The sequence below is a fragment of the Macaca fascicularis genome, chromosome 13 (genome assembly GCF_037993035.2).
Source record: "Macaca fascicularis isolate 582-1 chromosome 13, T2T-MFA8v1.1".
NCBI classification, from domain to species: Eukaryota; Metazoa; Chordata; class Mammalia; order Primates; family Cercopithecidae; genus Macaca; species Macaca fascicularis.
Genome location: NC_088387.1, coordinates 51,719,744 through 51,790,445, shown reverse-complemented (window position 1 = coordinate 51,790,445; position 70,702 = coordinate 51,719,744). Strand labels below are relative to the sequence as shown.

The 70,702-nt window shown below is 47.1% G+C and overlaps 1 protein-coding gene and 1 long non-coding RNA gene across 15 annotated transcripts; both read right to left on the bottom strand.

Moving 5' to 3' along the window:
• Positions 1-7,602: 7,602 nt before the first annotated feature.
• Positions 7,603-20,105, bottom strand: LOC141408331 (uncharacterized). The gene is made up of 3 exons (XR_012422246.1): positions 19,958-20,105; positions 18,777-18,918; positions 7,603-8,161 (listed from the first exon to the last, which is right to left on the bottom strand). It is a non-coding gene; the product is annotated as an uncharacterized lncRNA (long non-coding RNA).
• Positions 20,106-25,221: 5,116 nt separating this feature from the next.
• Positions 25,222-70,217, bottom strand: C13H2orf42 (chromosome 13 C2orf42 homolog). 14 transcript variants are annotated; one of them, XM_074011601.1, is made up of 11 exons: positions 70,132-70,217; positions 69,756-69,928; positions 62,022-62,290; positions 60,514-61,348; positions 58,827-58,937; positions 53,455-53,559; positions 45,912-46,016; positions 41,339-41,446; positions 40,891-40,991; positions 37,364-37,526; positions 25,222-26,132 (listed from the first exon to the last, which is right to left on the bottom strand). In XM_074011601.1, exons 4-11 carry the CDS (start codon positions 61,334-61,336, stop codon positions 25,924-25,926), a joined length of 1,725 nt encoding a protein of 574 aa, XP_073867702.1. In that variant the 5' UTR covers positions 61,337-61,348; positions 62,022-62,290; positions 69,756-69,928; positions 70,132-70,217; the 3' UTR covers positions 25,222-25,923. The 14 variants fall into 14 exon arrangements, 9 of the variants coding, with proteins under 9 accessions (XP_073867702.1, XP_065383068.1, XP_045225086.1 ...); XM_065526996.2 differs by having other exon boundaries at positions 69,904-69,928; XM_045369151.3 differs by having other exon boundaries at positions 62,150-62,290; positions 69,904-70,217.
• Between the last annotated feature and the right edge of the window lie 485 nt (positions 70,218-70,702).

The window sequence follows — 70,702 nt, the reverse complement described above, 5'->3', positions numbered from 1 at the left end:
GTTCTCTGGAGGATTGTGTCTCCCCTTTTTAAAAAATTTATTTTCTTTTCTTTCTTTTCCTTTTTTTTTTCTTTTTTTTTTTTTTTGGTAGAGAAGGGGTCTCACTTCATTGCCCAGGCTGATGTCCAACTTCTAGGCTCAAGCGATCTGCCTGCCTTGGCTTCCCAAAGTGTTGGGATTACAAGCGTGAGCCACTGTGCCCTGCCTGTGGTCTCATTTTGGAGGGCAAGAGGGATAGAGATAGCCATAACCTGGAGAATATTGAGATGTGGACAACAAGGGTGACAAAATTTGGTCCTATGAGAAATCATCTGTGAGGAAGAGTGGAGGGAACTGAGCATGTTCAAGGCAGTGAGGTCCTGGGATGATCTCAATTCACCTAAGAAAACCAAAACCAGGAAGCAAAGAGGTTTCAGTTAATCAACAGATTTGAAAGGAGCAAGCCTTGTGATATAACTGGAGAAGAGAAGACTCAGGCGATCACACAGACTGCCTTCACCCAAGTGAAGGATGATTATGTAGGAAAGTAGATAGAAGATGCTGTCAATAGAAGTATAAAAGGAATCGGGGCCGGGCGTGGTGGCTCAAGCCTGTAATCCCAGCACTTTGGGAGGCTGAGGCGGGCAGATCACGAGGTCAGGAGATCGAGACCATCCTGGCTAACACGGTGAAACCCTGTCCTACTAAAAAATACAAAAAAAAAAACTAGCCAGGCGAGGTGGTGGGTGCCTATAGTTCCAGCTACTCGGGAGGCTGAGGCAGGAGAATGGCGTGAACCCGGGAGGCGGAGCTTGCAGTGAGCTGAGATCCGGCCACTGCACTCCAGCCTGGGTGACAGAGCAAGGCTCCATCTCAAAAAAAAAAAAAAAAAAAAAGAAAAAGAAATATAAAAGGAATCATGTTAAAAAAAATTTCAGTAGCCACACTTTTTTTTTTTTTTTTGAGACAGCCTTGCTTTGTTGCCCAGGCTGGCGTGCAGTGGTGTGATCTTGGCTCACTGCAACCTCCTAGGTTCAAGCGATTCTCCTGCCTTAGCCTTCCAGGTAGCTGGGATTACAGGCACACCACCATGCGGGACTAATTTGTATTTTTAGTACAGACAGGGTTTCACCATGTTGGTCAGGATGGTCTCAAACTCCTGACCTCAGGTGATATGCCTGCCTCAGCCTCCCAAAGTGCTGGGATTACAGGCGTTAAGCCACTACACCTGGCCAATATTTATTTATTTATTTATTTATTTATTTATTTAGAGACGGAGTCTCGCTCTGTCTCCCAGGCTGGAGTACAGTGGCGTGATCTCAGCTCACTGCAAGCTCCGCCTCCCGGGTTCACGCCATTCTCCTGCCTCAGCCTCCTGAGTAGCTGGGACTACAGGCGCCTGCCACCATGCCCAGCTAATTTTCTTTTTTTTGGTACTTTTAGTAGAGACTGGGTTTCACCATGTTGGCCAGGATGGTCTCAATCTCCTGACCTCGTGATCTGCCTGCCTCGGCCTCCCAGAGTGCTGGGATTACAGGCGTGCGCCACCGCGCCCGGCCCCCAACTTTTAAATTAATAATGAGAGGCTGGGCATGGTGGCACACACCTGTGGTTCCAGCTACTCAGAAGGCTGAGGCGGGAGGATCGTTTGAACCCAGGAAGTTGAGGCTGCAGTGAGCTGTGTTCACACTACTGCACTCCAGCCCAGGCGACAAAGCAAGACCCTGTTGAAAAAAAAAAGTTTGCCGGGCGCGGTGGCTCAAGCCTGTAATCCCAGCACTTTGGGAGGCCGAGACGGGCGGATCACGAGGTCAGGAGATCGAGACCATCCTGGCTAACACGGTGAAACCCCGTCTCTCCTAAAAAAAATACAAAAAAAACTAGCCGGGTGAGGTGGCGGGCGCCTGTAGTCCCAGCTACTTGGGAGGCTGAGGCAGGAGAATGGCGTGAACCCGGGAGGAGGAGCTTGCAGTGAGCTGAGATCCGGCCACTGCACTCCACCCTGGGTGACAGAGCGAGACTCCGTCTCAAAAAAAAAAAAAAAGAAAAAAAAAAGTTTAATAATGAAATATCTCACATTCTTATTTTTACATTTGGTCTCTGAAATCAGGCTGGCTACATTTCAAGTGCTCTATAGCTACCTGTGGCCACTGTATTGGACAGTGCAGGGTTAGAAACTGGACTTAAGGGTCAGGGCTGGGTTCAAGCCCCACATTCCATCCCTTACTAGGCTGTGTGACTAGACACATTACTTAGCCTCTCCTATTTCTGTTTCTTCATCTGTAAAATGAAACTAAAAATAGTACCTACTTTATAGGGTAATTTTGTGAATTAATGGCACATGAAGCATATGGTGCATGTTCAGTAAATGTTGGCGATTATTAGCAGTAAATTCGGTGGTTATTGAATTAGTGATATTGCAGTATCACTGTTAGGGTGACCTCCATTCTCGTCAGATGATGTGGCTTGGGAGTATTCCAAAGGGGCAAGATTAAAAAACAATAGGCAAACCGGGAAAACCTATTTGCAACACATATGAAAACAAAATGTTGTTATTCTTGCTATGTAGGAAGTGCTTGCAAATAAATAAGAAAATGAATACCAATGGAAAATTCAAAAGAAACAAACATCTGAAGTGATTTTTTTTTAAAGCAAGACCCACTTTAAATAGGTTCAACTCTCCTTGGAATCAGACATAAAAATAAACAAAAGACATTTTTTGTTGTTGTTGAGTTAACAGATCAACAGCCAGAATTTGGTGACACCTAATATTGAAGAAGGTGTGGGGAGATCCCTTCTCTTTTTAAATCAAGATTTCCTGAAGTTTCCATTGTTAGATCTGACCACAGACTATCTGGAGAAAAGAGCTGAGTTCTTGGTTCAAGGAGGAACTAGCCAGAGCCTTTTCTACCCATTTTTTCCCTTGTCCAGATAAAGCTCAACAGCCAACAAACCTCTCCTAGCAAGTTGACTTTTTCCTTGTCCTGTGTGCAGACTCTGCACATTAGCTTTGCTAATAGTCCTTTACCACAGGTGTTGACATTTCACGTAGCTTGAAATAGCCCCCAGCATTGTTCTACATTTGGACAGGGCTGACATACTTAAGCCACAATACCCCAGAATATTCTTAGACGTCTAGCTACCTCCTTCAGGAATGTTTTATCTGCCAGCAGGATTGGCTACATAATTTTCGGGACCCAGGGGAAAATGAAAATATGGGCCCCTTTCTCATAAAAGGAGGAAAAAAGCTCTTTAATTTTTTTTCTGCAGTCTATCTCTCAACCTGTCATGATTTTTTTTTTTTTTTTTTTTTTTTTGAGACAGAGTCTCGCTCTGTCGCCCAGGCTGGAGTGCAGTGGCCGCATCTCAGCTCACTGCAAGCTCCGCCTCCCGGGTCTACGCCATTCTCCTGCCTCAGCCTCCCGAGTAGCTGGGACTACAGGCGCCCGCCACCTCACCCGGCTAGTTTTTTGTATTTTTTTTTTTAGTAGAGACGGGGTTTCACCGTATTAGCCAGGCTGGTCTCGATCTCCTGACCTTGTGATCCGCCCGTCTCGGCCTCCCAAAGTGCTGGGATTACAGGTTTGAGCCACCGCGCCCGGCCGTCATGATGTTTTTATTTGCTATTTATTGTTGCACGCTCTCGGACATAGAGATACTTCAGAGGTCAGTGCAGGCCCTCACAGATGCCCAGGACTCTGCCGCAAGGCAGCATGCATTTTCCAGTCAGCAAAAACTTTCTTTTTTTTTTTGAGACAGAGTCTGGCACTGTTGCCCAGGCTGGAGTGCAGTGCCACAATCTCGGCTCACTGCAAGCTCCGTGTCCCGGGTTCATGCCATTCTCCTACCTCAGCCTCCCGAGTAGCTGGGACTACAGGTGCCCACCACCACGCCTGGCTAATTTTTTTGTATTTTTTAGTACGACAGGGTTTCACCATGTTAGCCAGGATGGTCTCGATCTCCTGACCTCGTGATCCGCCTGCCTCGGCCTCCCAAAGTGCTGGGATTACAGGCGTGAGCCACCGTGCCCGGCCCTATTTTAACCAATTGTTTAAGTGTACAGTTTAGTGGCACTAAATATAGTCACATGGTTGTGCACTCACCACCATCATCCATCTCTAGAACTCTGCCATCATCCTAAGCTGAAACTCTGTACCCATGAAACAACTCCTCCCTCATTCCCCTCTACCCAGCTCCTGGCAACCACCAGTCTACTTTCTGTCCCTGTGCACTTGGGAGCATCACCTTTCTGGGACATCTGCAATGGTTCTCTGGAGGATTGTGTCTCCCCTTTTTTTAAAATTTATTTTCAGGCTGGGCGCGGTGGCTCATGCCTGTAATCTCAGCACTTTGGGAGGCTGAGGCGGGCGGATCACGAGGTCAGGAGATCGAGACCATCGTGGTCAACATGGTGAAACCCCGTCTCTACTAAAAATACAAAAAATTAGCCAGGCGTGGTGGCGGGCACCTGTAGTCCCAGCTACTCCGGAGGCTGAGGCAGGAGAATGGCGTGAACCCGAGAGGCGGAGCTTGCAGTGAGTGGAGATCGCACCACTGCACTCCAGCCTGAGTGAAAGAGCAAGACTCCTTCTCAAGGAAAAAAAAAAAATATATATATATATATATATAGATATAGATATAGATATATATGTATTTTCCTTTTCTTTTTCTTTCTTTCTTTCTTTTTTTTCTTTTCTTTTTTTCTTTTTTTGGTAGAGAAGGGGTCTCACTTCATTGCCCAGGCTGATGTCCAACTTCTAGGCTCAAGCGATCTGCCTGCCTTGGCTTCCCAAAGTGTTGGGATTACAAGCGTGAGCCACTGTGCCCTGCCTGTGGTCTCATTTTGGAGGGCAAGAGGGATAGAGATAGCCATAACCTGGAGAATATTGAGATGTGGACAACAAGGATGACAAAATTTGGTCCTATGAGAAATCATCTGTGAGGAAGAGTGGAGGGAACTGAGCATGTTCAAGGCAGTGAGGTCTTGGGATGATCTCAATTCAGGAGGTTTCACTTTATTAACAGATTTGAAAGGAGCAAGCAGGCTAGGTGTGGTGGCTCACACCTGTAATTCCAGTACTTTGGGAGGCTGAGGCGGGCAGATCACAGGGTCAAGAGATTGAGACCATCCTGGCCAACATGGTGAAACCCTGTCTACCAAAAATACAAAAATTAGCTGGGTGTGGTGGTGCATGCCTGTAGTACCAGCTACTCAGGAGATTGAGGCAGGAGAATTGCTTGAACCTGGGAGGCGGAGGATGCAGTGAGCCGAGATTGCGCTACTGCACTCCAGCCTGGCGACAGAGTGAGACCCGTCTGAAAAAAAGTATAAAATAAAAAATAAAAGGCGTAGGCCAGGCACAGTGGCTCACACCTGTAATCCCAGCACTTTAGGAGGCCGAGGTGGGCAGATCACAAGGTCAGGAGATGGAGACCATCCTGGAGAGCATGGTGAAACCCCATCTCTACTGAAAATACAAAAAAATTAGTCAGGCGTGGTGGCGGGCGCCTGTAGTCCCAGCTTCTAGGGAGGCTGAGGCAGGAGAATGGCGTTAACCCGGGAGGCGGAGCTTGCAGTGAGCCGAGATTGTGCCACTGCACTCCAGCCTGGGCAACAGTGCCAGACTCCGTTTCAAAAAAATAAATAAATACGGCCGGGCGCGGTGGCTCAAGCCTGTAATCCCAGCACTTTGGGAGGCCGAGACGGGTGGATCACGAGGTCAGGAGATCGAGACCATCCTGGCTAACAAGGTGAAACCCCATCTCTACTAAAAAATACAAAAAATAACTAGCCGGGCGAGGTGGCGGGCGCCTGTAGTCCCAGCTACTTGGGAGGCTGAGGCAGGAGAATGGCGTAAACCCGGGAGGCGGAGCTTGCAGTGAGCTGAGATCCGGCCACTGCATCCCAGCCTGGGCGACAGAGCGAGACTCCCTCTCAAAAAAAAAAAATAAATAAATAAAATAAATAAATAAACAAACAAACAAATAAATAAATAATTTTTAAAAAGGCACAAGCAGTGTGACATAACTGGAGAGGAGAAAACTCAGGTGATCACAGAGACTGTCTTCACCCAAGTGAAGGATGATTATGTAGGAAAGTGGATAGAAGATGCTGTCAATAGAAATATAAAGTGAATCATGTTAACAATTTTTCAGGAGCCACATTTTTTTTTTTTTTTTTGAGACGGAGTCTTGCTCTGTTGTCCAGGCTGGAGTGCAGTGGCATGATCGCAGCTCACTGCAACCTCCACCTCCTGGCAAAACGCCCTCTCTACTAAAAATACAAAAATTAGCCAGGTGTAGTGTTGCACACCTGTAATCCCAGCTAGTCGAGAGGCTGAGGCAGGAGAATCACTTGAACCCAGAGGGCAGAGGTTGCAGTGAGCCGCGATTGCATCACTGCACTCCAGCCTGGGTGACAGAGCAAGACTGTCTCAAAAAACAATCAAACACATTTTTTGGGGGGGCAGGGTCTTGCTCTTTCACCCAGGCTGGAGTGCAGTAGTGGTCTGAAGAGATCCTCCTGCCTCAGCCTCCTAAGTAGCTGGGATTATAGGCATGTGCCACCATGCCTGGCTAGTTTTTTTATTTTTACTTTTGAAGAGATAGGGTCTTGTTCTGTTGCTCAGTCTGGTCTTGAATTCCTGTCTCAAGCAGTCCTTCTTGAGACCTTGGCCTCCCAAAGCATGGGGATTACAGGCATGAGCCAGGGCTCCTGATCAGTATTCTCTTTTTCAAGAATAAATTTGAATATGCTTCATTGTAAGGTATATTGTTTTCACTGAGCACCTAGGATTTCTCAAGTTCTTTGTATGAGTCTTTCACAGCAATGTTAAGGGACAGGTGAAATAAACATAAAATAATTCCTGGCCAGGCGTGGTGGCTCATGCCTGTAATCCCAACACTTTGAGGGGCCAGGGTGGTGGATCGCCTGAGGTCAGCAGTTCCAGACCAGCCTAACCAACATGACAAAACCCCGTTTCTACTAAAAATACAAAATTAGCCAGGCATGGTGGCACATGCCTGTACTCCCAACTACTCGGGAGGCTGAGGCTGGAGAATCGCTTGAACCCAGGAGGCAGTGAGCTGAGATCGCGCTATTGCACTCCAGCCTGGGCAACAAGAGCAAAACTCTGTCTCAAACAAACAAAAAATTCCTCTTTACAGAGGGGGCAATTAAGACCCATTGTCAATCATCTAGTAGGCGTCGGGACTGGGGTTTGAAAGCACATGTCTCTAAAGTCCATGCTTTTATTTGTAATGCCAAAAGACTGGAAACACCTAAACACCCCTCGATGGGAACCAGTTAAATTACAGTACGTCCATACAATGTAATACTCTGCAGCCACAAAGATAGATAAAAATGAGGATATTGTCATATACCAATAAGGAAATGACACCAAGATAGAGTGTTAAAGTGGGGGAAAAACCCAACAAACGTGTAGAACGTGTACAGACTGGCACCATTTATGTTAAAATGGAGTAAGGAAGGGTATAGATTTGTTTTAGCTTGTATGTGCAGAAAAACAATGTTAGAAAGATAAATAAAAACCTTATAACAGGGTTATCTATTTAGGGTAGGGGAACTGGGCATTTGGGGGACAGGGACAGGAGACATGTACATCTTTTCATTTTTTTTTAAGGTTTTGAACCATATAAACTACCTGTTCAAAAAAGCAAATGCATATAAACATTTTTTAAGCAACGTGACATTAAACAAAGCTGCTGTCCCTTCCTTCCACTGTACCATGTGCCTTAGACATCTTTGGAGGGCAGTCTGTCCCCTTTTCCAATGAGTTGCACAGGGCAGCAGGGCTCGGGACACCCTGGCAGCTCTAAGGATGGCTTCAGCACAGACTGCGGAAGGGAGCCCTGCCAGCAGGCAGTGCCAGGCCAAGTGTACCCTCTTTCCTTATCCCTGACTTAGAGAAACAAAACCAAGAGGCAAATCCACTCGTCGGCATTTCTGAATCCAGTTGTTAACCAATCCTCTTCCTGCCCTTTACTCTCCTTTTCTTCCTTTTTCCAGAAAATCCTGGAAAGCTCTGCAGCTACTTTGCAAAGTGCTTTACGAGCTCTGGCTGCCTCGTTGTTTTCCTTCTCTCTCATTTGGCCTGTGTCATCCTCTCAGGCAAGTACTGCAGTCAGACTTCCTGCCAGCTTGCCTGCTGGGTTCATCTGTCTTAAAACAAAAACAAAAACAAAAAACAAACAAACAAAAAAACCCTGTCTTTTCATAGAACTACAAACCTCAAATTTGAAGTTATTTTGTCCGAGCCTCCACCCAGAGCAGAAGATCCCAGTTGTAAAATTTAGCAGAGTAAACCTATTTGGTTTTAAAGCCCAATTCTGTGGTTTCACTTTGTCCATCCAATCAACTTGGAGTGACAGCTCTCATAAAATATTTGCTGTTGTGAAGAATCCCACGGGGCAGGTCTATTTGTGTGTGGAGTCTAGTGGTGCAGTGAGCACCAGTAAATTTCCATTCAGTAATTCAGGGACTTGTTAATCAACACCCAATATGTATCCATCACTGTCTGAGGCCCTGTGCTCCGGACAGAAACAAACACCGAGACTCAGCCTCTGCCCTTAAATCTCTAACAGCCGTGTTAGGATACCTTCAGGTCATCAAGCCGGGTCATTAGTGCCTGGCCTAATTGGTTTTGTTTTTAAAAAGCCATTTTCAAGGTATCAATTATATCACTGTGTTGTGGACATTTTTCATGGTGTTATGGGTTGGAAATATGATTTATGGGAATGGGTTTTTTTCTTTTTTAAGGTTTTGGGGAAATAGCTTTTATACTGCAAAGATAATGGCCAAAGTTCAAACTCTAGGTAATGTAATTCATATAAGATTAATTAGCCTTTCAGGGTATTAATTTTGTCATAACAGTGTCATAGCTTTCAGCTTTCTTTTTTTTTTTTTTTTTTTTTTTTTTTTTTTTGAGACAGAGTCTCGCTCTGTCGCCCAGGCTGGAGTGCAGTGGCCAGATCTCAGCTCACTGCAAGCTCCGCCTCCCGGGTTCACGCCATTCTCCTGCCTCAGCCTCCCGAGTAGCTGGGACCACAGGCGCCGCCACCTCGCCCGGCTAATTTTTTGTGTTTTTAGTAGAAACGGGGTTTCGCCGTGTTAGCCAGGATGGTCTCGATCTCCTGACCTTGTGATCCGCCCGTCTCGGCCTCCCAAAGTGCTGGGATTACAGGCTTGAGCCACCGCGCCCGGCCGCTTTCAGCTTTCATTAGCTAAAATTCCTTGGCTAATGTGCAGGAAATTTGAGATGTCTGCCAGGTGTGTTCAGTGAAAGATTTTGTTCAAATCAAATGTGAGTCTAAAAGCAAGTCATTTGGAGAGACACTGAGCTTGGCAGAGATTCAGGTGTCTAGAACCATACCATATACTCCCCAGAGAATGCTGGGCCAGAACATGTCTTCCCTTGAGCGTTGTTCAATTCACTAGGCACACGGAGCAGAAGACTCCGTGGAGGCAGCATGCTCACTCCCCATTACACACGCACAGCGTTACCAGGAACCATACCTCGACATTCATTCCTTGCTGGCTTATTCTCAAAGGAAAACCCCAACCAGAAGATAATGAACACCACAGACTGTTGGAAGCAGCAAGAAGCTACTGCACGTTTGTGGCTCCCACACATCCACCCAAAACACACCAGCAGGAAGAAAGAGCAATATATTATTCAGGTTTCCTGTCAGGACATCCTGGCTTGAAACACAGGTCTGCCACTTAAAAATGTAAGATAACCCACAGATGGGAAACTGCTACATTTTGTCCTTGGGAATCTCAGAAAACTGTCAGCTTATAAAATAGAGCTCAAAAGCAAGTAGAAAATCACCCATTCCCATTAATGATGGGGAGTTTTTCTTCCAGGCAAAGAGAATCGCAGGAACATGGGGGCATGAACTGACTCAAGGAATCTGGGCTGGGGAAGGCCCCAGGCAGTTTCTGGGCAGACTGGGTCTTGTCTCAGACCAACAACCTTGGTCCAAATTTGTCATAAGGACGTGACAAACTCAGTGTACAAGCATTACCACATAAATAGTAGGCCCTATTTTGTTGGTGACTGAAGATTGCCTTTAAACGCCTCACCATCCGCTACTGAACAGTGTAAGGTGTAAGCAGATCAGTTCAGCAGAACAGTATAAGGCTATACTTTGAACAGTAGTTGTCTCCTTGCGGAAACCCTACAATGAAGGGGAATCCATTAAAAAGAGGGTATAGGCTAGATCTCTGTTCTCCAGGCTTGTCATGGCAAGCTCAGGATTAGACAGACCACCCATCCATTCATTAATGCATTTATTCACTCATTCAATAAACATCTATAGAGCACTTTTTTTTTAGAGTCTCTCAGTCGCCCAGGCTAGAATGCAGTAGCGCAATCTTGGCTCACTGCAACTTCCATCTCTTGGGTTAAAGCAATTCATCTGCCTCAGCCTCCTGAGCAGCTGGGACTACAGGCATAAGCCACCACGCCTGGCTAATTTTTAAAATATTTTTAGTAGACATGGGGTTTTACCATGTTGGTCAGCCTGGTCTCGAACTCCTGACGTCAAATGATCTGCCCACTTCATCTCTCAAAGTGCTGGGATTACAGAAATGAGCCACCACGGCCGGGCGCGGTGGCTCAAGCCTGTAATCCCAGCACTTTGGGAGGCCGAGACGGGCGGATCACGAGGTCGGGAGATCGAGACCATCCTGGCTAACATGGTGAAACCCCGTCTCTACTAAAAAATACAAAAAACTAGCCGGGCGCGGTGGCGGGCGCCTGTAGTCCCAGCTACTCGGGACGCTGAGGCAGGAGAATGGCGTGAACCCGGGAGGCGGAGCTTGCAGTGAGCTGAGATCCGGCCACTGCACTCCAGCCTGGGCGACAGAGCGAGACTCCGTCCCAAAAAAAAAAAAAAAAAAAAGAAATGAGCCACCACATCCGGCCTTTTAATTTTTAATTAAAAAAACCTATTAGAAGCATTCAGAATGTCACAATATCAACAAAACAGCTGCAACTTTTTTTTTGTTTTGCGATTACAGAGTGGTATTCAGTTAACAGAACAATTACTTTGTATAAGCTGCATCAGAGACAACTGAAGATGAAAAAACTACCATCCCCATATATAACTAATTTGTGCTGTGCACCAACAAGAACCTGCTTTAAATTTCCATGCCAATTTACAACCCCCATACCGTACCAGGCAAGGTTAGTGGCTACTGAAAATACCACCAGGACAGGGCTATCTAAAGATGCATTTGGTAGTATGTTAACTATACAAAAAAAGACACTGCACAGTTTAAAAACAAATCTTACACAGCCTTACATTTCAATTTTTTTCTTTAAAAGGAGTGAGTTGTGTACAGGGGGGTTAAATGCTTTATAGACAAGAAAAGAAAACTGCGCTAGAACCAACTTATTCATCATGATCATCTTCTTCATCTTCATCCTCTTCATCTTCCTCATCTTCCTCCTCTTCCTTTTCTTGCTTTTTTCGGCCTTGACAACTCCCTTTTTTGCTGTATCAGGCTTTCCTTCAGCTCGATATGCAGCAATTTCCTTTTCATATTTTTCCTTCAGCTTCGCAGCCTTCTTGTCATAAGGCTGCTTGTCATCTGCAGCAGTGTTATTCCACATGTCTCCCAGTGTCTTCGCAACATCACCAATGGACAGGCCAGGATGTTCTCCTTTGATTTTTGGGCCATACTCAGAGCAGAACAGGAAGAGGCCAAAGGAGGCCCCTTGGGCACATTGGGATCTTTGAACTTCTTTTTTGTCTACCCTTTGGGAGCGATACAGGTTTTCATTTCTCTTTCATAATGGGCCTTGTTCGCCTTTGCGGTATCTTCGAATTTTCCTCTCTTTAGCAGACATGGTCTTCCATCTCTCTGAGCGCTTCTTAGAAAACTCTGAGAAGCTGGCCGGGCGCGGTGGCTCAAGCCTGTAATCCCAGCACTTTGGGAGGCCGAGACGGGCGGATCACGAGGTCAGGAGATCGAGACCATCCTGGCTAACACGGTGAAACCCCGTCTCTACTAAAAAATACAAAAAACTAGCTGGGCGAGGTGGCGGGCGCCTGTAGTCCCAGCTACTCGGGAGGCTGAGGCAGGAGAATGGCGTAAACCCGGGAGGCGGAGCTTGCAGTGAGCCGAGATCGCGCCACTGCACTCCAGCCTGGGTGACAGAGCCAGACTCTGTCTCAAAAAAAAAAAAAAAAAGAAAAGAAAAGAAAACCCTGAGAAGCTGACTGAAGCATCTGGGTGCTGCTTCTTATGCTCCTCCCAACAAGTTTGCACAAAAAATGCATATGATGACATTTTGCCTCTCGGCTTCTTAGGATCTCTTTGCCCACGTTTAGTTATTTCTCCTCAGTGAGGCACAGAGTCGCCCAGTGCCCGTCTGGTTCTCACTTGCCCCAGCGCTGTCTCTATGGAGCTCAATGTACTGCAATGGCTGTTAGAGCCTATTTTTTTTTTTTTTTTTTTTTGAGACAAGGTCTTGCTCTGTCACTGGAGGCTGGAGTGCAGTGGTGCAATCACGGCTCACTGCAGTCTCAACCTCCTGGGCTCAAGCAATCCTCCCTCCTCAGCCTCCCAAGTAACTGGTACTACCGGCGTGTGCCACCATGCCCAACTAAGTTTTGTATGTTTTGTAGAGACAGGGACTTATGTTACTCAGGCTAGTCTCAAACTCCTAGGCTCAACCAATCCTCCAGCTTTAGCCTTCCAAAGTGCTGGAATAACAGGTACTGTTATTCCAAGTAACTGGTACTACTGGTGTGCGCCACCATGCCCAGCTAATTTTTGTATTTTTCTGTAGAGACAGGGTCTTACTATGTTACCCAGGCTATTCTCGAACTCCTAGGCTCAACCAGTCCTCCAGCTTTGGCCTTCCAAAGTGTTGGAATAACAGGCGTGAGCCACCGCACCCGGCCAGTGCAAATTCTTGGGAGCCTGCTCTCTCTCTTAGGTAGGTTACAATGGATACTATCTGTTAACACTAGTATTCCTACTGTCCCGTATTTGATCTTTACTCCTCAACCGCAAACTTTTATTTCCTTCTGCTATTCTAGCCCATGATTCTCATAAACCATCAAAATGTCTTCAGAATGCCAAATTTTTGTGTGTCCCGATTTCATCTCTGGCATAAACTTTATAGCTCTGAAACTCTTGGTTCAAAAAATAGTGCCGTGGAGAGCCAGGTGGTCAGCCTGAGACCTCAACTTGTAGTCCCTCCAGACTCATACCTGTATCTGTGAACAGGGAATCTCCTGAGGAAACACACGTGGTCTCCACAGATTCCACAGCCACACCATCTCATGACCTGGCTTCCTCCCCTCCCCCCGCCCAGCCTCCACCCGCTGGGCAGGAAAAGGAGCCGAGAAAAGTGAGTCTTCAGCTCCTTCCTCTTCTGTACTTACATCTATCACATCTCACCACGTCAACACTGTTATTTTCTTAGAACTATATAGTGTTCATATTTGGGGTTTAGGATAAAATCCATTTTGCTCTATCATTGCAACTGGCTTTTCTGGCTTTCAGAGAAAATACCTCCTTTGGAGATCTTGGCTTATTTTTCCCCAGGGAGTGAGTCATATTCACAAACACGCTTTATCTTCTGGGACACAACCTGGTCAGCTAGCTACCCCAACTCACAGAAAATAATCACAAAGATTTTGTGTCCCTTTTACCTTTTTTTTTTTTTTTTTTTTGAGACAGAGTTTCCTCTTGTTGCCCAGGCTGGAGTGCAATGGCACAATCTCAGGTCACCACAACCTCCATCTCCCGGGTTCAAACAATTCTCTTGCCTCAGCCTACTGAGTAGCTGGGATTACAGGCACCTGCCACCATGCCTGGCTAAGTTTTGTATTTTTAGTAGAGACGGGGTTTCACCATGTTGGCCAGGCTGGTCTCGAACTCCTGACCTAAGGTGATCCCCCTGCCTCAGCCTCCCAAAGCGCTGGAATTACAGGCGTGAGCCATCACACCCGGCCCCCTTTTACCTTTATATCACTCACTTCCACAAAATTTATTTAAAATTTAGAGGAAAACCTCTGTACTTCCTCCTGCCTCCTACCCCTTGTTTTAACTTTTTTTTTTTTTTTTGAGACAGTGTCTCGCGCTGTCACCCAGGCTGGAGTGCAGTGGCCGGATCTCAGCTCACTGCAAGCTCCGCCTCCCAGGTTCACGCCATTCTCCTGCCTCAGCCTCCCGAGTGGCTGGGACTACAGGCGCCCGCCACCTCGCCCGGCTAGTTTTTTGTATTTTTTAGTAGAGACGGAGTTTCACCGTGTTAACCAGGATGGTCTCGATCTCCCGACCTCGTGATCCGCCCGTCTCGGCCTCCCAAAGTGCTGGGATTACAGGCTTGAGCCACCGCGCCCGGCCTTTTTTTTTTTTTTTTTGAGACAGACTCTTGCTCTGTCACCAGGCTGGAGTGCAGTGGCACGATCTCAACTCACTACAACCTCCGCTGCCCGGGTTCATGCGATTCCCCTGCCTCAGCCTCCCAAGTCACTGGGATTACAGGAACGCATCACTACCCCCAGCTAATTTTTTGTATTTTAGTAGAGACGGGGTTTCACCATGTTGGCCAAGATGGTCTCGATCTCCTGACCTCGTGATCCACCCACCTTGGCTTCCCAAAGTGCTGGGATTACAGGTGTGAGCCACCACGCCCGGTCCCCTTGTTTTAATTTTCTCCATAGCACTTGTCACTATCAACATACTAGATAGCTTATTCATTTGTTCATCATTCATTCATTGTTTGTCTCTCTCTCTTTCCTCATGGGAATGTAAACTTCTGGCCAGACATGGTGGCTAACATCTGTAATCCCAGCACTTTTGGAGGCTGAGGCTGGCAGATCACTCAAGGTCAGGAGTTCAAGAACAGCCTCTGGCCAACATGGTGAGACCCCATCTCTACTAAAAATACAAAAAAAATTAGCCAGGCGTGGTGGTGCATGCCTGAAGGTTGCAGTGAGCTGAGATTGCGCCACTACTCTCCGGCCTAGGTGACAGCGCCAGACTCTGTCTCAAAAAAAAAAAAAAAAAAGGTAAACTTTTTGAGGGCAGGGCTTTTGTTTGTTTTGTATATTGCTGTATTCCCAGGCCCAGCTCAGTGCCTGGCACATAGAAGATACTCAATAAAGGTTGAACAAATAAACTGGTGAATAAATAGTTGATTTTTCCTTCCTTGTCTCTGAGGCCTACCACTTCCCTCTCCTGCCACAACGTCTTTCCATTGTCTCAATTCCTAAGAGATCAGATGACTGTATGTTCTGTGTAGGCTCCAGAGGCGAACCACCGAAACAGTGGGTAGTTCCTCTCCATCTCCTGCATCTCCACCTACTGATAGCACAAACATTTTGCAAGTCCTACTCGACTCCTCTGTGGTACCATCCCTTAATCTCCCAGTGATCTCACCTTCTTCTGAACTCACAGCATCCAGTGCACGTATCACTCTTCTACAGTTTAGCACTTTCCGCCTTGTGCGGATAATATAATTCTCCTGAATGTGAGCAAAGCTGGCTTCCTGCACCAACCCTTTCCCCTCTTTTCAGCAGCTCCTCACTTTTTACCTCGTGGAATTTAAACAAGGACCCAGATGTGGGACTTACACTTTCAGGCTGGCCCATTACGACAGGTCTCATCTCTCAAACACCTATTTAGAGAGTTTACACAATGTTGAGGGACATATAAATCAAATGCCAATTTACTGACTTACACTGAGGAATGATAGACATTCAAAATGGACTGGAATGCCTGAATTGGCCTGACTGGCCAATGTCCCCATGGGCTAAGGATTGCTTAGTAAAATGCAGACTTAGAACAAAAGTAACTAACCTAAAGTCAGGTCTCACCTCTAAGGCAGGAGATCCTCTTTCGTGAAACAGGAGCAGCAGCCTGACCAAGGAACTCACTGAGCTCACCTGTTCTCCCCCTAGCCCTGGGCCCTGCCAGGGTTATACTTGGAAGTATAGGTACTTCCAAGGATGGCCAAACCCCTCCTGTTAAGTCTGCCAAACTGGTTTATAACCCAGTTGCTTAGACTTCACCTAAATTACAACCACTTTCCAGCCCCTCTCCTTTTAGACTAAAAGCTCCCAAGGGCCCATGCCTTGCAGGGCTTTTTTTTGTTTGTTTGAGGCAGAGTCTCGCTCTGTTGCCCAGGCTGGAGTGCAGTGGCCCGATCTCGGCTCACTGCAAGCTCCGCCTCCCAGGTTCACGCCATTCTCTTGCCTCAGCCTCCTGAGTAGCTGGCACTACAGGTGCCCACCACCACGCCTCGCTAATTTTTTGTATTTTCAGTAGAGACAGGGTTTCACCGTGTTAGCCAGGATAGTCTCTATCTCTTGACCTCGTAATCCTCCCGCCTCAGCCTCCCAAAGTGCTGGAATTACAGGTGTGAGCCACTACGCCCAGCGCTTTTTTTTTTTTTGAGACAGAGTTTCCCTCTTGTTGCCCAGGTTGGAGTGCAATGGCGCCATCTCAGCTCACCGCAATCTCCACCTCCCAGGTTCAAGCAATTCTCCTGCCTCAGCCTCCCAAGTAGCTGGGATTACAGGCATGCACTACCACGCCCGGCTAACTTTGTATTTTTATAGAGATGGGGTTTCTCCATGTTGAGGCTGGTCTTGAACTCCTGACTTCAAGTGGTCCACCCACCTTGGCCTCCCAAAGTGCTGGGATTACAGGCTTGAGCCACCGTGCCTGGCCAGCAGGTTTCAATAAGTATGTTGTGACACAAAGGGCCGCTTTGTCAGCAAAGAAAGGAACAGAAAAACTCACTCCCCCTGCCGTTTTTTTTTTTTTTTTTTTTTAAGAGACAGGCTCTCTGTTGCCCAAGCTGGAGTGTGATCACAGCTCACTGTAGCCTTAATCTCCAGGGTTCAAGCTTTCCTCTCACTCTCAGCCTCCCAAGTAGCTAGGACTACCAAGCGTGCATCACCACGCTGGCTAGTGTTTTTGTTTTTTGTTTTCTTTTACAGAGATGGGGTTACACCATGTTGGCCAGGCTGGTCTGGAACTCCTGGGTTCAAGGGATCCTCCCACCTCAGCCTCCCAAATTACTGGGATTACAGGCATGAGCCACCTCCCCTGGCTTCACTCCCCATTTAAAGGGTCCCTGGGCCAGGCCACCACACCCAGCTAAAGTTTTTATTTTTAGTAGAGACAGGGTTTCACCATATTGGCCACACTGGTCTCAAACTTCTGACCTCAAGTGATTTGCCCAGTTCAACCTACATCCACTCTCTTGATCTGAAACACTGAAGCTACCTGCCTTGTTCAAAGCCAAAAAGCATCTACCTACAAAGCCCTGGGTTTTTTGTTTGTTTTATTGGAGACGGAGCCTCACTCTGTTGCCCAGGCTGGAGTGCAATGGCGTGGTCTTGGCTCCTGACCTCGTGATCCGCCCGCCTAGGTTTTGAAGGACAAATGCCTGCACCCTTATTTGTTTGCCTTCTCCTGGGAATTTCTCTATCCAATGCGGTAGGCAATATTTTTTTTTTTCTTTTTTGAGACGGAGTCTCCCTCTGTTGCCAGGCTGTAGTGCAGTGGTGCAATCTTGACTCACTGCAATCTCCGCCTCCCAGGTTCAAGCAATTCTCCTGTCTCAGCCTCCTGAGTAACTGGGACTACAGGCACGCGCCACCACGCCCAGCTGATTTTTGTATTTTTAGTAGAGACAGGGTTTCACCATGTTGGTCAGGATGTTCTGGATCTTGACCTCGTGATCCGCCCGCCTCGGCTTCCCAAATTGCTGGGATTACAGGCATGAGACACTGTGCCCAGCAACAAGATAATTTTAAAAGGAGAGGGTACTTCTGCTTTTGTTGCTTTTGTCTTGTCTTTTGTGGTTCCACATACAACACAGCAGTGTCTATGGGTTGTTAATCGCAACATAATGCAGACAACACAATTGTCTCTGGGGTCCACTGAATCCAAGTTACACATGCACCACACTTCTGCCTTTTGCACTGCAGACTGGCAAGTGAGCAATGTTTTGTAGAAGCAGCAGGTGTGAGGAGAGGTGACTTCTGCCAGATGGTGCTAAAAAAAGGCCCAAGTCTGATACACAGGAGTCCTTCCATTAACCCATCCATGACCAAGGCAAAGTGTGTGCGTGTGGGGTGAGGAGTGGGAGGAACTGCCCTGTTTTTGCCTTTTGGTCTTCTGCCTCAAACACTATCCATCTGTCACCCAACCTGGTTTTGCCTTGATATAAATGGCAGGGGTGGCCAAGAGAATGGGGTGACAGAGGGGGAAACCCACGGTGTTATATGCTTTCACCTATACCCTCCAAGATGGCCCTGAGCGTCTCACACCCTAGAGGTCTGACCAGGTACTGACGCTTTCTTGTCAAAGCCCTACAACTATCACCTCCCTGCTGTGAAATATGAGGTGAGTTATTTAAACCGGCGGAACCAGTTTCCTCATCTACATAGAGGGATGATGATTCCCCCTAGCTCACAGGACAGCTGTGGGCATCGAATGAGTTCACTCATGTGAAAAATCTAGCACAACCCCTGATACATGACACAAGCACTTCAGGACTCATTCATGTTCCTCCTTCCAGGAGATGGCCTTGCACTTTCTACTCTGGTAGGCCAGCCTCATATAAGCTCCTGGAGGCTGGCGTGTCCCCAGGGGTCAGACCATCCCAGGAACGATGACTTGACCACAGCCATGTCATGAAGTACCAGATTCTGGGAAGGGGCAGCAAGAGGAGAAAGTGAAGGGCGCCTCAAGGTAGTGTGTGCCCTAGACAGGGCTCCCAGCCATAAGCACTTACGCAGGTGCAGGGGCACAGAGAAAATTCTGGTAACACTCCTCCTTCAATTCTGATCAGGTCCCAGGCTCAACTAATCAGTTCAGGGAAGGGCCCTCTGCCACCTTTTCCTAACCAAAGCCACTCGCGGGTGCGGAGCTCACACCTAGAAAAGGGAAACTTCTATTAACAGCCAATACGCAAAACACACAAAGCCTTTTGTTTAAAGGACTAACCAGGCGTTAGTGCCCTTCCAGACCGGCTCTCGGGACTGGCGGGGAAGAAGGGGAAAAGAAATCAGCGTATTTTGACAAAACACCCACCATGGGCTAGGCGGAGACTAAGTGTGCGAAGCGGATCCCGCTGTACAAAGGGAAAAACCGCGGCGGGGAGAGCCTGAGCCGCGGGCTCCAGGCCACCAGTCGCAGACAGGGGCGGCCCTCCCGGCGCGCGCCCTCCTCCTCCCCGACCTGGCTGGAGCTGCCCAGGGCGGGCGTAGACCGGGGGGCGGAGGGCGACGGTATCCCAGGTGGGGCGGGACCTGACTCCGGACGCTACGACTCTTTAACCGCAGCGCCGCGCGGTCTCGAACTCGAGGTGCGGCCCGAGCCCACGTGCCCCAAGTCGCCCCCGCTGCCCTGGAGGACCTGCGGGCCCCGGTCCAGGCGTGGTCCCGCTCGCACTAGGGAGCGGTCGCCCAGGGTGCCAGGAAGTCGGGGCCCGGCCAGCCGCCGACCGGCCGCACCCCTCCCCGCTGAGCTCGCGCGCCCGCCTAGTCAGCACCTTTCCCGCAGCGCAGCCCCACGGTGGGTCACGAGGCGGGCGTGGCCCGACCAGCCCCGGCTGGACCAGGCATCGGCGCCACTCACCTCGCCCCTCCCCGTCCCGCTGGTCTCCCCTCCCCCCTCCTTCCCCTCCCCCTCTCCGTTCTCCTCCTCCTCCCCATCCCCCGGCGGGCCGCAGGGCGCCACGTCCCTGGCCCCGCCCCTGCGAGCCACGCGGGGAACCCCGGTGACGTCACCACCCTCCAGCGCTCGCATTCCCGCGCTCTCCAGAAAAGACGCGAAGGTGGTGACGTGTCCGGTGCGCCAGGGCGGCTGCGCAGGAGGCATTGGCAACTGAGCGTCCTGCGGCGCCGCCTGGTGGAAGCAAAGCGGCCGAGCCCCCGGAAGCGGCGGCGCGGGCGAGAGGAGAACGTGACTTACGTCATCTGGCGGAGGCGAGGGGGCGGCTGCCGCGTGACCAGCCCCAGCCCGGCGCTGTCGGCGCGTTTCTCTTTCTCTTCTGTTCTCAGTGGAGAGGTTGGAAGCTTGATTTCATGCCCTTTATTTTACTTTGACTGTTTTCAAACCTATCAAGGTAATATTGTTAATTATAGAAGACTTGGGGGGAAAAGGGAAAAGATAGGTAGAAAATGATTTTTAGCACCCCCAAGCATCTTTAACCTTTCATTATGTTTACTTCCAGCCTTTTTCATGAAACAAAATTGTGGTCTGACTGTATACAGTGGTATTAACTACAAGGATTCCTAAGAAGGGACAAAAAGCACTTTTCAGCTTCAAGGCTAATTTATAGGACCAGGTAGAAGAGGAAAAGGTCAAACAATAGACAAAATGAGCGATTCCTCCAGGGTATCTAATCACTATTCAAATCATCCAGAGGAGGAAACGGGGGCTCAGAGTCATGCCAAAGGCTGCGCATGAGAGTGTGGCAGACTGGGGTTTCAAACCCAGGCTCTAAGCTGTCAACCTGCAAGATGGTGGGAGTGGGGAAGACAGTGAAGAGTTGTGCAGGGGATTCACAGAGCTACAGAATCCATTTGTACTTCTTGAACTGCTGAGTGGGGAGCTAGTTATAAGGAATAAGGCTAGTGCCCCACCAGTTGGAGCAATTTCATGAGAGAGTGGCACAAAGCCCTGGCCACTAGTTAAGTGCCACCCATCTCCAGTGCCACCCATCTCCAGCACGGCCCTCCCCATGAGTGACAGTGAAAGGTGGGGGGGACGTTACCTGACTGTCAGGCATTAGACCTGCTACTCTAAGTGCAGTCTGCAGGCCAGCAGCATCCCTGCTGTCCAGCACTAGGCATCACTTGGAAGCTTGATGGAAATGCAGAATCCTGGATCACACTCTTAAAACTTCTGAATCGGGCCACGTGCGATGCCTCACACCTGTAATCCCAGCACTTTGGGAGGCCAAGGCGGGTGGATCATCTGAGGTCAGGAGTTCGAGACCACCCTGGCCAACATGTTGAAACCCCGTCTCTACTAAAAATACAAAAATAGCCGGGTGTGGTGGCGGGTGCCTGTAATCCCAGCTACTTGGGAGGCTGAGACAGGAGAATGGCTTGAACCCGGGAGACAGCAGTTACAGTGGGCCAAAACTGTTCCATTACACTCCAGCCTGGGCAATAAGAGCGAAACTGTCTCAAAAAGTTTTAAAAATAAAGCTTCTACATCAGAATATGCATTTTAACTATGTCGCTGGGTGATTCCTGTGCACATTAAAGTTTGAGAAGTGCTGTTGTAAATAAGTGATCCTGCTCCCTTGGTACAGCAGGTGGGATGGTAGATGCGAAGGGTGCTTGCAGAACTGGATGATGGGAAGTCAGGCAGGCAGGGAGCAAGGTCGGTAAAGAGGATTTAAAAAAAAAAAAAATCAAGTCTGGGTGCGGTGGCTCACGCCTGCAATCCCCGCGCTTTGGGAGGCGGAAGCAGGCGGATCACCTGAGGTCGGGAGTTCGAGACCAGCCTGACCTATATGGAGAAACCCCATCTCTACTAAAAATACACAATTAGCCGGGCATGGGTGGCGCATGCCTGTAATCCCAGTTACTGGAGAGGCTGAGACAGGAGAATTGCTTGAACCCGGCAGGCGGAGGTTTTGGTGAGCCGAGATCGTGCCATTGCACTCCAGCCTGGGCAACACGAGCGAAACTGCGTCTAAAAAAAAAAAAAAAATACTACGAGTGTCAGAAAATATGATCTGCCACACAGGAAAACCGGGAAATCAGAATCCGGGAGATAAACGAAGAAGAAATAGGTGAAGCAGGTAATCAGATCTCTTGAGAAAATTCACTAATAGACAGAAGGGCTGCCCCCCTGTGGCTGACTTTTTTGTGTTGTCTATGACTTAGAGGGTACCTAGTTGTTATAATTCACAGAGCTTGGGGAGAGTAACCTCTGCCCATCCCCTCCAGCAGAGTATAGAGACTTCTCTGGGTTCTTCTAGCTGAGGGCATATTCTGGGCATTTTCGGACAGGGGAGAACCAGGGATAGGAGGAGCTGGCTGAGGTTCTGACAGAACAGTGTCTGTTGGATGAGGGCTGGAGTATGTATGATGTGTGCTTGCGTATGCACATGTGGGCTGGAGGGAAGGGCAGGGCATTGACTCCAGCCCAGGACAGCAGTCACTGAAAGATGGGATGAAATTAGGTGATTGGGAATTAGTGGGTCCACAAGGCCACAGGGCTGATGACATCTGGTACCTTGAAAGTCAGGTGGCATGCCTACAGATCTCTTGGGTGGATAGTTCTTGGAGTTAAAGAGTTTTGGAGGTCCCCAAGTAGCTTCTAAATATTAGCAATCTGGCTGGGCGTGGTAACTCACACCTGTAATCCCAGCACACTTTAGGAGGTCAAGGCAGGCAGATCACCTGAGGTCAGGAGTTCGAGATCAGCCTGGCCAACATGGCGAAAACTATCTCTACCAAAAATACAAAAAATTAGTCGGGCATGGTGGTGTGTGCCTGTAATCCCAGCTACTCAGGAGGCTGAGGCAAGAGAATAGCTTGAACCTGGGAGGCAGAGGTTGTGGTGAGCCGAGATTGCGCCACTGCACTCCAGCCTAGGTGACAGAGTGGGACTCCATCTCAAAAAAAATAAACAAATAAATTGTGTGTATATATATATGCAATCTGTTGAGACCATAGTAGTACTGGTAGAGGCAGGGCCGTAGTAGATTAGAAGCAAAGTGTTCTGGGTGGAGGAGTGGCAAGTTGTTGTTCTCATCATGACCATGATGTTGGGGGGTCCAGCCACGTTGCCTGGAGGAGGAAGAGTTAAGAAGGCGTCCCTCTGACTTATTGATACACTCAGTCTGAGAATGATCAGTCTATGCGGTAGACAGCAGGCCGCGTGGGTATGGAGGGTCTTAAGCTGTTCTCTCCAGACTTCAAATGGTGGCTTAGCTTGGAGAGGCAGCAGCTGGGCAGTCCTTAGAGATCCCATTGACTGATGGAGGAGGGGTGCAATGGACAGTAAATGTGGGAATGTGTATGGGTGGGGAGGTAGGTGGATGTGGGGTTTGAGGAGTGTTGCTGTGAGAGTTTCTAGGACCACTCTGAGAGTGGGGCAGGCCCGAAATGAGATCAACACTGATGTTGGCCCAGAGGTATCTGGAGGCTGGGAGTTGGTGCAGCAGTTGTACTGGTCCTCCTAGGCCTGTGCTTGACTTGGTAGAGAGGGTGTCAAGTTAGAAAAAAAGGAGGGACTCTGAACTCCATTCCTGATTGTGATGGGCTGTGATACTGTGCTGGAGTGGTACTACAGGGAAGATTTGACTGCTTGAGTAGAGTCCTCTTTGGGTGGATGATTTGCCACCTGTGTGTTTTATGGCCCTGTGGTTCTTCTGAGTCTGTCAGGTATTACTAGACCAGGCATCTGCCTGTCACCCACAGGTGTGTTTTGTCAAAAAGCTGTGAGTGATGTCCTCCAAATTCTCAGGTTGAAGGATTTCTCAGAATGGCCAACCACGGTCTTTCCTTGAGTGTTCCTGCTCTTCAGGCAAGCCTTTGCCTTATCTAGTTTTTGTTTTGTTTTGTTTTGTTTTGTTTTTTGAGACAGAGTCTCACTCTGTGGCCAGGGTGGAGTGCAGTGGCACGATCTTGGCTCACTGCAACCTCTGCCTCCCAGGTTCAAGCGATTTTCCTGCCTCAGCCTTCCAAGTAGCTGGGATTACAGGCGTGTGCCAACACACCTAGCTAATTTTTGTATTTTTAGTAGAGACGGGGTTTCACCATGTTGGCCAGGATGGTCTCAATCTCTTGACCTCGTGATCTGCCCACCTCAGCCTCCCAAAGTGCTGGGATTACAGGCGTGAGCCACTGTGCCTGGCATGCCTCATCTAGTTTTATCTTCTCCACACCTATCCAAACCCTTCCTCTCCTTTGAAGCCCAATTCAAATTCTAGGTCTCTGTGCACCTCCCTGGATTCTCAACAATTTCCCCCATTGTCTGATGCACTTAGGAGCTGACACAAACCAGCCCCTCAATCATACAGGGTAGACAACACAATGTGGTTATTCCTTCTCTTTTAGGGGCATAGCACCTCTCTTACCAAAAATGTCTCCCCCTCTGTTAGGCCAATCAGTGCCTTTTTGGGGGGGGGTGGGAGGGGTTCTGCCTTTTGGATCAGAAAGTGGAGCAGTCAGTCCTGTTCCAGTGAGGAAGCCAACATTCAGGCACTTCAGGAGCCAGAATTCCTACCAGGAGGGGCTGCTTTGTGCTGAGATCAAATGAAGCCCCAGAGAGAGGCAGAAATGGGTCAGATGGACCCTAGCTCCACAGGTCCTGAGGCCCAGCCACATCAGCTCCAGCCCAGTATGGTTGTCTAGCTCGACTTTAGTGTCCACAAACCAGTCACAGAGCAGTTCACTAAGGAACATGGCCATCTAAGTGCGCCTAACTAGTATTTAAAGTTGTCAAGGGGTGGGGATGTGCAAATTAAGCAGCAAAAGATTATTATTCATGCCTATTTTGCCCAAGCTGGTTAACTGGCTTTCTGTCACTTGCAATTGAAAGTACCTGGTACAGGCCGGGCGCAGTGGCTCAAGCCTGTAATCCCAGCACTTTGGGAGGCCGAGACGGGCGGATCACGAGGTCAGGAGATCAAGACCATCCTGGCTAACACGGTGAAACCCCGTCTCTACTAAAAACTACAAAAAACTAGCCGGGCGAGGTGGCGGGCGCCTGTAGTCCCAGCTACTCAGGAGGCTGAGGCAGAAGAATGGCATGAACCCGGGAGGCGGAGCTTGCAGTGAGCCGAGAAAGTACCTCGTACAGCCGGGCGCGGTGGCTCACGCCTATAATCCCAGCACTTTGAGAGGCTGAGGCGGGTGGATCACAAGGTCAGGAGTTCAAGACCAGCCCGGTCAACATAGTGAAACCCCATCTCTACTAAAAATACCAAAAAAAAAAAAAAAAAAAAAAATTAGCTGGGCGTAGTGGGGGGTGCCTGTAGTCTCAGCTACTTGGGAGGCTGAGGCAGGAGAATCGCTTGAACCTGGGAGGCGGAGGTTGCAGTGAGCTAAGATCGTGCCACTGCACTCCAGCCTGGCTGCACTCCAGCCTGGTGACAGAGTGAGACTCCATCTCAAAAAACAAACAAAAACAAAGAAAGTACCTGGCACATAGTAGGCATGCAAGAAATGTTCATTCCCTTCTTTCCTCCTTAAAGATAGGCTTATACGTCCGAGTTTTTCAGTATCTCTATTCTGTGATCATTGAACTCAGAAACAGCAATTGAATTTTACCGTTTGGAGAACATATAAAGATACAAATATTAAGTGAACAAGCTATTACAAGCATTAGTTTGAAATAGCAATATTCCCTTGACACCTGGATCTCTTTTTCCTGTATCACTATCAGTTAAATCCCACCCCCCAAAATTTATAAATTTTATAAAAAGGTGACCATGATATAATTTGGAAAAACTAGTGACGCTGTGCTTTGAGAACAGAATAAAGAGCATGGCTGGAACTCTGCCAAGATGGTCTTTAACATTCTGCCCTAGCCAGGGTGTTAACTTTCCAACACTGTTCGTGTATGGCTGAGTGCTGCAAATTTCTCAGATAATTAGCAAAAGGTTGAAATAAACGCTAAAAATGAGTTCATAAGAAGGAAAATAAGCTGGTTTTCTTTCTGTTCCTTTTAAAACTCTAGCCAGAAATACTGCCCAATGCATAATGAAGACTGTACACAGCAGCACCAAAAAGGCTATTTACAAGAGATTTTCTTCAGCAGAATCCACTTGAAAGCACTGAGAATTTGCATCTTAGCTAAGAGCAGTTCACTAAGGAACAGGGCCATCTAAGTGCGTAACTAGTATTTAAAGTTGTCAAGGGGTGGGGATGTGCAAATTAAGCAGCAAAAGATTATTCTCTTGTTTTGCCTTAGGGGAAAGTGATAGTGGTCAAAGGGGCCAGTTCCAAGGGCTGGTCCAAGGCAGGCCGGTGGTCTTGGTACTCTGCCACATGCCCATTCCGGTGGTGGCCATACTCAAACTTGATCCGCAGCTCGCCAATCTTAGATTGGGGAAGGATATCTGGGATCCACTCGATGATGAAAGGTGTTGGTTCCTTTTGATCTGGGGAAGTGTTGCCTAAAGAGTAAAAAGGAGTATTAGTACACTTTAATAGGTGTTCCTAATTGCAAGAAAATGTGTCTGGAATTGGAGCAGTCTGTTCAGCTTTGATAATCAGAAGGCGGAATGAAGTTTATAAATTCAGTGGTGACTGGGATATCAGATTTATTGATAATACATTAAGTTTTTGTTTTTGTTTTGTTTTTTTGAGACGGAGTCTCACTCTGTCTCCCAGGCTGGAGTGCAGTGGCGTGATCTTGGCTCACGGCAACCTTTGCCTCCCAGGTTCAAGCGATTCTCCTCCCTCAGCTTCCTGAGTAGCTGGGATTACAGGCGTGTGCCACCACACCTGGCTAATTTTTTGTATTTTTAGTAGAGATGGGGTTTCACCATGTTAGCCAGGATGGTCTCGATCTCCTGACCTTGTGATCCGCCCATCTCAGACTCCCAAGTGCTGGGATTACAGGCCTGAGTCACCACACCTAGCCATCATGAAGTTAAAACTATATATTTAGGCCAGGCGTGGTAGCTGACACCTGTAATGCCAACAGTGTTGGAGGGCAAGGCAGGAGGATAGCTTGAGGCCAGGAGTTGAAGACCAGCCTATGCAACAAAGTGAGACCCTATCTCTACAAAAAAATTAGCCAGGTGTGGTGAAATGTGCCGCTAGTCCCAACTACTTGGGAGACTGAGGTGGGAGGATTGCTTGAGCCCAGTAATTCAATGCCAGCCTGGGCAATACAGTGAGACCCTATCTCAAAAAAAAAAAGTAATATAAGAAAACAAGAAGGATGGGCCAGGGGCAGTGGCTCATGCCTGTAATTCCAGCACTTTGGGAGGCTGAGGTAGGTGGATCACTTGAGGTCAGGAGTTCAAGACTAGCCTGACCAACATGGCAAAACCGTCTCTACTAAAAATACAAAAATTAGCCAGGTGTGGTGGCGTGCTCCTGTAATCCCAGTTACTTCGGAGGCTAAGACAGAAGAATCGCTTGAACCCAGAAGATGGAGGCTTCAGTAAGCTGAGATTGTACCACTGCACTCCAGCCTGGGCAACAGAGCAAGACTCCGCCTCAAAAAACACCCCCAAAAAACAAAAAAACAAGAAGGATGGAGGAGAGGACCCTGATTAATAATGTATACACATTTTTCTCTCAGCACTACTTAACCTTTGACTTCATAAGCTAGTATTTTACTTTTTATTTTTTGTTTTTGTTTTTTGAGATGGAGTCTTGCTCTGTTGCCCAGGCTGGAGTACAGTGTGGCAGTGTTGTTTCACTGCAACCTCCGCTTCCTGGGTTCAGGTGATTCTTCCGCCTCAGCCTTCCAAGTAGCTGGGACTACAGGCACGCACCACCATGTCCAGCTAATTTTTGTATTTTTAGTAGAGACAGGGTTTCACCATCTTGGCCAGGCTGGTCTCGAACTCCTGACCTCCGGTGATCTTTCCACCTCGGCCTCCCAAAGTGTGGGGATTACAGGTGTGAGCCACTGCGCCTGGCCTACATTTTACTTTTCACTTCACTGTGTTACTCTCTCTCCACTTTAGCCTAAATACTCACCCCGTTTAAACTCCTTCCCTCAACTTCTTTTGGTCCTTTCTTTCCCACAAAGACTAAGATATCACTGATATGATGAGAAACAAAGCATCCATCCACCCTGGACTAACAACCTTATTGGCAGGGTATTTTGGTCTGTTTGGTTTCTTTTAGTCATAGAATATAAATGTTAGGTATTATCTAGCTCATGTTAGTCACAGACATTCTAGCTTCCATTTCAAATGATATCTGGAGTTGCTGCCAACTTTTCACTTAAATATCAATGAAGACATAGAAAAAGATGAAAACTCACAACTGATGAACATTAAGACCACTGGCAGCTTCTGGGAGGAAATATAAAACAGGTGGAGATGGATGGAAAGAAATCCACCCAGACTTTGGCCATAGCATATCCCATCTTTCCTTCATAAAGGGAGGCTACATGGAAAAAGGCAGGAAAATACTCTCTCTCTCTCACTGTTTGTGCCCTGGCTACTACTTGTACACAGCAGCAAATGAGTAGTGCCACTTCCTTTCCTTTAGAACATCTCACACACACCCCCTCCCCACTCATGTACCTGAATTCTTGATGACTGCAAAGGGGACTTGGGGGAGGGTAGGTGCATGGTTAAAGTTGAATAGCAGGGCTAGGTGCAGTTGCTCACATCTGTAAACCCAGCACTTTGGGAAGCCAAGCCGGGCAGATCATGAGGTCAGGAGTTCGAGACCAGCCTGATCAACATGGTGAAACTCTGTCTCTACTAAAAATACAAAAATTAGCTGGGTGTGGTGGCACGCACCTGTAATCTCAGCTACTCAGAAAGCTGAGACAAAGGAATTGCTTGAACCTGGGAGGCAGAGGTTGCAGTGAGCTGAGATCACACCACTGCACTCCAGCCTAGGCAACAGAATAAGACTCCACCTCAAAAAAAAAAAAAAAAAAGTGAATAGCAGTGGCAGAGTGTGTTCTGGAAAGTACAGTCTGCACTAGGAAAGCAATTTGGGTGGGAGAAAGAGGAGAAACCCTTGAAAACTGTGTATGTGGGGAATCTTAGTTTTGTGTGTTTTTTCCTATATTCCATTATTAGCAATGAAGGAGGCAGAGATGTTCAGGAGATGCCACTGTGGTAGGAAAGAGAAATAATAGATATGAGAACTTTGCATCAGCGCCTCACATACAGATCTGAGAGGGAGCCAGCCATCACGCAGGAGTGATCCCAAGCAATCTGCCTGTTACCAAAATTTGAGTCTGGAAAGATCTTGTGGTTTTTTTTGTTTTTTTTTTTGAGACGGAGTCTTGCTCTGTCACCCAGGTTGGAGTGCAGTGGCTCGATCTCAGCTCACTGCAAGCTCCGCCTCCCAGGTTCACACCATTCTCCTGCCTCAGCCTCCCGAGTAGCTGGGACTACAGGCGCCCGCCACCATGCCTGGCTAATTTTTTTTTTGTATTTTTAGTAGAGACGGGGTTTCACCGTGTTAGCCAGGAAGGTCTTGATCTCCTGACCTCGTGGTCTGCCCGCCTTGGCCTCCCAAAGTCTGGACAGATCTTAATCTGTTCAGTAATAAGAAAAGAAAAGAACAGGAAGTTAAAAAAAAAAACTATATAAGGAAAAGGGAGTAAATAACTAGAAGAATTAAAGGAAGGGAAAGCAATGACTGATCTATCCAAAAGAAAATTTAAACAGCCGGGTGCAGTGGCTCACTCCTGGTAATCCCAGCACTTTGGGATGCCGAGGCGGGTGGATCATGAGGTCAGGAGTTCGAGACTACCTTGGCCAAGGTGGTGAAACCCCGTCTTTACTAAAAATACAAAAATTATCTGGGCATAGTGGTGGGCACCTGTAATCCCCAGCTACTCGGGAGGCTGAGGCAGGAGAATCGCTTGAACCCAGAAGGTGGGGGTTGCAGTGAGCTGAGATCGCGCCACCGTACTCCAGCCTAGGTGACAGAGCAAGACTCTGTCTCAAAAAAAAAAACAACAGAAATTTCAGGGAACTGTTTAGCATCCACAAAAGAAAAAAATAAGATCTGGCCTTTATGGAAATAAGGCCAGAATCATAAGGAGAGCCCAGACTGGGAAGAAAAGGCAGCTGGATGAGAGTAAAAGGAAGACAAACAAGAAAAGGCCAAATTTCAAGAACCACAAAGAGTAGAATTAAAATCTACATGGTCAGCTGGGCACAGTGGCTCATGCCTGTAACCCCAGCACTTTGGGAGGACCAGGGTGGATCGCTTGAGGTCAGGAGTTCAAGACCAGCCTGAGCAACATAGCGAGACCCCCATCTGTGTAAGAAATTTTTTTTTTTTTTTTTTTTTTTTTGAGACGGAGTCTCGCTCTGTCGTCCAGGCTGGAGTGCAGTGGCCGGATCTCAGTTCACTGCAAGCTCCGCCTTCCGGGTTCACGCCATTCTCCTGCCTCCAGCCTCCCGAGTAGCTGGGACTACAGGCGCCCGCCACCTCGCCCGGCTAGTTTTTTGTATTTTTTAGTAGAGACGGGGTTTCACCGTGTTAGCCAGGATAGTCTCGATCTCCTGACCTCGTGATCCACCCGTCTCGGCCTCCCAAAGTGCTGGGATTACAGGCTTGAGCCACCGCGCCCGGCCAGAAATTTTTTTTTTTTTTTTGAGACGGAGTTTTGCTCTGTCGCCCAGGCTGGAGTGCAGTGGCACGATCTCGGCTCACTGCAAGCTCCGCCTCCTGGGTTCACGCCATTCTCCTGCCTCAGCCTCCTGAGTAGCTGGGACTACAGGCGTCCGCCACCATGCCTGGCTAATTTTTTTTTTTTTTTTTTTTTTTTTTTTTGAGATGGAGTCTCGCTCTGTCGCCCAGGCTGGAGTGCAGTGGCCAAATCTCAGCTCACTGCAAGCTCCGCCTCCCGGGTTTACGCCATTCTCCTGCCTCAGCCTCCCGAGTAGCTGGGACTACAGGCGCCCACCACCTCGCCCGGCTAGTTTTTTTTTTTGTACTTTTTTTAGTAGAGACGGGGTTTCACCGGGTTAGCCAGGATGGTCTCCATCTCCTGACCTCGTGATCTGCCCGTCTCAGCCTCCCAAAGTGCTGGGATTACAGGCTTGAGCCACCGCGCCTGGCCTAATTTTTTGTATTTTTAGTAGAGACGGGGTTTCACAGTGTTAGCCAGGATGGTCTCCATCTCCTAACCTCGTGATCTGCCTGCCTCGGCCTCCCAAAGTGCTGGGATTACAGGTGTGAGCCACCACGCCCGGCCAGAAATTTCTACTAAAAAAAAAAAAATCTGACATGGTTCTAAAATATATTACAAACCCATAATAACCAAAAGAGTGTGGTACTGGCATGCATCTAGACAGATTAAAGGAACAAAACAGAAAGACTAGAAATAGACACAAATAGAACAGGAATTTAGTTAGCCTAAGATAAAGATGGCATTTGTAACTACTGAAATAAAAACAAATAAGTGTTTCTTATAATAAATGGTTTGTATCAACCAGATAACCATCTGGAAGAAAATAAAAGGTGGTGGAACCTTATCTATAACTTACATAAGTTACATCATGATAAATTCCAGAGAATCAAAGTTTTTCTTTTTTTTGAGACAAGGTCTTGCTGTGTCGCCCCGCCTGGAGTGTAGTGACACAATCATGGCTCACTGCAGCCTCGACTTCCAGGGCCCATGCAACCCTCCCACCTCAGCCTCTGAAGTAGCTGGGACCACAGGCATGTACCACCATTCCTGGCTAATTTTTTTTTTTTTTTGAAAGTAAGTTTATTAAGAAAGTAAAGGATGAGCTGGTGGCTCATACCTGTAATCCCAGCACTTTGGGAGGCCAAGGCGGGCAGATCACAAGGTCAAGAGATCAAAACCATCCTGGCCAACATGGTGAAACCCTGTCTCTACTAAAAATACAAAAATTAGCTGGGCGTGGTGGCATGGGCCTGAAGTCCCAGCTACTCAGGAGGCTGAGGCAGGAGAATCACTTTAACCTGGGAGGTGGAGGTTGCAGTAAGTCAAGATTGCACCACTGCACTCCAGCCTGGTGACAGAGCAAGACTGTATCTCAGGCCAGGCGCGGTGGCTCACACCTGTAATCCCAGCACTTTGGGAGGCCGAGGCGGGCAGATCACGAGGTCAGGAGATCAAGACCATCCTGGCTAACATGGTGAAACCTCGTCTCTACTAAAAACACAAAAAAATTGGCCGGGCGCGGTGGCTCAAGCCTGTAATCCCAGCACTTTGGGAGGCCGAGACGGGCGGATCACGAGGTCAGGAGATCGAGACCATCCTGGCTAACACGGTGAAACCCCGTCTCTACTAAAAAAAATACAAAAAACTAGCCGGGCGAGGTGGCGGGCGCCTGTAGTCCCAGCTACTCGGGAGGCTGAGGCAGGAGAATGGCGTAAACCCGGGAGGTGGAGCTTGCAGTGAGCTGAGATCCGGCCACTGCACTCCAGCCTGGGCGACAGAGCAGACTCCGTCTCAAAAAAAAAAAAAACAAAAAAAAACAAAAAAAAACAAAAAAAAAAACACAAAAAAATTAGCTGGGTGTGGTAGTGGGCGCCTGTAGTCCCAGATACTTGGGAGGCTGAGGCAGGAGAATGGAATGGCATGAACCCGGGAGGCGGAGCTTGCAGTGAGCTGAGATCGCACCACTGCACTCCAGCCTGGAAGATAGAGTGACACTCCATCTCAAAAAAAAAAAAAAAAAGTAAAGGAATAAAGAATGGCTACTTCATAGGCAGAGGAGCCCCCAGCTAATTTTAAAAATTCTTTTATAGAGATGAGGTCTCCCTGTGTTGCCCAGGCTGGTCTCAAACTCCTGGGTTCAAGCTGTCCTCCAACCTCAGCCTCCCAACGTTCTGGGATTATAGGTGTGAGTCACTGTGCCCTGTCAAATCAAAGATTTAAACATAGACAAACTCAGGTTAAAGAATACTTTTGGCCGGGTGCGGTGGCTCAAGCCTGTAATCCCAGCACTTTGGGAGGCCGAGACGGGCGGATCACGAGGTCAGGAGATCGAAACCATCCTGGCTAACACAGTGAAACCCCGTCTCTATTAAGAAATACAAAAAACTAGCCGGGCGAGGTGGCGGGCGCCTGTAGTCCCAGCTACTCGGGAGGCTGAGGCCGGAGAATGGCGTGAACCCGGGAGGCAGAGCTTGCAGTGAGCTGAGATCCGGCCACTGCACTCCAGCCTGGGCGACAGAGCGAGACTCCGTCTCAAAAAAAAAAAAAAAAAAAAAAAAGAATACTTTTGAAAAATACAAAATTAGGCCGGGTATGGTGGCTCATGCCTGTAATCCCAGCACTTTGGGAGGCTGAGGCGGGTGGATCACCTGAGGTCAGAGTTCGAGACCAGCCTGACCAATATGGTGAAACCCCATCTCTACCAAAAATACAAAAATTAGCCGGGCATGGTGGTGGGTGCCTGTAGTCCCAGCTACTGGGGAGGCTGAGACAAGAGAATTGCTTGAACCTGGGAGGCAGAGGGTGCAGTGAGCCAAGGTCGCGTTACTGCCCTCCAGCCTGGGCGATAAAGCAAGACTCCGTCTCAAAAAAAAAAAAAAAAAAAAGAAGAAGAAAAGAAAGAAAAATTCAAAATTAAACACTAGTAGAACTAAACATAAGAATATGGTATCACTGGCCGGGTGCAGTGGCTCATGCCTATAACCCAGCACTTTGGGAGGCTGAGGTGGGCAGATCACCTGAGGTTGGGAGTTCGAGACCAGTCTGACCAATGTGGAGAAACCCTGTCTCTGCTAAAAATACAAAATTAGCTGGGTGTGGTGGCACATGCCTTGTAATCCCAGCTCTTTGGGAGACTGAGGCAGGAGAATTGCTTGAACCCAGGAGGCAGAGGTTGCAGTGAGCCGAGATTGCCCCATTGCACTCCAGCCTGGGCAATAAGAGTGAAACTCTGTCTCAAAAAAAAAAAAAAAGAATATGGTATCACCTTCAAAAACTATGAAGACAAGGCAGAGAACATAGTCCATTTAGCAAAAATTAACACAGAAGACCAACTATATCAATTATAATAAATATAAAGAGGATAGACTATTAAAATTAGAAAAAGTCAAAACCAACTATATAATGTTGATAAAAGATTCATCTAAGTTGGGCCTGGTGGTGTGTGCCTGTAGTCCCAGCTCCTTGGGAGGCCAAGTGGAAGGATCACTTGAACCCAGGAGTTCAAGGCTGTAGTGTACTATGATCACACCTAGAAATAGCCACTGCACTCCAGCCTGAGCAACATGGCAAGACCCTGTCTCTGAAAAAAGATAGATTCAATTAAAACAATATCACAAAAAAGTTAAAACTAAATGGATGGCAAACATTAAAAAAATAAAAAACAGGCCAGGCATGGTGGCTTATGCCTGTAATCTCAGCACTTTGGGAGGCTGAGGCAGGAGGACTGCTTGAACCCAGGAGTTCAAGACCAGCCTGGGCAACAGAGTAAGACCTTGTCCCTACTAAAAATAAAAAGAAATTAGCCGGGAATGGTGACATGTGCCTGTAGTCCCAGCTACTCAGGAGGCTGAGGTGGGAGGATCACTTGAGCCCAAGAGTTTGAGGCTGCAGTGAGCCATGATTGTGCCACTGCACTCCAGCCTGGGTAACAGGGCAAGACCCTATCTCAAAAAAAAAAAAAAAAAAAAAATTTTAAAACGTAAAAGAAAAAACAAAAGAAAGTTGGTGTCATGGTTGTAATACTGGACAAAGAATTTAGGGCAAAAGTTATTTTTATGTTGATAACATACAATTTACATTAACAACATCTGGCAATAACTCTGATGTACCAACAACACTGCATTTAAAATAATTAAAGGCTTTTAGAAATATAAGAAGTCATTCAAGGAAATAATTTTAGTAGAAAATGGTAAAATGACTTTTCTAGTCTTTGGCAGGTCAAAGAGATAACAGAGAGGACTTAAACACCCAAATAAAATGACTGATTTAAAAGGTATATATAGCCAGGTGCGGTGGCTCACGCCTGTAATCCCAGCACTTTGGGAGGCTGAGGTGGGTGGATCACCTGAGGTTAGAAATTTGAGACCAGCCTGGCCAACATGGCGAAACCCCGTATCTACTAAAAATACAAAAATTAGCTGGGTGTGGTGGCATACGCCTGTAATCTGAGCTACTCAGGAGGCTGAGGCAGGAGAATCACTTGAACCCAGGAGGCGGAGCTTGCAGTAAGCTGAAATCGTGCCACTGCACTCCAGCCTGGGTGACAGAGCAAGACTCTATCTGAAAAACAAACAAACAAAAACTATATATGAGTTTACATTGGATAAATAACATCTATGCTAGCACAAATTCATATCATATGTTGTTAGTGAAAAAACATTTTAAAATTCCTAAAAGGAAAGAAATTAAGGCTGGGCTTGGTGGCTCACGCCTATAATCCCAGCACTTCGGGAGGCTGAGGTGGGCAGATCACCAGAGGTCTGGAGTTCGAGATCAGCCTGGTTAACATGGTAAACCCTGTCTCTGCTAAATATACAAAATTAGCTGGGCATGATGGCATGTGCCTGTAATTCCAGCTACTCAGGCGGCTGAGGCAGGAGAATTGCTTGAATCCGGGAGATGGAGGTTGCAGTGAGCCAGGATCGTACCGCTGCACTCCAGCCTGAGTGACAGAGTGAGACTCGGTCTCCAAAAAGAAAAAAAAAAAAAAAGAAAGAAAGAAATTAAAGATACGTCTTCTGACCTCAAAACAATAAAACTAGAAATTGATAACTAAGAATATGAAGATCAAAAGCCTCAACTAATTTGAAATTTTAAATACAAGGTACTGAGGACAGAAACTAAACTGTAATTATAGATGATTCAGATAATAACTTTAAATGTTATCAAACATTAATTTAAAAAATTGAGTATTCCTTTTATTATTTATTTATGTATTTTTGAGACAGAGTCTGGCCCTCTCACCCGGGCTGGAGTGCAATGGCACAATCTCGGGCTCACTGCAACCTCTGCCTCCTGGGTTCGAGCAATTCCCCCAGCTCAGCCTCCTGAGTAGCTGGGACGACAGGCACGCACCACCACACCCGGCTAATTTTTTGCATTTTAGTAGAGATGGGGTTTCACCATGTTGGCCAGGATGGTCTTGATCTCCTGACCTCGTGGTCTGCCCGCCTCAGCCTCCCAAAGTGCTGGGATTACAGGCATGAGCCACCATGCCCAGCCACACCTGGCTAATTTTTGTATTTTTAGTAGAGACGGGTTTTTACCATGTTGGCCAGGCTGGTCTGGAACTCCTGGCCTCAAGTAATCTACCCGCCTAGGCCTCCCAAAGTGCTGGGATTACAGGCATGAGCCACTGCGCTTGGCCGAGTATTACTTTTAAAAGCTACAAAAATAGTTCCAAGAAAATATTAGGAAAAATTTAAAAAGAGAAATTATTAATTTACAACAAATTTAGGACCGGGGGCGGTGGCTCATGCCTGTAATCCTAGCACTTTGGGAGGTCAAGGTGGGCAGATTGCCTTAGCTCAGGAGTTTGAGACCAGCCTGGGTGACACGGTGAAACCCCGTCTCTACTAAAATACAAAAAATTAGCCAGGCGTGGTGGTAGGCACCTGTAATCCCAGCTCCTCAGGAGGCTGAGGCAGGGGAATCACTTGAACCCAGGAGGCAGAGGTTGTGGTAAGCCAAGATTATGCCACTGCACTCCAGCCTGGTGACAGAGCGAGACTCCCTCTCCGAAAAAAAAAAAAAAAAAATTCAGAACTGATAAAAGCCAGTTATCTGATTTGGAAAACACCATAAAGCAGATGAAATTCAAGTACAGTCTAAAACTACAGACTTAGAACAGATTTTAATTTTTGTTCTTTAAGTAGAGTGGGGGTCTTGCTATATTGCCCAGGCTGGTCTTGAACTCCTGGCCTCAAGTGATCCTACTGCCTCAGCCCCCAAAGCTCTGGGATTACAGGCATGAGCCACTGTGCCCAGCCTTCATTTACTATTATCACTACTGGGACTTCATCAAGGGTACCAATTCAATACTAAGTATACTAAAACTAAGAGATTTCCATAACTGGCAATAATAAGTTAGTGGCAATAACAAGTTAGAATCAGGATAGATATTTCACTCAAAAGAGCAGCAAAAAATATAATATTCACAAGAATTTGACAGAATAATTAAAAATTCTAAATTTCTTCTGGAAGAATAAATGCACAACTGAAGAAACAAAGGGGAGCCAATAGATATATCACAAAGCTAAATTAGTTAAAACTACGGCTGGCATGCATTTATTCATTCAGCAAGTCTTTTTTTTTTGAGACTGAGTCTCACTGTGTCGCCCACTCTGGAGCGCAGTGGTTTTTGAGATCTCTGCCTCCTGGGTTTAGGCGATTCTTGTGCCTCAGCCTCCCGAGTAGCTGGGACTACAGACACGCGCCACTATGCCTGGCTGAGTTTTGTATTTTTGTGGTAGAGACGGGGTTTCACCATGTTGGCCAGGCTGGTCTCAAAACTCCTAATGTCAAGCAATTCATCTGTCTCGGCCTCCCAAAGCGCTGGGATTATAGGCGTGAGCCACAGCACCTGGCCTGCAATTTTATTTTTGAAAACACTGGTTCGAATGAAACAAAATACCTTATCCCACGATTGTCTTTACAAGGTGAATGAATGTGTCTTCTTTGTTTAAGGTCAAGATCCAAAGCTGTGGACAGTGTACTGTACTGTACACAAGCTGACACTCAAAGGAAGATGCGCTTTTGAAGTTCACTTACCAACTTTGAGGAAAGTTTTTAGTTCCAAGGGTCGCAGCACTGGTTGTTTTTCTATACGACCGTAGGTTTCTGCTATGCTCTCTACTTCCACTTTAGGGCATTTAAACAGCTCATAAGTCCCATCTCGGTTCTGGATAAAGCTACGGGTGATTTCCAAGGGCATCTGGACACCAAGACATACCAAAAAAGGGTGAGAGAAAAACTTTCAAAATAGACCAATACCTGGATGACAACAAATCTTTTATTATTCCTTCTTTCTTGTTAAGTATATTCAAATGAATTACAACTTCCCTGTTTTTCAAGAAAATCCTGTCAACAAATTTGCCTTTTCTCCCTTACGTCATTCATGGCTTTCCTTTTTTCTCTAAAATCTTAAATTTCCACCCCAGCCAAACCATATACCAGTTGAACCTCTAACATCTTCATGGGTACATGACTGTTGCTGGCACAGACCTGCTCTAAAATCAGTTTTATTCCTTCCCCTACTGCTCTGCTAGCAGCATTCTTCTCTTAAATTCCTCTGTTCATACACCTACAGTTCACCTCACATCCTGTATGCTTCATACTGTCCTTGGGATTGAGCCAGGCAGAACTGGAACTGGATGCTGTGGTGACCCAAAGCAAATTACAAACTTCTCAGAGCCTGTTTTCTCATGGGCAAAATGCAGTTAATGCCAGGACATGGCTGGGAGTTCAAATGAGGTGATGGAGGTAAGTAATGCCCAACAGTGAGAAGCTCCATGATTGTTAGCTCTCTTCTCCCACAAGCCTGCACCCTAGGTTGCTTCAGTGTCTCCCTAAATGTCATCCATTCCAGGCTAAAAGCTGCCTCTGTGACATCTGCATTTAAAGGAGTTCCTCAAGTACCTTTAATGCCAATACAGTCCTTTTCTAGGGTTCACTTTTTTTTTTTTTTTTTAAAGAGGCAAGGTCACTGAGGGCGGTGGCTTGTGCCTATAATTCCAGAACTTTGGGAGGCCGAGGTAGGCAGATCACCTGAGGTCGGGAGTTTGAGACCAGCCTGACCAACATGGAGAAACCCCATCTCTACTAAAAATACAAAATTAACCAGGCGTGGTGGCAGATGCCTGTAATCCTAGCTACTCAGGAGGCTGAGGCAGGAGAATCGCTTGAAGCTGGGAGGCAGAGGTTGTGGTGAGCTGAGATCATGTGATTCCACTCCAGCCTGGGCCACAAGAGTGAAAGTCCATGTCAACAACAACAACAAAAAAAGTCAAGGTCTCACTTGGTTGCCCCTGCTGGAGTACAGTGGTACAATCATGGCTCACTGCAGCCTCCAACTCCCAGGCTCAAGTGATCCTCTTGCTTCAGCTTCCTTAGTGGTTGGGACTATAGGCACACACCACCAGGCCTCACTTTTTCTTTTTTTCTTTTTTTTTGGAAATGAAGTCTAGCTCTGTCACTCAGGCTGGAGTGCAGTGGCACGATCTCGGTTCACTGCAACCTTTGCCTCCCAGGTTCAAGTGATTCTCCTGCCTCAGCCTCCCAAGTAGCTGGGATTACAGGAGCAAGCCACCATGCCTGGCTTATTTTTGTATTTTAGTAGAAACGTGTTTTCACCATGTTGGCCAAGCTGGTCTAAAACTCCTGACCTCAGGTGCTGCGCCCACCTCGGCCTCCCAAAGTGCTTGTATTACAGGCATGAGCCACCTCGCCAGGCTCTTTTGCTTGCTTTCTTTTCTTTTTTTTTTTTTTTTAAGAGTAGCGGCATAGCTGGCCGGGTGCAGTGGCTCACGCCTATAATCCCAGTACTTTGGGAGATCGAGGAGGGTGGATCACCTGAGGTCAGGAGTTTAGGACCAGCCTGGCCAACATGGTGAAACCCTGTCTCTACTAAAAATACAAAAATTAGCCAGGCGTGGTGGTGTGCACCTGTAGTCCCAGCTACTCAGGAGGTTGAGGCATGAGAATTGCTTGATCCTGGGAGGTGGAGGTTACAGTGAGCCGAGATCGTGCTACTGCACTGCAGCTGGGCAACAGAGCAAGAGACTCTGTCTCCAGAAAAAAAAAAATAAAAACATAAAATGTCTAGTGTGGCTGGATGTGGCAGATTACACCTGTAATCACAGTACTTTGGGAGGCCAAGATGGGAGGATTGCTTGAACCCAGGAATTTGAGACCAGCCTGGGCAACATAGCAAGACCCCATCTTAAATTTTTTTTCTTTTTAAATTAGTAGGGTGGGCCTGGTGGCTCATGCCTGTAATCCCAGCACTTTGGGAGGCTGCAGCAGACAGAGTCCAGGAATTTGAGACCAGCCTGGGCAACACGGGGAAACCCCATCTCTACAAAAATAGCTGGGCATGGTGGTGGCATGTGCCTGTAGTCCAAGCTACTCAGGAGGCTGAGATGGGAGGATCACTTGATCCCAAGAGGCAGAGTGAGCTGTGACTGCACCACTGTATTCCAGACTAGGCAACAGAGTAAGACCCTGTCCCAAAAAAACCAAAATACAAACAAAAAAGACCAAAAAATTTTTTTAAAGTGTCATTTCTCAGCCGGGCACAGTGGCTCATGCCTGTAATCCCAGCAGTTCGGGAGGATCATGAAGTCAGGAATTCGAGACCAGCCTGGCCTACATGGTCAAACCCTGTCTCTACTAAAAATACAAAAATTAGGCTTGGCGCAGTGGCTCACGCCTGTAATTCCAGCACTTTGGGAGGCTGAGACAGGCGGATCACGAGGTAGGAGATCGAGACCATCCTGGCTAGCATGGTGAAACCCCGTCTCTACTAAAAATACAAAAAATTAGACAGGCATGGTGGTGGGTACCTGTAGTCCCAGCTACTTGGGAGGCTGAGGCAGGAGAATGGCATGAACCCAGGAGGCGGAGCTTGCAGTGAGCTGAGATTGCACCACTGCACTCCAGCCTGGGCGACAGAGCGAGACTCCGTCTCAAAATAAAATAAAATAAAAATACAAAAATTAGCCGGGTATGGTGGCACGTGCCTGTAATCCCAGCTAGCCAGGGGGAATTGCTTGAACTCGGGAGGCAGAGGTTGTAGTGAGCCAAGATTGTGCCACTGCATTCCAGCCTGGGTGACAAAGCAAGACTCCATCTCAAACATAAAATAAAAAGGGTCATTTCTCTAATGAGAACAAAGCTGTAGTTTGGGGAGGAGGGTTTAATTGTGCTGGTGCCACTGACTTCACAAATATTATATCATCTCAAATTATTTATATACTTTCTAGCTGCCTGCCAGTCAAATCTAGGACTCATCATAAGTATTAGGGGATCATTATTTAATTTATAAGAAAAAATTGTGTTTTTTTATTCCAAAGGCAAAGAAAAAGTATATTGCAATTTAAGATACTTTTTTCAAGCCATAGGGAACACAATCAGAATCAGAACTATAAAGCCAGGGATATTTCTGAATAATCTCTTAGCATGAAAAAAAAGAAACTCTGGTGTCTGTAACTCAAGGAACCAGTGCAAATATACTCCCTGTACTTGCCTCCCTCTCTTCCCTTCACAACCCTCCCACTGTTATAGAAATAAACTCTCACCTCTGGGGTATCTAAGATTTGTTTAACTTGCAGGATATTAGTGATATGCCAAGTATATTTGGAAAAGGTTCCCAGTGGCAAGGCATCTTTCCGAACAAAAGCTTCAACGTGAAAAAAGGACAAAATTAGATTACCAAAAAATAACATTTTCTTTTATTGTATTTGTTACCTAGTTTCTAATACAGTACTATTATTTCCTTATAGATTCTCAGCACTTTTAAAAAGAAATTCTAGAGGCAAATATATAAAAGGGTTTGGCAGAAATGTGACAGATCAGTTGATATAGATAATTGATATGCTGATCATTGAAGGCTTTGTGCTCCAGACATATGAGTAGAAGTCCTAACTCTGAATACTCAATGGTGAGTATTCCACACAGATTTTTTCCAAATGTAATTCTCTATGTTCAAGACATCATCCATCACTATACCAAAGGGAAATCCTGTACCTGTGGTGGAGTTGGGAAGCCGTTTTTTTGCACTTCCTATAGATATTCTCTGTTGCAGGGCATCAAAAAAGGACTGAGGAATGTGGAACACCAGTGGTTCTGGTTTGCCTGTGGGAAACAGGAAGAAACAACTCATTTAAAGAAACTCAGAAGACTTTCTGATGTACAGGGAGAGGTGGAAGAAAAGGAATCATGGGATGGTAATAACTAAAAATACCACTGAGATTTCTTTATACAGAGGCAAAAAGAAGGCTTTGATTGACCTTTCTGGGCCAAGAACTATCATTAGTCCTACTCTTGATCCCTTGCAAACACAAAACACACAGTGTAGCCTGGGCAACAAAGGAAGACCCGGTGTCTACAAAAAAAAATTTTTTTTTGAGATGGAGTCTCACTCTGTTGCCCAGGCTGGAGTGCAATGGCATGATCTCGGCTCACTGCAACCTCTGCCTCCCAGGTTCAAGCAATCCTCCTGCCTCAGCCTCCTGAGTAGCTGGGACTACAGGCATGTGTCACCACACCTGGCTAATTTTTATATTTTTAGTAGAGATGGGTTTCACCATGTTGGCCAGGCAGGTCTAAACTCCTGACCTCGTGATTCGCCCACCTCGGCCTCCCAAAGTGCTGGGATTACAGGTGTGAGCCACCGTGCCTGGCCAAAAAATTTTTTTTTAATTAGCCAGGCGTGGTGGCATGCACCTGCTGTCCCAGCTACTTGGGAGGCTGAGGTGGGAGGATCAACTGAGTCGAGGAGGTTAAGGCTGCAGTAAGCCATGGTCATGCTACTGCACTCCAGCCTGGTCAACAGAGTGAGACCCTCCCTCAAAAAGGAAAAAAAAAGAAAAGAAAAGAAAGGCCAGGCATGGTGACTCACACCTGTAATTCTAGCACTTTGGGAGGCCAAGGTGGGCGAATTACCTGAGATCAGCTTGGCCAACATGGTGAAACCCCATCTCTACTAAAAATACACACACACACAAAAATTAGCTGGGCATGGTGGTGTGTGCCTGTAATTCCAGCTACTCGGCAGGTTGAGGCAGGAGAATCGCTTGAACCCAGGAGGCAGAGGTTGCAGTGAGCCAAGATCACGCCACTGCACTCCAGCCTGGGCAACAGAGTGAGACTCCATTGAAAAAAAAGAAAAAAGAAAATGAAAAAACAAACCAACAGAGTAGACCCTTGTCACCCACCAGGTATACATTTCAAATCCGCAATTTTAAAAAGACCAACACAGCACAGACTTTCCCCCTTAAAGGGTATGCGAAGTAAGATGGGATGAGAACAGCAAGGCTAAGGTGGACTGCCTCCACTTGATTCCCTCTTGCTCGCAATCCCCAGGTTCTTGCTATTTGCATTCATGTCTAAGCAAACTAACGACATGCTCTCTCACCCAATGGTCAGCACCATGAATGCTGAGGGACTACAAGTTAGGACACTGCTTACCCAGCAAGCATCTGTCTTTCTCCCTGAATATAACCTCAAGGCAGGCAAAATACTTGAAAGTGCTTAACAAACCTTTTAAAGAAACTTGCGGCCAGGCATGGTGGCTCACACCTGTAATCCCAGCACTTTGGGAGGACGAGGTGGGTGGATCACCAGGTCAGGAGATTGAGACCATTCTGGCTAACATGGTGAAACCCCATCTCTACTAAAAATACAAAAAATTAGCCAGGCATGGTGGCATGCACCTGTAGTCCCAGCTACTTGGGAGGCTGAGGCAGGAGAATCGCTTGAACTCGGGAGGCAGAGGTTGCAGTGAGCCAAGATCACACCACTGCACTCCAGCCTGGGCAACAGAGTAAGACTTGGTCTCAAAAAGAAAAAAAAAAAGAAACTTGCCAGGCATTAGGTCAACAAAAAGAGAGTTAAGGGCTGGGTGCGGTGGCACAAGCCCGTAATCCCAGCACTTTGGGAGGTTGAGGCGGGTGGATCGAGAGGTCAGGAGATCGAGACCATCCTGACTAACACAGTGAAACCCCATCTCTACTAAAAATACAAAAAATTAGCAAGGCGTGGTGGCAGGCGCCTGTAGTCCCAGCTACTTGGGAGGCTGAGGCAGAAGAATGGCGTGAACCTTGGAGGCGGAGCTTGCAGTGAGCCGAGATCGTGTCACTGTACTCCAGCCTGGGTGACAGAGCGAGACTCCATCTCAAAAAAAAAAAAGAGAGAGTTAAGGGGAGGGGGTCTAGTGAGTTCAGAGTCTTCCTTAAAAATTCTTTCCGCCGGGCGCGGTGGCTCAAGCCTGTAATCCCAGCACTTTGGGAGGCCGAGACGGGCGGATCACGAGGTCAGGAGATCGAGAGACGATCCCGGCTAACACGGTGAAACCCCGTCTCTACTAAAAAATACAAAAAAAAATAGCCGGGCGAGGTGGCGGGCGCCTGTAGTCCCAGCTACTCGGGAGGCTGAGGCAGGAGAATGGCGTAAACCCGGGAGGCGGAGCTTGCAGTGAGCTGAGATCCGGCCACTGCACTCCAGCCTGGGTGACAGAGCAAGACTCCGTCTCAAAAAAAAAAAAAAAAAAAAAAAAAAAATTCTTTCCAAACCAGATGCGGTGGCTCACAACTGTAATTCCAACACTTTGGGAGGCCTAGGTGGGCAGATCACTTGAGGTCAGAAGTTCCAGACCAGCCTGGCCAACATGGTGAAACCCTGTTTCTACTAAAAATACAAAAATTAGCCAGGAGTGGTGATGCATGCCTATAATCCCAGCTACTCAGGAGGCTGAAACACGAGAATCTCTTGAGCCTGGGAGGTGGAGGTTGTAGTGAGCCAAGACTGTGCCACTGCACTCCAGCCTGTGTGACAAAGCAAGACTGTCTCAAAAAATAAAAAAGAATTAACTTAAAGAAGACTTCCCATCCTGGCTAACCCGGTGAAACCCCGTCACTACTAAAAAATACAAAAAACTAGCCGGGCAAGATGGCGGGCGCCTGTAGTCCCAGCTACTCGGGAGGCTGAGGCAGGACAATGGCGTGGACCGGGGAGGCGGAGCTTGCAGTGAGCTGAGATCCGGCCACTGCACTCCAGCCTGGGCGACAGAGCGAGACTTCGTCTCAAAAAAAAAAAAAAAAGAAGACTTCATAAAACATACACACTCATAGTCCAGGAGTGAGCTGATGGAAACTTGGACAAAGGTGGTAGTAATGGAGATGGTGAGACAGAGTAGAGGGTGGTACAGGAATGGGGTGGAAGAATGGGATGGAAGAGGGAATGGGATGGGATGGAAGAGGACGATAACTGTTTAGCTTATAATATTATCAATATTCTGTTTTCTGGGCTGGGCATGGTGGCTCACGCCTGTAATCCCAGCACTTTGGGAGGCCGAGGCAGGTGGATCACCTGAGGTCAGGAGTTCAAGACCAGCCTGGCTAACATGGCGAAACCTCATCTCTACTAAAAATACAAAAAATTGGCCGGGCATGGTGGTGCACACCTGTAATCCCAGCTACTTGGGAGGCTGAGGCAGGAGAATCACTTGAACCCGGGAGGTGGAGGTAATAGTGAGCCAAGATCACGCCACTGCACTCCAGCCTGGGCGACAAGTGATTCTCCTGCCTCAGCCTCCTGAGTAGCTGGGACTACAGGCCTGTGCCACCATACCCAGCTAATAGAATACTTTTAAGGCAACAAGCAGAGACCGGTTAGATCTGAAAATGCTGATGTTCCACAAGGCTATTAGAAATCACACCCAAATACAGCCTGTGTTCTCCAATCTTCCTCAGCGTGTTTATGTCTTTTTTTTTTTTTTTTTTTTAGATGGAGTCTCGCCCTGTTGCCCAGGCTGGAGTGCAATGGTGCAATCTCGGCTCACTTCAACCTCCGCCTCCCGGGTTCAAGCAATTCTCCCACCTCAGCCTCCCAGGTAGTTGGGACTACAGGCACCCGCTATTGTGCCTGGCTAATTGTTTTCTATTTTTAGTAGAGACGGGGTTTCACCATGTTGGCCAGGCTGGTCTTAAACTCCTGACCTCAAGTGATCCGCCCGCCTCGGCCTCCCAAAGTGCTGGGATTACAAGTGTGAGCCACCGCGCCCGGCCAGCATGTTTAGTAATTCTCTATAACTATCTTAGTCTCATGTATTAGATTTTCATTTTTTCTTTTTTCCATACAGGGTCTCGCTTTGTCACCCAGGCTGGAGTGCAGTGGCACTATTTTTTGTAGAGATGGGGTTCGCTATGTTGTGCAGGCTTAGATGTTCATCTTTTTTTCCCCTTGCTTTGATTTTAAGTTTGAGAGTTAGAATAGTTTTATAAAGCTTCGGTATCTCCCTCACCAAAGACACACACACACGCACACACACACACGAACTTGTGCGAGCAATCAGACTATCTGCCTTTACTTATTATTTGCTATGTTTTTTCTCTTCTGTCTCTAAATTATAATAATTTTGCTGTTCCTGAATTTTAATTATGTGATTGTTCTTTTGTTTCAATTAGATTTCTACTTTCTTGTGGCCCAGTGCTCTCTGGACTGAAGTCCAATTACTTTTCCTATAAGAGTAGAATTACAGCACAATTACCTTAATTTCTCCTACTTTCAGTAAGAGCCCAGTTAGATGAACAGTACTTACCATCAAACTGATAGTGCATGGTCTGATGGATGCGTTCTGTGACACTGGCCAGCCAGTCTTGGAAGGATAAAGTCACTTGTGCCTCATCTAACAGCTGACCACAGGCTAGGAAAAAAAAAAAAACACACACACACACATACACACTTCTTTAGTAACTTTTCTTACAAAATAAACAGCTAACTGAAGTTTGAAAAAGTTAAGAAGTTTTTTATTTTTATTTTTTTGAGACGGAGTTTCACCCTTGTCGCCCAGGCTGGAGTGCAGTGGCATGATCTCAGGTCACTGCATTCTCCGCCTCCCGGGTTCAAGCGATTTTCCTGCCTCAGACTCCTGAGTAGCTGGGATTACAGGCACCCTCCACCACACCTGGCTAATTGTTGTATTTTTAGTAGAGATGGGGTTTCATCATGTTGGCCAGGCTGGTCTCCAACTCCTGACGTCAGGTGATCCACCCACCTCGGCCTCCCAAAGTGTAGGGATTACAGACGTGAGCCACCGCGCCCAGCCCCCACCTGTTTTTTTTTTTTTTTTTTTTTTTTTTTGAGATGGAGTCTCACGCTGTTGCCCAGGCTGGAGTGCAGTGGCGCGATCTCGGCTCACTGCAAGCTCCGCCTCCCGGGTTCCCGCCATTCTCCTGCCTCAGCCTCCTGAGTAGCTGGGACTACAGGCGCCTGCCACCGCGCCCGGCTAATTTTTTTTGTATTTTTAGTAGAGACGGGGTTTCACTGTGGTCTCGATCTCCTGACCTTGTGATCTGCCCGCCTCGGCCTCCCAAAGTGCTGGGATTACAGGCTTGAGCCACCGTGCCCGGCCCCCACCTGTTTTTTATTTGTTGACAAGGCTTTGTCATGTTGCCCAGCTGGCTTCGAACTCCTGGGTTCAAGCAATCCACCTGCCTCAGCCTCCTGAAGTGCTGGGAGAAGTGTTAATAAGTTTGTCCAGAAAAAAAAAAAAAAAACTTGAAGCTGAACTTCAAAGAAAGCCAATAAACTACATGAAATAAGATATTCTGGGATTTTTTCTTTTTCAGACAGAGTCTCACTCTGTCACTCTGGCTGGGGTGAAGTGGCATGATCTTGGCTCACTGCACCCTCCGCCTCCCGGGTTTAAGCGATTCTCATGCCTCAGCCTCCTAAGGAGCTGGGACTACAGGTGCGTCACCATGCCCAGCCAATTTTGTTTTCTTTTTAATAGAGACAGGGTTTTTGCCATGTTGCCCAGGCTGGTCTCAAACTCTGGCCTCAAGTGATCTGCCCACCTTGGCCTCCCAAAGTGCTGGATTACAGGCATGAGTCACCTGAGGTCAGGAATTCAAGACCAGCCTGGCCAACATGGTGAAACCCCGTCTCTACTAAAAATACAAAAATTAGCTGGGTGTGGTGGCATGCGCCTGTAATCACAGCTACTCTGGAGGCTGAGGTGGGAGAATTACTTGAACCTGGGAGGCGGAGGTTGCAGTGAACTGAGATCGCGCCACAGCACTCCAGCCTGGAAAAGAGTGAGACTCTGTCTCAAAAAAAAAAAAAAAAAAGAAAATACGAAATGAGAAGCAACACTAAACTGCATATTAAAGAATGGTCCTATATAATGACTGTTTTAGGATGGGCTTGGTTGCTCATGCCTGTAGTCCCAGCACTTCGGGAGGCTGAGGCAGGAGGATCACTTGAGCTCACAAGTTTGAGACCAGCCTGGGTAACATGGCGAAAGCTTGTCTCCACCAAAAATACAAAAAATTAACCAGGTGAGGCCAGGTGCAGTGACCCCCGCCTGTAATCCCAGCTCTTTAGGAGGCCAAGGCGGGCAGAGCACGAGGTCAGGAGATCGAGACCAGCCTGGCTAATACGGTGAAACTAAAAATACAAAAAATTAGCGAGGTGAGGTGGCGGGCACCTGTGGTCCCAGCTACTCAGGAGGCTGAGGCAGAAGAATGGCGTGAACCCAGGAGGCGGAGCTTACAGTAAGCCGAGATCGCGCCACTGTACTCCAGCCTGGGTGACAGAGCAAGACTCCGTCTCAAAAAAAAAAAAAAATTTCCCAGGCGTGGTGGTGCATGACTGTGGTCCCAACTACCTCTGGGAGGATTGCTTAAGCCCAGGTGGCAGAGGCTGCAGTGAGCCGAGATCACGCCTCCACACTCCAGACTGGGTGATAGAGTGAGACCCCATCTCAAGTAAAAATAAATAAATAAGTAAAAATAATGGCTGTTTTAGAGATTTATAAATTATATTCCTGATGAATATGTATCCATATGCCCCAGACCCTCTCAATGATGAACATATTGTTTCATGCCAAGGTTGAGCACAAATAGATTAAGACTGAGTGATGAACACACTGTGGGTTGCAATGATACCTTCAGACTTAAAACCTAAAACCTTGTATTCAGAAATGTAAAATGAATTAATTCACTTTTTTTTTTTTTTTTTTTTTGAGACAGAGTCTTGCTCTGTTGCCCAGGCTAGAGTGCAGTGGCACGATCTCGGCTCACTGCAACCTCTGCCTCCCGGGTTCAAGAGATTCTCCTGCCTCAGCCTCCTGAGTAGCTGGGATTACAGGTGCCTGCTACTGTGCCTGGCTAATTTTTGTATTTTTAGCAGAGATGGGGTTTTAACATCTTGGCCAGACTGATCTTGAACTCCTGACCTTGTGATCCAACCACCTCGGCCTCCCAAAGTGCTGGCATTACAGGCATGAGCCACCATGCCTGGCCAAATTCACTTATTTTTTGTTTTGCTTTTTTTTTTGAGGCGGAGTCTCACTCTGTCACCCAGGCTGGAATGCAGTGGTATGATCTCAGCTCACTGCAAGGTCTGCCTCCCGGGTTCACACCATTCTCCTGCCTCAGCCTCCCAAGTAGCTGGGACTACAGGTGCCCGCCACCATGCTCAGCTAAATTTTTCTATTTTTAGTAGACGGGGTTTCACCGTGTTAGCCAGGACGGTCTTGATCTCCTGACCTCGTGATCCGCTTGCCTCGGCCTCCCAAAGTGCTGGGATTACAGGCATGAGCCACCGTGCCTGGCATTCACTTTTAAATATAAGTGAAAGAGTGAAATCTTGCAGCCCTGGAGTAAATAACTGGAAAATACAGTAACGAGTGATGGAATTTAATGGAGCCAGTTTAGAGTTAGGAGTCAAAAGGCTATGGGAGGCTGGATGTGGTGGCTCATGCCTGTAATCCCAGCACTTTGGGAGGCCAAGGCGGGTGGATCACCTGAGGTCAGGAGTTCGAGACCAGCCTGGCCAACGTGGTGAAACCCTGTGTCTACTAAAAATATAAAAAATTAGCCAGGCGTGGTGGTGTGCACCTATAAGCTACTCGGGAGGTTGAGGCAGGAGAATCACTTGAGCCCAGGAGGCGGAGGTTGCAGTGAGCTGAGATTATGCCACTATACTCCAGCCTGGGTGACAGAGTGAGACAGAGTCTCACAAAAAAAAAAAAAAAAAAAAAAAAAAAAATGGCTATGGAACCTAGGACCCCTACCCACTGAGTGACCAGGGTCCATGTCTCAAGTTCCTCTCTTCTAAGATGAAGATATGCATCTGGATGATCTCCAAATTCTTTCTTCTCTTAAAATATCTTTAGTCCGGGCATGGTGGCTCATGCCTATAATCCTACCACTTTGGGAGGCTGAGGTGGGTGGATGTCTTGAGCCCAGGAGTTTGAGACCAGATTGGGCAACATGACGAAACTCCATCTCTACTAAAAATACAAATAAATAACCAAATGTGGTGGCATGTGCCTGTAGTCCCAGCTACTTGGGAGGCTAAGGTGGGAGGATAACTTGAGCCCAGGAGGCTGCAGTGAGCTGTAATTTAGATTGAAGCCATCTTCCTTTTTCCTTGCACCAAAGGAAGTGACAAAAAATTATTAAAAATCAGTCAGGCACAGTGGCTAATGGCTGTAATCCCAGCACTTTGGGAGGCCAAGGCAGGCAGATCACTTGAGGCCAGGAATTTGAGAGCAGCCTGGCCAACATAGCAAAACCCCATCCCTACCAAAAATACAAAAATTAGAAGAGCATAGTGGCAAATGCTCGCAATCCCAGCTACTTGGGAGACTGAGGCACAAGAATTGCTTGAACCTGAGAGGCGAAGGTTGCAGTGAGCTGAGATCATGCCATTGCACTCCAGCCTGGGTGACAGAGCAAGACTCAGTCTCAAAAAAATATATGTATATAAATAATAAAAAAATCTATGTGATACTCTTGATCTGCTTACTTTGTGACCTTCCTTAAACACTTATGCCTAGAATGCATAATTTTTCTTTTTTTTTTTTTTTTTTGAGGCAGTCTTGCTCTGTCACCCAGGCTAGAGTACAGTAGCATGATCTCGCTCACTGCAACCTTCGCCTCCCAGGTTTAAGCGATTCTCCTGCCTCAGCCTCCCAAGTAGCTGGGATTACAAGCACATGCCACCACACTTGGCTTTTTTTTTTTTTTTTTTTTTTGAGACGGAGTCTTGCTCTGTCGCCCAGGCTGGAGTGCAGTGGCCGGATCTCGGCTCACTGCAAGCTCTGCCTCCCGGGTTCACGCCATTCTCCTGCCTCAGCCTCCCGAGTAGCTGGGACTACAGGCGCCCGCCACCTCGCCCGGCTAGTTTTTTGTATTTTTTTAGTAGAGACGGGGTTTCACCGTGTTAGCCAGGATGGTCTCGATCTCCTGACTTCGTGATCCGCCCGTCTCGGCCTCCCAAAGTGCTGGGATTATGGCTAATTTTTTAATACTTTTTAGTAGAGACAGGGTTTCACCATGTTGGCCAGGCTGGTTTCAACTCCTGACCTCAACTATCTGCCCACCTCAGCTTCCCAAAGTGCTGGGATCACAGGCGTGAGCCACCGTACCTGGTCATAAGTTCTTAATGAATTACTTAATTAGTACTGTTTTATATTATTCTGTTTTTTCTTTATCTCATCCTGTTACCCATGCAGTGGTGCAATCATGACTCACAGAAGCCTCAACATCCCAGGCTCAAGCAATCTTCCCACCTCAGCTGGGTCTACAGGCATGTGACACCACACCTGGCTAATTTTTTGTTGTTGTTTTGGCAGAGATGGAGTCTCACTACTCCCACCTTGGCCTCCCAAAGTGCTGGGATTATAGGCGTGAGCCACCACACCCAGTCACATAAAACACCGTTTTCCTTCAACTTTGAATCTCTACACCAACTGCACATGAGTAATAAGCAATAAGATGAACACATCCTGCAAGACACCTGCTGCTAAACATGTCAGAATTTTTTGTTTAAAGACATAATTTAGGCCAGGCGTGGTGGCTCACGCCTGTAATCTCAGTACTTTGTGAGGCTAAGGTGAGCAGATCACTTGGGTTCAGGAGTTTGAGACCAGCCTGGACAATACGGTGAAACCCCGTCTCTACTAAAAATACAAAAATTAGCCAGGCATGGTGGCATGCACCTGTAATTCCAGCTACTTGGGAGGCTGAAACAGGAGAACTGCTTGAGCCCAGAGGCAGGGGTTGCAGGGAGCCGAGATCACATCATTGTACTCCAGCCTGGGCGACAGAGTGAGACTCTGTCTCCAAAAAAAAAAAAGGAAATAAAAATAAATACATAAATTACTTTTTGAGATAATTGTACATTCACACGTGGTTGTAAGAAATATAAGGCTTGTATACCCTTTATCCAGATTCACCCAAGAGTAGCAGTTTTTAAAACTATAGTACATCACAGTGAGGAAAATTACATGGCTACAACCTAGTGACCTTATTCACATCTCAGCAGCTTTATGTACTTGTGTGTGGTATGCATACATATAGTTCCACGTAATTTTAGGGCATGTGTAGACTTGTGTGACCAACACCACAGTCAAGACACAAAACAGTCCACAACAAGACGCCCTGTGCTACTCTTTTATTGCTGCTGTTACAACCCTCCCAACTCCCTCTTTCCTTTTTTTTGATACTAAGTCTTGCTCTTATTGCCCAGGCTGAAGTATAATGGTGCAATCTTGGCTCATTGCAACCTCCGCCTCCCGGGTTTAAGTGATTCTCCTGCCTCAGCCTCTTGAGTAGCTGGGATTACAGATGTCTGCCACCACGTACGGCTAATTTTTTCTATTTTTAGTAGAGACAGGGTTTTACCATGTTGGTAAACATGCCATGTTTGGTAATGTACCAAACATGGTAAAATACCATGTCGAACTCCTGACCTAAGGTGATCTGCCTGCCTCAGTCTCTCAAAGTGCTGGGATTACAAGTGTGAGCACTGTGCCCAGCCCCAATCCCCCTTTAAATCTTGGCAACTACTATTCTCCAACTCTATGGTTTTAGACATAATTGAGCTTTTTAAAAAAATTATTATTATTTTTTTTTTTTTTGAGATGGAGTCTCGCTCTTTTGCCCAGGCTGGAGTGCAGTGGCCGGATCTCAGCTTAATGCAAGCTCCGCCTCCCCGGTCCACGCCATTCTCCTGCCTCAGCCTCCCGAGTAGCTGGGACTACAGGTGCCTGCCACCTTGCCCGGCTAGGTTTTTGTATTTTTTAGTAGAGATGGGGTTTCACTGTGTTAGCCAGGATGGTCTCGATCTCCTGACCTCGTGATCCGCCCATCTCGGCCTCCCAAAGTGCTGGGATTGTGGGCTTGAGCCACCACGACCGGCCAAAAAAATTATTTTTTAAAATTAAAAAATATTATTTCATCACCCAGGTATTTTTAAAATTTAATTATACATATGTTGTGTTTGTTTGTTTGTTTTTGAGACGGAGTCTCGCTCTGTCGCCCAGGCTGGAGTACAGTGGCCGGATCTCAGCTCACTGCAAGCTCCGCCTCCCGGGTTTACTCCATTCTCCTGCCTCAGCCTCCCGAGTAGCTAGGACTACAGGTGCCCGCCACCTCGCCCAGCTAGTTTTTTGTATTTTTTAGTAGCGACGGGGTTTCACCGTGTTAGCCAGGATGGTCTCGATTTCCTGACCTTGTGATCCGCCCGTCTCGGCCTCCCAAAGTGCTGGGATTATAGGCTTGAGCCCCTGCGCCCGGCTGTTTGTTTTTTTAAGTAGAGACAGGGTTTTGCCACATTGGCCAGGCTGACCTCAAACTGCTGGCCTCAAGTAATCCACCTGGCTTGGCCTCCCAAAGTGCTGGGATTACAGGCATGTGCCACCACACCCAGCCACATCACCGAAATTATTAAGCCTAGTATCCATTAGTTATTTTTCCTGATTCTCTCACCCGCTTCCACCTTTCCTCCCTCCTCCCACGTTTCACCCTCCAATAACCCCTGGTGTGTTGCTCCCCTCTATGTGTCCATGTGTTCTCATCATTTAGTTCCCACTTATAAGTGAGAACATGCTGTATTTGGCTTTCTGTTCCTGCATTAGTTTGCTAAGGATAATGGCCTCCAGCATAATTTAGCTTTGAGCATGATTTGAACCTGGTGGGACAGGAAAGACCTCAGCCTCAGTGCCTCTGTTAGTGTTTATGTTGGGACTCTGGGTGACAATGTGCAACATTTCTTTTGATTACACTGCTTCTGGCTTCTTTAGGATGACTTTCCACCATGGTAGCCTATTCTAGGGAGGGGAAACTTACCCTGCCTTTTTAACGAGGAAGCAACCACAGGCTTTTTCAGGCCACTTTTCCTTAGATTACTGCTCACTGCATCTTGAGGCAGTGGTGAACTGTTCCTCTGTGCACCTAAACCACAAATCATTACAGGTTTAACAATGTATCTGCTAAATATAAATTGATTTGATGTTAATTTTTAGAGTCTAAAACATATAAACAGTCTTTGCTAATTTCTAGGTTAGCTTCACAGTTTCTTTTTTTTGTTTTTTGTTTTTTGTTTTTTGAGACGGAGTCTCGCTCTGTCGCCCAGGCTGGAGTGCAGTGGCACCATCTCGGCTCACTGCAAGCTCCGCCTCCTGGGTTTACGCCATTCTCCTGCCTCAGCCTCCTGAGTAGCTGGGACTACAGGCGCCCGCCACCGCGCCTGGCTAATTTTTTGTATTTTTAGTAGAGACGTGGTTTCACCGTGGTCTCGATCTCCTGACCTTGTGATCCGCCCGCCTCGGCCTCCCAAAGTGCTGGGATTACAGGCGTGAGCCACCGCGCCCGGCCAGCTTCACAGTTTCTAGAAGGAGTTAGCATTAGCCTTTACACATAAAATTTTAGTTTTCTTATGCTCTTTATAGGAAATTGGATGAATAAACAGAAATGAAAGGAAGAAAAACATTCACTTATTGCTCCCACCTGTCAGACAATTACGATGAATTTTCTAGTGAACTGTCTTCCATTTTCTTCTCTGTGAATGTACTGCTGGTTTTGTGATTTTTTTTTTTTTTTTTTTTGAGACGGAGTCTCACTCAGTCGCCCAGGCTGGAGTGCAGTGGCGCGATCTCGGCTCACTGCAAGCTCCGCCTCCCGGGTTCACGCCATTCTCCTGCCTCAGCCTCCCGAGTAGCTGGGACTACAGGCGCCCACAACCGCGCCTGGCTAATTTTTTGTATTTTTTTTTTAGTAGAGACGGGGTTTCACCGTGGTCTCGATCTCCTGACCTTGTGATCCGCCCGCCTCGGCCTCCCAAAGTGCTGGGATTACAGGCGTGAGCCACCGCGCCCGGCCTTTTTTTTTTTTTTTTTGAGATAAGAGTCTTGCTCTGTCGCCCAGACTGGAGTGCAGTGGCATGATCTCGGCTCACTGCAAGCTCCGCCTCCCAGGTTCATGCCATTCTCCTGTCTCAGCCTCCTGAGTAGCTGGGACCACAGGCACCCGCCACCATGCCCGGCTAACTTTTTGTATTTTTTTTTTTTTTTCTTTGAGACAAAGTCTGGCTGTGTCGCCCAGGCTGGAGTGCAGTGGCGCGATCTCAGCTCACTGCAACCTCCACCTCCCGGGTTCATACCATTCTCCTGCCTCAGCCTCCTAAGTAGCTGGGACTACAGGCGCCCGCCACCATGCCCGGCTAATTTTTTGTATTTTTAGTAGAGACAGGGTTTCACCGTGTTAGCCAGGATGGTCTCGGTCTCCTGACCTCGTGATCCACCCGCCTCGGCCTCCCAAAGTGCTGGGATTACAGGCGTGAGCCACTGCGCCCTGCCGAAATTCAAGTTTAACTGAGTATTCTATACTTTATCTGGCTACCCAAGTGATCTGAGCATTTTCTTTATTACAATTTATTTTTTATTTTTATTTTTTAGAGATGAGGTCTTGCTATGTTGCCCAGGCTGGAATGCAGTGGCTATTCGCAGGTCCAATCACAGTGGGCTAGAGCCTTGAGCTCCTGGGCTCAAGGGATCCTCCTGCCTCAGTTTCCTGAGTAGCTGGGACTACAGGCATGCCCCACTGCACCCAGACTATACTCATTTTTATGCCTGCCTGATATTCCATGGTAAAGTGGCTTTACCATGGTTCATTTAACTATCCCCAGTGGTTAACCCTTAGTTGTTTCTAATTTTTTAATACTCTAAATAATCATAAAATCAATATCTCCAGACAAAATGTTTTTCCTATACCAATAATTATTTCCTTAAAAAAGATTATTTAGAAGTGGGGCCGGGCATGGTGGCTCACACCTGTAATCCCAGCACTTTGGGAGGCCAAGACAGGTGGATCACCTGAAGTCAGGAGTTCGAGACCAGTCTGGCCAACATAATGAAACCTCATCTCTAAAAATACAAAAATTAGCTGGGCATGGTAGCAAGCACCTATAATCCCAGCTACTGAGGAGACCGAGGCAGGAGAATCACTTGAACCCGGGAGGTGGAGGTTGCAGTGAGCTGAGATTGCGCCATCACACTCCAGCCTGGGTGACAAGAGCCAAACTCCATCTCAAAAAAAAAAAAAAACAGCCAAGCATGGTGGCACACGCCTGTAATCCCACCTACTTGGGAGGCTAAGGCAGGAGAATTGCTTGAACCCAGGAGGCGGAGGATGCAGTGAGCCGAGATCACATCATTGCACGATCCAGAGCAAGACTCCGTTTCCAAAAAAACGGGCAAAGACTAATAAGTAAACATTTAACAACAATTTCTGCTCTATATTCCTGCCAGAACTGCCTCTCTAAAATGCACAAATGACCATGTCACTTTGTTTCTCCATCTTTCTTCAACTTCCCAGCGCCAAAACTCTTATGCATGACCACCTGATCCATCCCTAGCAATACTCCCTATAGGTAGGACCATTTTAAGGATCTTAACAGACAAGCTATATACCAATGATTATAGCAATGTGCACTACACTAGCCATGCCAGAGAGCCTGGATTTTACTTTTGCCTGTGGTCTTATCATTTTAAAAAACTTTGCCAGCTGGGCATGGTGGCTCACATTGTAATTCCAACACTTTGGGAGGCTAGGGCAGGAGGATCACTTGAGGTCAGGAGTTTGAGACCAGCCTGGTCAACCAGTGAAACCCTGTCTCTACAAAAAACAAACCAAAAACTTAGCCGGGCATGGTATCTTGTGCCTGTAGTTCCAGCTACTTGGGAGGCTGAGGCAGGAGGATCTCTTGAGCCTAGGAGGTCCAGGCTGCAGTGAGCATGCCCCTGCACTCCAGCTTGGGCAACAGAGTGAGAACTCATCTCCTAAAAAACAAACAGCCCAGACGTGGTGGTTCACGCCTGTAATCCCAGCACTTTGGGAGGCCGAGGTGGACAGATCACAAGGTCAGGAGATCGAGACCATCCTGGCTAACACGGTGAAACCCCATCTCTACTAAAAATACAAAAAATTAGCTGGGCATGGTGGCAGGCCCCTATAGTCCCAGCTACTCGCAAGGCTGAGGCAGGAGAATAGCGTGAACCCAGGAGGCGGAGCTTGCAGTGAGCCGAGATGTGCCACTGCACTACAGCCTGGGCAACAGAGTGAGACTATGTCTCAAAAGAAAAAAACAAACAAACAAAAAAACACGTGAAACTTTGCTAATTTGGTAGCAAAAGGTATCTTGTTTTAATTTTGCATTTCTAAAATGTTTGCACTTTTCTGTTTACTAGTAAGTTTGGAGTTTGGTCCACAGGTAGGGACCAAGTAATATTTTCATTTTGTTTAGACTCTAGGTCTCTTGATGCTTACCTACTAGGATACTTCACCATTTTCATATTGATTTATCAGAGTCCTTAACTGACACTAGTATTAAGCATTTGAATTTAAAAATGTGGCCTGGCCGGGCATGGTGGCTCACGCCTATAATCCCAGCACTTTGGGAGGCCAATGCGGGTGGATCACCTGAGATCAGGAGTTCAAGACCAGTCTGGCCAACAGGGTGAAACCCCATCTCTACTAAAAATACAAAAATTAGCCGGGCATGGTGGTGGGCGCCTGTAATCCCAGCTACTCGAGAGGCTGAGGCAGGAGAATTGCTTGAACCTGGGCAGTGGAGGTTGCAGTGAGCCGAGATCACATCAGTGCACTCCAGCCTTGGCAACAGAGCGAGACTCCATCTCTCAATAAATAAATAAATAAATAAGGCTGGGTGCAGTGGCTCGCACCTGTAATCCCAGCACTTTGGGAAGCCAAAGCGGATGGATCACCTGAGGTCAGGAGTTCGAGACCAGCCTGACTAAGATGGTGAAACCCCATCTCTACTAAAAATACAAAAATTAACTGGATATGCACCTGTAGTCCCAGCTACTCAGGAGGCTGATATGCGAATTGCTTGAACCCGGGAGGAAGAGGTTGCAGTGAGCCAAGATCGCACCACTGCATTCCAGCCTGGGCGACAGAGCAAGACTCCGTCCCATAAAAAAAAAAAAAAAAAGGGCCGGGCGCGGTGGCTCAAGCCTGTAATCCCAGTACTTTGGGAGGCCGAGACGGGTGGATCACGAGGTCAGGAGATCGAGACCATCCTGGCGAACACCGTGAAACCCTGTCTCTACTAAAAAATACAAAAAACTAGCCGGGCGAGGTGGCGGGCGCCTGTAGTCCCAGCTACTCGGGAGGCTGAGGCAGGAGAATGGCGTAAACCTGGAAGGCGGAGCTTGCAGTGAGCTGAGATCCGGCCACTGTACTCCAGCCCGGGCTACAGAGCGAGACTCCGTCTCAAAAAAAAAAAAAAAAAAAGATAAAAAGGAAAAAATGTGTGTGTGGGTGTGTATATGTGTGTGTTTCTCCATATACTGAAAATGAGGACAATAAACTATATTTCTAAATTAGTATGGGGAATATAACCACTGTCACAAATTTTTTTTTTTTTTTTTTTTTGAGACAGAGTCTCGCTCTGTCGCCCAGGCTGGAGTGCAGTGGTGCAATCTCCGCTCTCTGCAAGCTCCACTGCCTCCCGAGTTAACGCCATTCTCCTGCCTCAGCCTCCCTAGAAGCTGGGACTACAGGCACCTACCACCACGCCCGGCTAATTTTTTTTGTATTTTCAGTAGAGACGGGGTTTCACCGTGTTCACCAGGATGGTCTCGATCTCCTGACCTCATGATCTGCCCACCTCGGCCTCCCAAAGTGCTGGGATTACAGGCGTGAGCCACCGTGCCCGGCCTGTCACAAAAATTTTTTAAACACTCTATGGATGAAAACTTCATAATACTATCCTAAGGCAGATTAAGGTATAAGATTAATCTGTTTAAGGGATGTACACACATATACAGTAAAAGCAGAATTTGGTTGGATCTTATTTTTGGCTAAGGGATCAAACTTTCAGCTTAACTTGAAAAAGAATCATCAATGGAGAGTAAAACGTTTCTCAGGAAAAAATCCGTAAGAACAAAAACATATTTCTTGGCCAGGTGTGGTAGCTCACACCTATAATTCCAGCACTCTGGGAGGCCAAGATGGGAGAATCACTTAAGGCCTGGAGTTTGAGGCCAGCCTGGGCAACATGGTAAGACCCCTGTCTCTTTAATAAAAATAAAATAAAATATAATATTTTCTTATAATTGTTGAGGTTCAGTAAAAGACATAAAACATAGTAAAACAATCTCTAAAGACGATACCACCAAACCAACCAACCAGACTCTTACCAGATACTTCATCCTTTCTCCTCTTCTTTGACTTAGAGGCAGTAGACTCACAAGCTGATACTGTTGATTCTGAATGGCAACCTAACTGGGGTACAATAATCTCTTTAAGACCTAAAAAATAGAAGATTTCTGAATTGTTAATCCTATCCAAGGGTAAGTATGAGTATGGGCCTCTATCTAGCAAAAAGTTAATTTCTTTTTAAAAATCCCCCAAACGAATTATCCCAGTGTGGGCAACATAGGCAGACCCCATCTCTACAAAAAATAAAAAATTAGCACATCTGTGGTCCCAGTTACTTGAGAGGCTGAAGTGGGAGGATCACTTGAGCCCAGGAGGGTCAAGGCTGTAATGAGCCGTGATTACGTCACTGCATGCCAGCCTAGGTGACAGAGCCAGGCCTTGTTTCAAAAAACGAACCAAAAACAAAAACCAAAAAAAATTATGGAGTGATTGCTTGCTTTAAAATAAGTTCCTTGGGCCGGGTGTGGTGGCTCACGTCTGTAATCCCAGCACTTTGGGAGGCCAAGGTGGGTGGATCACCTGAGGTCAGGAGTTCAAGACCAGCCTGGCCAACATGGTGAAACCCCATCTCTAATAAAAATACAAAAATTAGCTGGGCATGGTGGCACATGCCTGTAGTCCCAGCTACTCAGGAGACTGAGGCAGGAGAATTGCTTGAACCCAGGAGGTGGAGATTGTAGTGAGCCGAGATTATGCCATTGCACTCCAGCCTGGGTGACAGAGTGAGACTCCATCTCAATAAATAAATAAATACATACATAAATAAATTCCTTTAGACTGGGCACAATGGCTTACGCCTGTAATCCCAGCACTTTGGGAGGCTGAGGCAGGCAGATCACCCGACGCCAGGAGTTTGAGACCAGAGTGGCCAACAGGGAGAAACCCCGTCTCTACTAAAAATACAAAAATTGGTCAGGCATGGTGGCAGGTGCCTGTAATCCCAGCTACTTGGGAGGCTGAGGCATGAGGATTCCTTGAACCCGGGATGCAGAGGTTGCAGTGAGCCAAGGTTGTGCTGCTGCACTCCAGCCTGGGCAATGGAGCAGATTCTGTCTAAAAAAAAAAACATTTTTTTTTGTTCATTCTTTGTTATAATTAACACAGGGCATCTGTGGAAGAGTAAACAGCAAACTAACTTTGCTAGATTGTCTCAGTAAAAAATGATCAAGTCTCTTCATCATTAATTTCAACCAACCAACCAACCTTTATGCAAGTATGCCGACTGGGACTGAAAGAAGGAATGCAACCAGGCACGGTGGCTCACACCTGTAATCCCAGCACTTTGGGAGGTTGAGGCAGGAGGACTGCTTCAGCCCAGGAGTTCAAGACCAGCCTGGGCAACAAAGTAAGACCCCCATCTCTGCAAAAAATTTTAAAAATTAGCCAGGCATGGTGGCACGTGCCTGTGGTCCTAGCTATCTGCAGGGACTGAGATGGGAGGATCTCGAGCCTGGGAGGTCAAGGCTGCTGTGAACTGTGATCATGCCACTGCACTCTAGCCTGGGTAACAAAGTGAGACCCTGTCTCAAAAAAAAAAGAAGGGACACTTTTAATTATCTAGCAACTGTTTCTGAAGGTTGCTAAGACAATCTCCAAATGTATCAATGGAACTCTTTCATTGCAATTTTAGAAAAACATAATAACCAGGTCAACCATACCACCTACCGCTGGAATCAAAATTTAGGAAGTCTGAGAATTCCTGAGCCAATGTCTCGTCACTGGCAAAGGCACAGATGCAAGCAAAGAAATGAATGCATCTCTGGGCTACCTCATCCTTGGAGGCATTTGACTTGTGCGATTTCAGAGTCTGACAGGAGCAGAAGAAACGGCGCTCAGGCAAGCTTTTGGCACTGATTTTCTGCACAAAAGATGTATGCAAATACCCCAAACTGTGCTTCTGGCTTGCCTTGCATTTCACCACCAAGATGTTTTTAGTAATTCTCTGCACCAGAGGACCTGTGGGTTCCGTGGCCAACTGCCAGATGGTCTGTTTGGTTTCCGGGGAGGCCTGCATTGCATTCAGGACCGAGCTCTTCAGGGTCAGAGGGGTGGCCTCTGCCTGGCAGTTCACCGCCAGCTTGATGTGCTGGCACTGGTTTTCCACAACGCCTTGAGTGGCAGCTTTCAGGCATGAGGGGACATAACACCGTCCAGAGCTCAGCTGAGTGATGATTGTCCCATCCACTGTCTGGATTGTTGTCTCTGAAACCCCGAGCTCCACAAAGCATCGGTAATCAGGGCCCCGGTCTCTTTGCCGCACTGAGTAGACCTGAAGATCAGAGCCTGTAATGATTTTGACAGCTTCAACACTAGGCTGCTTGCGTGCACCGTAGCGGAATATGGTTCCACATGTCTTGTTCTTACAGCTCAGTCCCCGGGTTCCATTGTATGTGCCACATCGGGGACACTTTCTGATTCCCCTCAATGTGGCCTTCCCCAAATCAGATAAGAAAGCTGGGACTTTAGTCCTCAGAGAATTTGGTTCCATTTTTCACAGGCCCTACAAAAGATAATATACCCAATAGCATGAGTATACCTTCACACGCAAAAGTTAAAGTCACTTGTAATATTTAGTACAGAAAGCAAAATATAAAAAAGCTATCCACTATTTTTTTTTTTTTTTGAGACGGAGTCTCGCTCTGTCACCCACGTTGGAGTGCTGCGGCGCAATCTCGGCTCACTGCAGCCTCCACCTCCTGGGTTCAACCGATTCTCCTGCCTCAGCCTCCTGAATAGCTGGGACTACAGGCGCCCGCCACCACGCCCAGCTAATTTTTGTATTTTTAGTAGACACGGGATTTGACCATGTTGGCCAGGCTGGCCTCAAACTCCTGACCTTGTGATCAACCTGCCTAGGCTTCCCAAAGTGCTGGGATTACAGGCGTGAGCCACCGCACCCGGCTGCTATCCACTATTTTTAAACTGTACCACAAAACAACATAAATTTAAACCTACAAACAAAATGAAAGTAAAGGAAACTGCCTTTCATACCTATTTTTTAAAATCCTAATAATCAAAGCATTTCTCCAGGTTTAACTCTGTTTTATATAACAATGGAGGTTAGTTAACCCAATCTTTACATCTCAGATGTTTAACTTCAGCAAAAACTAGAGAACATGAAAGATGAGTTTTTTCCCTTCCATCATTTCCCACAAAACCCAGCCCAATCCTACCTGTACCAGCTGCCAAGGCATCTGGAAAACAGTGTAACCTGAATTAATAAGACCTAAAAGGTGATTCATTCGTTTCTAATAATCAGGCGAAAACACGATCATTTGCAGACTAACGATAAATGCTTAACCCAAAGTCTTCTGAAGTTTGAGCTGTATGGTGTAACAATGCAGACATTCTGCCTCCTCTTTCTTCACCAGCCAATGGCAAGGCTTCTGCCCAATGTTCCGCAAATAAGATTCCCACTTCCCTAAGTGAAGATCTTGATAGTCTGCAAGTAAAACAAGAAAAAATATCAAAGTTATACAAAGACAGGATGATTCTTTCCTTGGAAATCAAACAGAATAGGAATCAAAGTCTTTCACAATTACTTGAGAAGTATTTGACAGAAATTATTATGGGAATGGTTAAGTGTTTTGTACTTCCAACTGTAAGAAGGTAAAAAGGTGCTAATGTCATTACAAAGGGGGTTGTCAAGAACACTTTAGAGGCCTGACATGGTGGCTCACTCCTGTAATACCAGAGATTTGGGAGGCTGAGGTGGAGGATACTTGAGCCCAGGAGTTCAAGACCAGCCTGGACAACATAGTGAGATCTCATTTCTATAAAAAAAATTTAAAAATTAGCTGGGCATGGTGGTGTGCACCTGTAGTTCCAGCTATGTTGGAGGCAGAAGTGGGAGGATCACCTGAGTCCAGGAGAGCAAGGCTGCACATTGTGCCATTATACCCCAGCCTTGGCGACAGAGCAGGACCCCATCTCTTTTTTTTTTTTTTTTGAGACAGAGTCTCAATCTGCTCACCCAGGCTGGAGTGCAGGGCGCAATCTCGGCTCACTGCAACCTCCACCTCCCAGATTCAAGTGATTCTCCTGCCTCAGCCTCCCCAGTAGCTGGGACTACAGGCACATGCCACCACACCTGGCTAATTTTTTGTATTTTTAGTAGAGACGAGGTTTCACTGTGTTTCGATCTCCTGACCTCGTGATCTGCCCGCCTCAGACTCCCAAAGTGCTGGGATTACAGGCGTGAGCCACAGCACCTGGCCGACCCCATCTCTTTAAAAAAAAAAAACAAAACACCTAGAGCCATGTTATATAATTGGTCAATCACTCATCCTTCCTAATAGTAATACATCACATTTTTAGAGTGCTTTATGTTTTTTTCTGCTCTGTTACCCAGGCTGGAGTGCAGTGGTGCAATCACGGCTCACTGCAGACTCAACCTCCTGGGCTCAAGCGATCTGCTTGCCTCAGCCTCCCAAGTAGCTGAACCTGTAGGTAGGTATTGCCATGCCTGGCTAATTTTTAAAAAATTTTTTGGTAGAGACAGGGGTCTCACTTTGTTGCCCAGACTGGTCTCAAACTCCTGGCCTCAAACGCTCCTCCTGCCTTGTCCTCTTAAAGTGTTGGGATTACAGGTGTGAGCCACTGTGCCCAGCCTCACAAAGCTTCATTTACTCAGTAAAAATTACAGTCGGGGACGAGTTTATAGCACCAGTGAAAACGTGGACATTTTAAAACTATTCTTATTTGTACTTTCCAATTTGTTAATCAGTGGACTATAGAAGATGTAGAGAGAAAAAAAATTTTTTTGAGACAGAGTCTTGCTCTGTCACCCAGGATGGAGTGCAGTGATGTGATCTCGACTCACTGCAACCTCTGCCTCCCGGGCTCAAGCAATTCTCTGGTTAATTTTTGTATTTTTAGTAGAGATGCAGTTTTACCATGTTGGCCAGGCTAGTTTCAAACTCCTGCCCTCCAGTGATCTGCCCGCCTTTGCCTCCCAAAGTGCTGGGATTACAGGTTTGAACCACTGTGCCTGGCCCTATTCTTTTTTTTTTTTTTTGAGACAGAGTCTCACTCTGTTGTCAAAGATGGAGTAGGATGGCCAGGCACAGTGGCTCAAGCCTGTAATCCCAGCACTTTGGGAAGCCGAGACGGGTGGATCACGGGGTCAGGAGATCGAGACCATCCTGGCTAACACGGTGAAACCCCGTGTCTACTAAAAAATACAAAAAACTAGCCGGGCGAGGTGGCGGGCGCCTGTAGTCCCAGCTACTTGGGAGGCTGAGGCAGGAGAATGGCGTAAATCTGGGAGGCGGAGCTTGCAGTGAGCTGAGATCCGGCCACTGCACTCCAGCCTGGGCAACAGAGCGAGACTCCGTCTCAAAAAAAAAAAAAAAAAAGATGGAGTAGGCTCACTGCAGCCTTGACCTTCCAAGGTCAAGCAATCCTCCTGCCTCGGCCTCTCAAATAGCTGAGACCACAGGTTCGTGCCACTACAATCAGCTAATTATTAATTTTTTACAGAGATGGGGTCTCACTATGTTGCCCAGGCTGGCTTTGAACTCCTGGGCTCAAGCAATCCTCCTGCCTCGGCCTCTAAAGTCTGGGACTACAGGTGTGAGCCACTATGCCCAGTGGTCTCTATTCTTCTTAAAAAATGTTTTAGGCTGGGCGCAGTGGCTCATGCCTGTAATCCCACAACTTTGGGAGGCTGAGGCAGGTGGAACACCTGAGGTCAGGAGTTCCAGACTAGCCTGGCTAACATGGTAAAACCCCGTCTCTACTAATAATACAAAAAAAAAAAAAATTATCTGGGCGTGGTGGTGCACCACGTCTGTAATCTCAGCTACTCCAGAGGCTGAGGCAGGGGAATCGCCTGAACCTGGGAGGCAGAGATTGCAGTGAGCTGAGATCATGCTGTTGCACTCCAGCGCGGGCGACAAGAGTGAAACTCCGTCTCACAAAAAAAGTTTTAAAAAGAAGACTAGGCACAGTGGCTCACACCTGTAATTGCCAACACTTTGGGAGGCCGAGGCAGGAGGGATACTTGAGGCCAGGAGTTCGAGACCAGTGTAGCCAATATGATGAAACCCTGTGTCTACTAAAAATACAAAAATTAGGCAGGCATGGTGGCACTTGTCTATAACCCCAGCTACTCAGGGGGCTGAGGCATGAGAATTGCTTGAATGCAGGAGGCAGAGGTTGCAGTGAGCCAAGATTGCACCACTGCACTCCAGCCTGGGCAAAAGAGTGAGACTTTGTCACACACACACACACACACACACACACACACACACACACAATTTAAAGAAAATAAGTGCTTTGTGAAATAAGATGCATGGCACGGTTTCTCCACCTTGGCACTGCTGACATTTAGGGCTGGATAATTCTTTGTTGCGGGGGCTATCCTATGCATTGTAGAATGTTTAACAGTATCCCTGGGTTTCTACCCACTAGATCCCAGTAGCAAGTCCCATCCCTAATTGTAAAAAAAAAGAAAAAAGAAAAATAAAAAGTCTCCAGATAATGCAAAATGTCTCCTGGAGGCAAAACTGCCCCAGTTAAAAGCCACTGATGTAGAGTCATTAGCCTGTTCACACAGCATTCCTTCCCAGCTCAATGAACTTCTTTAGTAGGTATTCTCATTCAGTCCCACAGGGATTCTTAGAATATTGTTCCAAAGTCAAAACACGAAGGATCAGTTTGCTCTTAACCATGAATTATCTCTGTGACCAAGTCCTTTAACTTCTGGGCTTCAGGATTTTTTCATTTGCAAAATGACATGACATATGTATATATGTGTGTATGTGTATATATATGTATGTATATGTATATATATACACACACATATACACACACACAATTTATAATATATGAAAGAGCTTAAAAAATTAATTTAAAAATTATGTTGCTAATGATGATTTAACATATCATCAAAGTGGAAAAAAAGTCTGTCGTTAAGGGAGGAGGTGGTGTGCCAGCTGTTGGTGCTGTAGCTTTAGCATAGGAATAGCTGTAGCATCAACATAGGAATTCCACTCTTTTATCTTTTCTTTTCCTTTTTTTCGCTCTTGTTGCCCAGGCTGGAGTGCAATGAAGCGATCTCAGCTCACTGCAACCTCCGCCTCCAGGGTTCAAGTGATTCTCCTGCCCCAGCCTCCCAAGTAGCTGGGATTACAGGCACGGGCCACCATGCCCAGCTAACTTTTTTGTATTTTTAGTAGCAACAGGGTTTCACCATGTTGTCCAGGCTGGTGTCAAACTCCTGATCTCAAGTGATCCACCTGCCTCAGCCTCTCAAAGTGCTGGGATTACAGGAGTGAGCCACCGCGCCCAGTCTTTTCTTTTACTTTTTGATTATGCCCTTCAGAGGGCGATTTGTGATTATCTTTAACATTATATATGCATATTTCTTTCTTAAAAATGCTTTCAATTTTGGAATAATTTTAGAAAATTTATTTCAGGCCGGGCGCGGTGGCTCAAGCCTGTAATCCCAGCACTTTGGGAGGCCGAGACAGGCGGATCACGAGGTCAGGAGATCGAGACCATCCTGGCTAACGCGGTGAAACCCTGTTTCTACTAAAAAATACAAAAAACTAGCTGGACGAGGTGGCGGGCGCCTGTACTCCCAGCTACTCGGGAGGCTGAGGCAGGAGAATGGCGTGAACCCGGGAGGCGGAGCTTGCAGTGAGCCGAGATTGCACCACTGCACTCCAGCCTGGGCAACAGAGCGAGACTCCATCTCAAAAAAAGAAAAAAAAAAAAGAAAATTTATTTCAACACATTTATTACATTTTAGCTTTTTTTAAAAATTGAGACAGAGTCTCACTTTGTCACCCAGGCTGGAGTGCAGTGGCATGATCTTGGCTCACTGCAACCTCCGCCTCCCAGGTTCAAGCAGTTCTCCTGCCTCAGCCTCCCGATTAGCTGGGACTACAGGGGTGTGCCAACACACCTGGCTAATTTTTGTATTTTCAGTAGAGATGGGGTTTCACCATGTTGGCCAGGCTGGTCTCGAACTCCTGACCTCAGATGATCCACCCGCGCTAGCCTCCCAAAGCTCTGGGATTACAGGCATGAGCCACCGTGCCTGGCTAAATTTTAGCTTTTATGGGAAAGCTAAAGACAGTACACAGACTTCCTACCTACCCTTCACACAGATTCCCCAAATGTTAACATCTCACATAACTGTGGGGCATTTGTCAAAAATAAGGTCTTAACATTGGTACACTATTAACTCTACTACAGGCTTTATTCAGATTTTACCAGTTGTCCACTAATGCTCCTTTTTATTTTATTTATTTATTTTTTGAAAGAGTCTTGCTCTGTCGCCCAGGCTGGAATGCAGTGGCGTGATCTTGGCTCACTGCAACCTCCGCCTCCCAGGTTCAAGCAATTCTCCTGCCTCAGCCTTCTAAGTAGCTGGAATTACGGGCATCCATCACCAAGCCTTGTTAATTTTTTTGTATTTTCAGTTGAGACAGGATTTCGCCATGTTGGCCAGGCTGGTCTTGAACTCCTGACCTCAAGTGATCTGCTTGTCTCGGCCTCCCGAAGTGCTGGGATTACAGGCATGAGCCACCATGCCCGGCCTCAATCTCCCTTTTAAAAAAGAAGAAACCTTTTAGAATAATTTTAGATCTTCAGAAGAGTGGCAGATAGAACACAGTTCCCAAACACCCCTCACCCAATTTCCCGATGTTAACATCATATATTAACATGGGACATTTGTCAAAACCAAAGAACCAACATTGCCACATTATTATTAACTAAACTCTAGACTTTGTCCCTTTTTTCTGTTTCTGGATCCAATCCAAGATACCGCATGTCTCCTTAGTCTCCTCGAGGCCATGAGTTTGTCTTTCTTTTTCCTAATCTTGATAGTTTTGAAGAGTCCAATATTTTATAAAATGTCCCTCAATTTGGGCTTGTCTGGTATCTTCCTTGCGTATTTGGAATCAGTATATTTTGATCTGATATTCTGACCCAGCAATTACACTAAGAATTTATTTTACAGATTCCCATGTGTGTGAAATGAGGGAAATTGGCCGGGCGCGGTGGCTCAAGCCTGTAATCCCAGCACTTTGGGAGGCCGAGACGGGTGGATCACGAGGTCAGGAGATCGAGACCATCCTGGCTAACACGGTGAAACCCCGTCTCTACTAAAAAATACAAAAAACTAGCCGGGTGAGGTTGCGGGCGCCTGTAGTCCCAGCTACTCGGGAGGCTGAGGCAGGAGAATGGTCTAAACCCGGGAGGCGGAGCTTGCAGTGAGCTGAGATCCGGCCACTGCACCCCAGCCTGGGCGACAGAGCAAGACTCTGTCTCAAAAAAAAAAAAAAAAAGAGGGAAATTATAAGGCAACTCAATGAAGCATCTTTGTAGCAGCAAAATATAAGAAACAACCTGATGTCCCTCAAGAAGATACTGGTGTAATTAATTATGGTATACCTATATAATGGAATACTTTCCAGAAAATAAAATATTTTTACAGCTATTTTTAAAAAAATGGCATGGCCTAGCACAGTGGCTCACGTCTGTAATCCCAGCACTTTGGGAGCCGAGGCGGGCAGATCACCCAAGGTCGGGAGTTCCCGACCAGCCTGACCAACATGGATAAACCCTGTCTCTACTAAAACTACAATATTAGCCGGGCGTGGAGGAGGGCGCCTGTAATCTCAGCTACTCCGGAGGCTGAGGCAGGAGGATCGCTTGAACCTGGGAGGCAGACGTTGCGATAAGCCAAGATTGTGCCATTGCACTCCAGCCTGGGCAACAGAGAGAAACTCTATCTCAAAAAAAAAAAGGCCGGGCGCGGTGGCTCAAGCCTGTAATCCCGGCACTTTGGGAGGCCGAGACGGGCGGATCACGAGGTCAGGAGATCGAGACCATCCTGGCTGACACGGTGAAACCCCGTCTCTACTAAAAAAAAAATACAAAAACTTAGCCGGGCGAGGTGGCGGGCGCCTGTAGTCCCAGCTACTCGGGAGGCTGAGGCAGGAGAATGGCGTAAACCCGGGAGGCGGAGCTTGCAGTGAGCTGAGATCCGGCCAGTGCACTCCAGCCTGGGCGACAGAGCGAGACTCCGTCTCAAAAAAAAAAAAAAAAAAAAAAAAAAAAAAAAAAAAAATGGCCTGAGTAGCTGGATGTAGTGGCTCACGCCTGTAATCCCAGCACTTTGGGAGGCTGAGGCAGGAGGATCACTGAGCTCAGGAGTTCAAGACCAGCCTGGGCAACATAGTGAGACCCTGTCTCTTAAAAAAAAAAAAGATACAGTGTGGAGTGAAAAAAGTGCAGCACTTTGTAATATGCTATTCTTGGTTTTACTCTTCCTTTTAAAAGAAAAAAAAAAAAACGACCAGAGACACACATATGTAGCTATCTATACACACACACATTCAATGTCTGTTGCCTCAGAAGAAATGACATGGGATTTGGGAACTAGAAGTTAGGAGGAAGACTTACATTTCACTGTTTGGCAGTATTTGAATTTTAAAACATGTACTAGTATTACTTCCTAGAGACTCTATATCGAAAGCATATACTAACAATTAACACAACTTGTAAAGAACTTGTATTTGAAACCTGAAAGATCTCCTGGGTAGTCTCTTCTCGGCAAGTTTACAAATCAGCCTCGTTGGCGGGAGTGTTAAGGGACTGGTGTTGGAAGCATTAACCCGCGGTGGGTTTCCATCCAACCACTACCCAGACCTAAATGTTTGGTGGATGCTGTTTCATGCTTGTGAGGCACAGTTAGGGGAAGAGAACGAATGATCATCACGGATAAATAATAAAACTAGCTGAGTACACTGCGTGTTAAACCCTTTCTATGCATTTACTCGTGTACTGCCCACACGACCCTGTGAGGTAGATACTATGTTACCCATCTTAGAGATGAGGAAACTGTTACTCAGATTTGACGGAAGTGTCACAGCCAGCAGGTAACTCACAAACGTGGGTTTGTAGTCTGCTGGATGGCTTGCCAAACCACAACTGGGAGGCTGGGGCACATCAGCCCTGAACGGCCTCGGAACAGCGGAGGAAGGCCGTCGGGGCCCTGCAGTCACGGAGCGGCCGCCCGACCTCCTGGACGCTCACCTCACGGCCGGCTTCCGGGATGGGCCTGCGGCGACACACACATAGCCCCTGGGACCTGCTTCCCGGCATCCTCCCCGCGCGAGCGCTCACTTCCGGTCCCAAGTAGGCCCAGGCAGAAGCATCACCTCGCCGGCAGCTGCTCCTTGGACTTGCTCTCCGCTGGGAACCCCAGCTCTACACCCCTGCCCCACCGCAGCCCCGGTCCTCGCTCCAACACGACCCCCTTACCTGCCCTGCGCCCCCCCACGAGTCCCGGGGCACTTCGCTGACGACCGCCCTCACCTCTTCTCTCTTCGCCTGCCGCGGCCTTTTACAAACGGGGCCAAATTGTTCTCTGTAACGACAATCGTTATTGGTCAGAGCCGCCCACGAGCGGCAAGTAGCCGCCCACTCGAGCTCGCGTTGTCTTATGGGAGTTGTAGTTTTCTCCTTCAGAGACCGCTGAGACTCTAGGGGAATGCGGTGGTAGAACCTACGCCGACCTAGCGGCTGTAAAACTCAGGCTCTGCCTTGGGGCTCGAGTGATTCTGGCAGATCTTACTGCTGACACAGTTCCAGTGCTGGTCTTGACTCTTTCTGGCCTGAGAGAGTCCTATTTCTGAATAGACTTTCGCTGATAATCGATGCGAAAATGGCCTGAGTTGCCGGACGTGGTGGCTCACGCTTGTAATCCTAGCCCTTTGGGAAGCCTGGGAGACAGAGCAGGATTCTGTCTCAAAGAAGAAGAAGAAGAAAAAAGTAAATAGTCATCAGTACTTTAGTTTAGTGGGCAGGACAGGTTTTAAATAAACGACTACAT

Bases quoted from the DNA above. Each gene is read 5' to 3' on its own strand.
- C13H2orf42 (XM_045369151.3), bottom strand. From the start codon at position 61,336: ATGGAACCAAATTCTCTGAGGACTAAAGTCCCAGCTTTCTTATCTGAT. The intron at 53,560-58,826 runs GTAAGAGTCTGG...TTTGTGGTTTAG, and splicing joins GAGAAAGGATGAAGTATCTG to GTGCACAGAGGAACAGTTCA. The intron at 37,527-40,890 runs GTGAGAGTTTAT...CTTGGTGTCCAG, and splicing joins AAATCTTAGATACCCCAGAG to ATGCCCTTGGAAATCACCCG.